At 32.7% G+C, this 72,089-nt stretch overlaps 1 protein-coding gene across 1 annotated transcript; it reads right to left on the reverse strand.

The window, feature by feature from the left end:
- Positions 1 to 1,068: 1,068 nt before the first annotated feature.
- LOC129221292 (SKI2 subunit of superkiller complex protein-like) lies at positions 1,069 to 44,214 on the reverse strand. Its single transcript, XM_054855751.1, has 24 exons — positions 44,079 to 44,214; positions 43,867 to 43,986; positions 43,672 to 43,781; positions 41,879 to 41,996; positions 39,810 to 39,993; positions 37,603 to 37,796; positions 35,889 to 35,945; positions 34,847 to 34,978; positions 32,729 to 32,874; positions 32,200 to 32,346; positions 31,360 to 31,444; positions 29,433 to 29,539; positions 28,526 to 28,672; positions 26,602 to 26,698; positions 23,157 to 23,369; positions 22,933 to 23,043; positions 22,026 to 22,256; positions 20,323 to 20,598; positions 12,690 to 13,009; positions 11,703 to 11,901; positions 11,500 to 11,610; positions 7,152 to 7,373; positions 2,471 to 2,605; positions 1,069 to 1,342 (listed from the first exon to the last, which is right to left on the reverse strand). The coding sequence occupies exons 2-24, from the start codon at positions 43,975 to 43,977 to the stop codon at positions 1,142 to 1,144; spliced, it is 3,654 nt and encodes a 1,217-aa protein (XP_054711726.1). The 5' UTR covers positions 43,978 to 43,986; positions 44,079 to 44,214; the 3' UTR covers positions 1,069 to 1,141.
- Between the last annotated feature and the right edge of the window lie 27,875 nt (positions 44,215 to 72,089).

Genomic DNA, 72,089 nt, shown 5'->3' on the forward strand with positions numbered 1-72,089 from the left:
TATTTTCTGCACGAATTTTGCTGAAGAATGTAAGTTGCCTTTTAAATTGTCTCTGCTAACTATGAGTCCCATAAAGATGACACAGGAATAAATGAGTTCCTAGGAAAATGCTAAGTTTTCTTTTATCACTGACCTGATCATTCGTAATTCCCTGCTCTTGGAGAAATAGCAAACAAATATTCATACGCTTGCTTATTTCAGGTGATTTATATCTACCAATCATAATGAAAATAGATTTCAAATAATAAACACCTGGATTTGGGGAAAGGGACAGCAATAAGCAATCTTGATCGCTCAAAAAAAAAAAAAAAAAAAAAAAAAAAAAGATTGCTACTGACAGAAGGGGTAAAATAGTGCTGAAAGCAAAATAAATGACTTGAATTGAGAAAAAAATTTTCAGCTTGAATTCATATACTTACAACTCCTATTCTATTACTTAAGAAACTTTGAACTTCAAACGATAAGCCACATTTCATTCTTTTCAGAAAAAATTAGCTCTTTTGGATGGTATAAAAATTAAAATTACAGAACAATTTGTTCCATTATATTGGCGCTGTTGATAAGAAAGACTAATAACTAACTGGAATTTAAGAAAATGTTGAAAAATGGAGCTAAAAACGCTCATAAATCCCGTTCTACATAAGGTAGATAGGATTAGAACAAATTCCATCTAACACGGAAAAATCGGTTCTTTCAATTGATATAGAATTTTTATAAATACAATGATTTTTCACTTTTTTATCAGGGAATTTATGTGAAAGTTATGTCATTGAAATAAATAACCACTTTGTAAACTTTTTTCAAACTGGTCTACAAACTTTTCAAGTAGTAAAGAAGAAAACTGTGCGGGGAAGTTCTCGAGTTTTGCACGCTCAAACATACACTTTAGAACATTTCAATTTGTAGTAGGTATAGGTATGTTTGAGTATTAGAAATAACTAAAATGAAAAATATTAGACAAGATCTCTTAATGACAAAAGAAAAAAAAAACAATCTTGCTATAATTGAGAATATATTCATAAATAAGAAACTTTTATACGTTATATACATAAATAAGAAACTTTCATACAATCAAAATAATCAACAAATTTAATTTAAATAGCTCATTTACAAAACTCAAATCATAAAAAACATCACAGATTCATTGTACATATAAACTTGCAGCAAAAACAATGTCCCTTTTTATTTTGTGAGATGCTTCCTCCATCTTTTTTGCAAGCACTGTGTCACCAACCAAGGAGGCACCGTTGCGAACATCTTTAAGTAATTCACTAAGACGTTGTATACTTCTTACAATAATACCTTCATCGACATCTGTGCTCTGCATTATTTCGGAAAATGCCTGAAAAAAAATAAATAAAAAGGATTATGTAGACTCTACAATGCCAGGGCTTTCAAAAAAGGGTGCCCCAAACTTAGTTTTTTTGGAAGGAAAGATTCTCAATTAACTGAATGAAACTCAAGCTTTGCAGAATGTTATACTATGCAAGCTACATTTAATGTGAAGAAACATTAATTATTAAAAAGAAAAAGAAATAAGCTATTTAAAAACACTTTTAAAGTCCAAATTCTTAATGAATCTTATCAAATTTTGCTTTCAAATTTATGATTTTGCAAATAACATTGTATTGAAGTGAAAAGATATATGTTAGCAGAAAAGAGTTAGTACTCTTTTATAAACCATGAAATCTTACAAAAGCCCAGGTGGTGGAGGGGGGGGGGGATAGTTTTTCATTATGGGTATCTCACGGCTCTTTTTCAAAATTTTTTGTCAAACTGGTCAAAACAAGTGCTAAATGAATTTTCAAATGTTGTCTGAATCAATATTGCTGAAATCAAAAATCTGATGTTTAATTTTTAAATAACGCAATTCACTAAATAAGATAAATATTTATATTAAAATGAAAAAAAAAAAAAAAAAACACCAAACGATGAACTAAGCCCCCTCCCCCAATAAATAATAAATATATAAAAACTGAATCTGTCAGAAAATCTATGATAAATTTTCCTTGATAAATCCTTGATAAATTTTTGATCACTATCTCTCAGTTGTATTTTCCCCCAAACAGTTAGATCTGTATTAGCCTTGCAATTTCAGGCAGACATTCACTAGCCCTATGAGCAGAGAGATACATAAGAATTTGGGGGAAAACAAAGAAAATGCAGTACTGCAATACAATCTCCAAATTTGTCGAATCAGCAGAGAAAATTTGAAGGAAATTTTTTGGAAGGTCACAGTGACCTTCCTAAGAATCCCATTGGAATGCCCGGGTTTTCAAACCTTTGAAGCATTTACTTTATTAAGAATTAAAATAGAACTAAAACAAGACACATAATTTTAATGTCTCAAAAATTGTTCAAAACCATCAATCGATTCACAACTATTTGAAAATTAAATATTATTATACACAGACTAAAACTAGATTTCATTGAATAAATCAATTACATATTTTAGGGATTAAATACTTACAGTTCCTTTGGCCCATTCATATACTACATTAGTTAAGTGGAAGTTGTACTGCTCAACAAAATGGGGTTCTGCAATTCCAGCACGCCCTTGTGTATACGCTATTTCCATAGCCACTTGTCTTATCTCTTCAATTTTCTGCAGAAACATAAAACATTTTAATGCTTGAAGTTGAAACAATGCCTTTGTGCTTGAAAAGTAAAAAAGAAATAACAATGTTGAATTGCACAAATGGCAAATTACTGCAGACACTTGTTTTGAGGTTACAAGGAACCCATTTTCCAATGCAAAATAAGTGAGCTTATGAAAAGACATCCGACAAAAGTCTGCCATTTTGTGCAATTCATCGTTGTTTTTTATTTTTTAGTTTAATGCTTATTAAACACAACTGTATAATAAGTAAAATTGCAAAATTATGTGACTGAAGCATTTAACATTATGTGGAAAGAATAAATAAATCACGTTTTGCTAAAAGGGCATAAATCAACACTGTTCGTAAGTAGGACTCGACCGATGCATCGGCCTGGCCGATGCATCGGACCCGATGGTTCAACAATTTATCCATCGCCATCGGCATCGGCGGCCGATGCTAACTTGCAGGAAACATCGGTCCATCGGCCTTAAAAAACATCGAAAAGCCGATGGAATTGGCCGATGTTTTCGGAAAAAAAAAAAGCCCTTTGATGTTTTACTTTTTAATGCAAAGTAAAGGGAGTTATTTTTTTCATATAAAATTATTTACTTAAATTTCAGTATGACTTTCTATTTTAGTCCCCTTTGAAAGAGTTTTTAATACTGCATTCAGGTACCAAACAAGTTAATTATTGCTTTGTTTCTTGCAGCTGGATGTACGTATGTATCTCTCATAAGTCATAACTCAAAAATGCTAAGCTGTAGAAGGATAAATTTTCGCATGTGGGGTGTGCGTACGTTCCAGTTGTGCACTTTCCTTTTTGTTTTCGATCGGGTGTTCTGAAAAGCCTATTTACTTATTTTTTGTGGCTATTAATTACTTATTTCAATGCAAAACTAATAAAGCGTCTCAGACTGACGATCATTTGGTGATATATTGCCGAATTGGAGACCATGGAAACAAATATGAGATGGCAAAACCGGTTTTTGAGTCATTTTTTTAGATTCCCGTTGAGCCGATGGTAATTTTTAATTTTTCGATATTTGTAATATGAATCACAGTAATGCAGTCTTTTCTGTATCGCTTCGGCGGAGTTACAAGTTTGAGGTCCGTCGAAATACAATATGGGGCCCTATTTCTCTATCACACAAGTTGTAAAACATTTATCATAAGCAGTTTTGTAACTCCTACGGTGCCCCTATGGTTATTTGGCCTCTCGCGCAATTGCAACATTTGCTATATTTTAAATCCGCCACTGCAGGTCAAAACAAACTCAAGTGCAAGTTTTGAAAGGATTTTTCCGTTCAATGTTTATGATTATTTTGAAGTCTTATTTTTTGAATTTCCGAGAACACTTGCGTGCTCCACCTTCTACTCCCTCAATTTCTGAAATTAAACTCTAGTTGTACTTCTGAGTTGTTTAAAACTAACACCATTCATAAAATTAGAGATTTTTTTAAAAAAACTTTGTCTATTGTTTACAAGGAATTTAGAGCATTAATGTAAGAAATTGTTTAAACACGTTCTGAATGGTGACATAATTCGGAAATCGAAGGGACTATTTAATTTTTTCTTCGGAAGTGCTGAAATAGATTCAGAAACTCTTCAGAGGCTTTGGTTTTAGCAGTTCTTTACTAAAAAATTTAGGCCGAGGTTGGAGCCGATGTGTGAATTACTCCAAAACCAGAGAGTGACCCCTTCCCTAACCCTCTCTCGAGGTTTCAAGCATTTCTTAAATATTAAGCAATTATTTATTTTAGTCAAGAAATGTCATTTTGCATATTTCTCATACTTGTTTCACCTATATTTCGTAATGCGCCATCTTTTTTGCATCATTAATAGCGATCGATTTTTTTTTGTTGTAAGTAACTATTTTTATGTATTTATATAAAATCAATGAATAAGTTATTTTCGTTTTTTATGGAAAAGTTTCAAGGATTTTCTTTTATGCAATTTTTTAAATTTCAGAAAACTATTGTTAAATTCAAAAATTTAATTTGAACTTATTTGTAAAGCTTCATAAAAGATTAAACAATCAAATTTTCAATATTATGTGTGCAAACATCAGATCAAGTAGTATATGTATTCAGTTATTAACTTGGTGTAAATATTGAGTTTGTTTATTGTAGCTGCGTTTTAAAAACATCGCTCTTTTCATGGCTATTTTTTTCAGCAAAATTTATGTCACCGTTATGGCTTTTATGAAAAATGCAAACTTTTCTATTCATAAATTTTAAATAAGTATAAAAATATTCCTATTATGATTAAATATTGAACTTTATCTGTTACTTTTTTTGCTTAATTTGATGAGTAAAAAATGTCTACGTGCAATCTTTCCACTTTAATTGCGTAATTTGTTAACGGTTTCATAGTTTTATTCTTATTTTTTTTAATGATTAATCAACATAATTTAATATTTTTTAACTATGTTTAATGTACCTAAATCCATACATTAGTACAATATTACTGAAATCTTAGTAAATATTCAATTAAAAAACAAACAAATCAATTGGTTATTAAACAATCTCTTTGTTTTTCTTCCTTTTTTTTTCTTTTTTTTTTAGCTGCTGTTCTTTCTCTTTCATCATACAGCAGTAAAAAAGGAGAAGCATAGCTACACTCTATAAAGTATAAAGATTGTACGTAGTACGATCCAAAAGTTCCGGGACAAGCTGTATAAAACCTTACCCAGAATAGTTCACATTACCGAAGCACATCCACCTTCAAAAGGTTACCTTGAGGGACGATGTACTTCTGCCAGTGTTCATATAACTTTTGGAAGCACTCCTGAAAGCCATTTTTCGATGAGTCTTCTATAATGCAGCTTTATCTTCTCCTGACGGAAGAAAGCGGCGTCCATGCAAATGTTTTTTTGCTGGGAACCGGTAAAAGTCACATGGAGCTGAGTCCGATGAAACGTTATTTGTTTGTCATATCAGAGTATTGACCAATCGAACCGTGCATCCTCGACATGAAAGTCGCCTTCTTCCCCACGATGAAGTTAAAGCAGCAGCGCAAGATGCCTTACAGGAGTGGTTCTAAAAGCTATACGAACGTTGGCAGAAGTGCATAGTCGTTCGAGGCGACTATTTTGTAGATAGATGTGCTTCGGTAATGTGAATTATTCAGGGTAATGTTTTATACAACTTGTCCTCGAACTTTAGATCATACTACGTACGTATGAGTTTTCAACTTACTATTTCATAACGTTTTTGAGTGACACAAGTTTACGCACATGAAGAGATCACAAGAGAATTTGTGATAATTAACTGAGGAGACATTCAAAATGGATATTTCGGTCATCTATATATTCTTAAGTACATATGCATATACAGATGTGCTGAAAAATCTTGTGAAGATTAAATTGGGTGATCGTAAAACAGAAATTTAGGCCAAAATCTGATTTTTTTTTGTGATTGCAATTCCTTATTCGTAGAAAGGAAATAAAGTGAATGAATCAAAGATCCTTTAAATCCCTGATAATTTTATCAATTTATTTCTGTTTGATTTTTTTTTTTTTTTTGCCATCGGCCAACGGCATCGGCCTTCGGCCATCGGCCATTTGGAGGAAAACTATCGGCCATCGGCCATCCTTGAACAATTGGCCAACATTCGGCATCGGCCCATCGGCCAAAAAATGCCATCGGTCGAGCCCTATTCGTAAGTTGACTGATGTCTTTTCAACAAAACTGATTCAAATGAGGTTATCAATGTGAATTAACCAAAAATGTGTTATAAATGTTGATTTTTCTTATGTAAGGAAAATGCACCAATGATAGGATATGTACCTATGATGGGGCACAAACTTTGATCAGAGAAAAACAAGCTTATAGGACTATAATGGAAACGTAAGAAATCATAGTTGACTTTTTGAAACCCTTTCCTCCCATGTTTCTGTATCTGTAGTATATTACAAAATCAAGTTCGACTTGATTCATAAGCATTTGTATTGCATGTTGGTTTTACATCACATTATGAAATTTTTTTGGTGAAGCAATGCTTAATAGTTTAGCGATACCCGCACGGCTTAGCCCGTGGTAGTAAATTTAAAGGTCATTTGGTTCACATGTATATTTACGGTTAAAGATTACTCTGCATGATTAATTTATTTTTTCAGGATATCTTCATATTTTTGGAAGATTTGAAAACTTAGTAATATGACTACTAGTTTATTAGTCGCTATTAAGACAACAACTGTATTTATTAAGAAAAAAAGTCAAAGAAATCAAAAAGATGTATGTGGTGATGTACATTATACACTAGTCACAAAATTTGGCGCATCATTTTTGGTTTCAAAAAGTAAAATAATACATTTTTCCAAAACCAAACACTATAGAAAGAACTTTCCAATGTAACCATGGTAACATACAATAGTTAATTTTCGATTTGAAAATAAATTACATTAAACTTCAATTTTTGATTTTATTCTTGAGTTAAATTATTTAAAATCGTTTGGCTTGCTTAAAGTAGAGCCTTGGATTTCGGTTTTTTTTAAACAATTTCTACAGCTCTTCTCAAAGGGCCATACCAAATCAGTAAAGTAATACTTACAGCTTTCAATTGACTTGGCAGTTCTAAATTAGAATCATCACATTTCTGTTGAAAAACCATGCATGATAGCAATGCAGCAACTTCTTCAGGAGGACAATCACTGAAAACAGATTTCACAAGTAATTCTGTGATTAGGAGCTCGTGGTTGCTCATTTCCCTTGCTACAGATCCTTTTAATTGGACATTGTCTTCTGCATCTATGTACCCAAGTGTTTTTAAAACCTAACAGATAAAAATAAGATTTGAAAAAGATGAAGTAAAAAGTAAGCAACGTCTGCAAAATATCATTCAAAATTACAAAAATTAATCATAATTGTTAGAGAACATTTAAATTATTCAAGTATAAAACTGCCCATAAGAATAATATGCCTTTTATTTAATTTAAACTTAAATGAATTTCACAATTAGAATTATTTTTATTTAAACTGCTTGCATCATTATTAGATTCAGAATACTTTTTGCTTTCTTTAAGCCATTGGCCTTTTTCCAAAAAGGCCTTCATCTTTGGAAAGTTTATATTCACTTCAGTTTAACCCATCTTAATACAGCGGTCTCCAACTTACGGCCTGCAAACTGTTTTTGTTTGGCCTGTAGAAAGCTTACACACTGCAAAAAAAAAAATGATATCTTTTCTTTTAAGCATTTTTTAAGAAAAATAAGACCTGAAAATCTCAAAAACTACCACCGAAAGATTAATTATATGTATGAAAAAAAAAAACACTCATGAGTGCAGGGGGGGGGGGGGGTAGTGTAAACTAGACCATTTAGCCTGAAATATTGTTGGATTTTTGGCCCGCTTTCCCTCTAAAAATTTAAAATGTGGCCCTTGATTAAAAAAGGTTAGGGACCCTGCCTTAATGAACATGGAAATGTCAGTAACATAAATACACTTTACATATACACAGGGGCGGCATTTCAGCATTGGGGGGGTCGAGTTTCTTAAATAGGAACCCCCGTGAGGTACTAAACACACATTAGCCAACAGGAAGTGGTCATAAAATGGGTTTAATAAAAAATAGTGTTTAGAAACAATTTAAATTTTGATTCATTTTATAATAAGTTATCATAAAAACATCTTGATACTAAAGTTTTTATGCCTTTTGGTTAAGTTTTAATGCATGATTTTTGAATTCGGAAGAGCAAGGTATCGTGTTACAGTGTCGGTGCTCAGTGTCGTGCTGTTTTGCTAATATAGCTAAAAAGATTTTTTTTTTTTGCTCATTGTGCTTGGAAAGTAATTCTCTAACCTCCTGAGACATAAAATCTCTCTCGACTAGCTGAGCTGATTGGAATAGTTAAAAAATAATTGAAATATTGAAATAAAGTTATGTATGAAAACACTTTTCATATCTTGCTCTTCAAAATCACCCAGGTAACTTCAAAAATTGTGAAGGGCTTAATATTTCATCATAGAATAATCTAGTCTCGTTCGCGCTCTCAGCTTCAATGAGATGACATCTGCTTCTAGCTCTGTTATTCCCTATTAAAGACTGATGAGTCCAAAACAAGGGCAAAACTGCAATCTCTGGATGGGATAACCGGTCTGTCCTATGTATATTGCTTGTTTCTTGCCTCATGCTAAAAATTTTACTCATAATTGAAACATTTATTTTTGTTTTCATAATCCAATTCAGATAATACAGAGATAGCAATACAGAAAAGTAATCATCATCAATTCTTGTGCTAATTTCATTAGAAATTGAACTTATTATATCATACAAAATATTAAATCAATTTTTAAATTCACAGATCACATCAGCATATGGATTTTTGTCACCTCTTCTTGTTTTTTCTTTTTTCTTTTCTGCGCCTTTTTAAAATCGGCTCAGAGTAAGAATTTTTTTTTTTTAAAGTTACACGCTTCGTTGAAATATGCGTCTATAAAATTTATCTTCAGTTTCAACTGCCAATTGAGCTGTGGCTTGAATAGTCCGAAAATTAAGGGTAGCGGATTGAAGATGGTTTGATAGATTAAAGCATTTTCAAAAACTCTCCATAATACAAACAAATTCAATAAAAATTCAAACGAAGCCATACATAGGACATGAGCTTTTTCACCATTGAAAGAAACATTTTACAATAGCTCTTCCAGTCATTGAATCACTGCTTTGAAGTTATCAAGAAATGTTTTTATGGTTTTAACTCTTGAAGATCATCTTGTGTCACTCCGAGATTGCATAGTTATAGAGCACCATAAAAGGTAATCACATGCTTTTTTAAGAAGTTTCTATGAAAGCATATGATGCATTGAGTAGCTGAAACGTGTTTCTAGCAGATGAAAGCGATGAACACTCATTAAATAAACATACACTTAAAATATGAGCGAAAAAGTTAATGTAAAATATCAAGGAATTTTCTTGTAAAAACTATGCAGCCACACCAATTTGCACGGTCTTCTCATATTGGATAAACCATCGTTACACTGAGCACACAAGTATGAAATATTTAGCCTATATGAGAAAATTTCTTCTTTAGTTAAGATCAATCATGGTTCTCCATCAGTTTTCTCTGTTCTGAAAAGGCTGAAAATACTTCATGAATTTCTAACTTATCATCCAAATAATAAAAAACACTTGCTCTTGCGTCAAGTTTCATCAAATAAGTACTGAGAAGCAGCGAGATTTTTTAAAATGAACAATCATTTCCCATTTACATAAATGGAATTTACCCATTTTCTATCATTCTGCTCAAAAAATTTGGGGGTGCGACTGCCCCCTCTTGACCCCCCTATTTGCCACCCCTGCATGTACATATAGTTAAAGTTAAATTCTGTGCATTTTACATGCACTATAGAAAGGAAAGAAACCATGGGGAAACATAGTGAAGTAACAAAATTTGGGAAAAAAAGGAAAATGGCAAAAAAGTAAAAAATTGCAGATTGGAGGAAATATCTCATGCCTGAAGTCACAAGTCTACAGCCTCCCTGATCAGGCCATCAGGTCTGCTAATAAACGCTCACAAATCATATGCTATTTTAGGTCAACATTATGGAACACACGCAAAAGTCGAGAACCCAGGCAATTCAGCCTTCTCAGATGGGTAGACACTCTGATAATAATCAGGAGTTGATCCAGGTTCTTATTTTTAGATCTGCATTTTGTGAAAAAATGAAATATTTGTGAACCTTTTCCTTTATGTGAAAAAAATTCTGCCATATCATATACAGCATGTTTAGCTATCAGAAATCTAATATGAAATCTCTTTGGGCTAAAAGACTTCCCTGGGAATGAATCAGATGCTGGATGTTTTTTTTACTGATGTTTTGATTGCAGACAAATTTATTAAGCTTAAAAGAAATGAGAGAACTGTTTTTACAACTGAAGTTTTATGAAAGGTCTAATTTTAAGATATGAAATTTTGTGAAGTGGCCGATTTTAGGAACTTTGTAAGGGAGTTGCAAAGCGGAACCAATTTGCCTCTGAATTGACCTCTGATAACAAATAATAGAATGTACATGCATGCATAAATAATATTATAAGTGACACATGAAAATTAAAATTGATGATAAAGCTTGATTACAGAGAGGGCAGCTGATCTTGAATCGGAAACACTATTTGTAATTAGGTTGTTTGTTATTATTTTGTAACAGAGATCAGCAATAATGTGCCTCTTCCTATTCGGCGCTTTCTGGCTGCTTCCACCTAGAGATCCTATATACAGAGAGATTGGACAACGGCGCGCTGCTATCCGCCATGTTTAGTCCAAGTGTTGTCAGCTCGAAATGCTGCGCTGTGTGATTTTTTAGCTTTCCCACGGAATATAGGACATTGAATCTTTTAAGTAGAGACTTATTTTTTTTTCTCCTCATACTTTCATTTAACTAAGTGAGTTCATAGTCTGGAAATCCGTCGGCAATCGTTTCGTATCGTCATAGCGCTTACAAAGAAAATTTTTTTTCTAAAAAATTTGTCCATAAAGATAGAAAACAAAGATATATTTGTGATCTGCACATTTCATTTCATAATATCAAAACTAGCTTCTAATTTTTTCAATACAATGTACAGTGATATTTGGGGCAGAAGATGCACTACGGTCCTACGGGCAGTGAGCTTCTTTGGACATAAGATGGCCGCCGCTCTGAAGTTGTCCAATCTCTCCCTATTTAGGATCTCTATTTCCACCTACATAAATAATACAAATTGTGTTTTTGCTTCAAGGTCATCTGCCATCTCCAAGGTCATCTGCCATGAAAAAATTATTCTTAAATCTTTTATGAGTCTTAATCACATATTCGTTAAATATAGTACTTTCAAGACAAGATATTGTTACAATATCTTGTACAATTGTTACAAGATATTGTTACAATATAAACTTTCTCAATCATCTTAGATAACAGCAGAAAACTTACATTTTTACGCATCTCATACTCAGGATGAAGAGTGAGACCTTCATGTGATAGCTTATGTTTATAAGAATGAATTCTTTCTGACAGGTATTCTTGAGTGGAAATCTCGTAAAACTGAAAAGAGAAATAAAAAAATCATTATGTTGATCACACAGTCATCTAAACTCTTTCTTTTCTCTTTCAATAAATCAAGAATAAAATCTTACATGTTTTGAAAACAGAGGACACTTTATGCATGTAAACCCTTCAAATGATCTTTCTAAATTTTCCAGCTGCAAAGCTTCCTCAACTAATGCCATATCTTTGAAATTTATGTTGGCAGATGAGAAGCCACTTAGATTTGCTTCACATAAAGAACACAGCTCTTGAAATGCAGAACTGAGAGTATAACCAGGATTGGATCCCCTGTAAGCAATGGAAACATGCAATAAGCATGGAAGATAAATCTTGGACTCAAAATATCTTGAATATCTAACATTTTTGTTAAAATGAGAAATAAATTGCAAAATAATTAAACTTAGACATGAAAATGTCAAATAATACATTGAATAAAAAAGCAAGTCATTAAATAATATGAGAAGTTTCATTAAAAAAATCTTCAACTTATAAAACATTTAAAGCTCCATTGAAATAAAAATAATAAGGCAAAATAAATGCTTCAAGTCATTAGAAAACAATGAAATTTTCCTCAAAAAATTAAAGGATGAAGAGCAAACATGGCAGCAGAGCAAATGATTTTTTTTTCCAGTTTAGAAAGTAAACATGTCTCCAACCACCATTAAAATTATTATAGTTCTCATAATGGAAGAGTACCTAAATTTTCATCTTTTGATAGAATGGGTGCCCATATGCAACATTTTAGGTGGGGGGGGGGGGGAGGAGCTCAGATATTTTCCCCATGGTTTAACAGGATATTTTCCACATAGAAACTAATTTCAGTACAGGTTAGACTTATTAAAATTTGACATTTTTAATAACTTATTAATGGCAGGAGAATAAATGTTTTTACATTTTTGCAAAAAAAAAAAAAAAAAAAAAGTACTAAAAGCAAGGCAGTTCTAATTTTTAGGGGAGGGGAGGGGGGATTGAGTCCCCACTTGTCCCCCATGTCTGATAGGGAACTCAACAAATTAAAACTAATAAATGAAAAATACAAAAGAATATACTTAATTTGGCTTACGTTAATTCAAAACTTTTTCCATTCTTTAAGGATTTCATTTTCCTGAATTCTTAATGTCTTGTTTGTTATTACTTGCACATCTTCAAAAGTGATAGTTGTAACATTAGGCTGCTTTTCATTTGGATAAAATATCTGTTTTGTCCATGGCAATACTTTGTTTTCTTCAGGAGATCCCTGAGACTTCTTCTCTGAGATTGCAAGAACTTTACACTTATTTTCTTTATCAATGTTTAACAAAACACAAGGAATGTTTTCTTGCAAATCTGTTGCAATGACAAGAACTCGTCCAGGCATGAATATTTTACTGGCTAGAGCTTGAGAACATTTCTTTTGCTAGGAATTAAAAGCAGAAATAGGTTATACATTATATATAAATGAATTATTTTTTTAGATTCTTTAAGATAAATATCATTAGTCAGGGCAACTGTAAACCTTTTCTGAAACATTTTGGATACATTCAATAATTGCAGAGGCAAAACCATAATTTTCTGGGGAATTGCTCAAAGCTAAGGATGGGGGAGGGGAGAAGGGAGGCAGGGAAGAAGGGGGCAGAACCATTAACACTTGATGAGCTATGATATTACAGTGAAATTTCTATGAGTGAATCAATGAGAAAAATGACTAATGTTAAAGTAAAATACCATTGTATTGTAAACAGCATTAACAAATACAGATGTATTTAGTTCATACACAGATCAGTTTTCTCTTCTTAACAAACCTGGAAAGAAATCAGAATAAGGGATTAAGAACAATTGTCTTGTGGGACCAAATGTTTTCCTCCTCTTGCACTCTCTGTTTTGAACCTCAAAAATGTCACAAAAAGGAGGGTGTTGTTTTTCGGACCCTTTGGAAGCTAAGGTACAGTGGCAGTTCACAAGTTTGGCTAAAACTAGCATGGAAGTGAAAAAAATGCATACATCATTCAATTGCTGTACCTCTAAAACAAAAATATTGTTTGCAGATGAGATTATCAATATTTTCAGGGGACACAAGATCATTATTATTATCTTTTTTATATTTTGTTATTCATTATATTAAGATTTAGCTAAATACATTTGCTATAATCCTTCAATAAAATTCAGCTTTAAATTAATGCATAAAATCTAAAAGGGAAATAAACACTCTACAAAAAACAAACTAAAATTATTCAATTTCATGCAGCCCTCTAACCAACCTGGAGTCTAAAGACTCTTATTCAACTTCAACTTCAAATTATTCAATATTCCATGCAATTATTGCAAAGCTTTGAATGAAAGTTACATACAGACAAAAAAAAGATATTTAGTAAAATTATAAGACTTGAATTGTGTGTAAGATTACTAAGTTAATGACTGGACATTCCAAATGCGAAGGACACAGAAACAAAGATACAGTAAATTTGGGATTATCTGCAGAATGGGGTGGTACCATAACCACGAATAATAGAAAACTGCAGATAATCCGAATAATAGGTGAAAAACGAGACTTAGGGTTTACAATAGCTAAAAAAGTTTTACACACTCACACATACTTTAAAACTATAGCTGAAAACATTGCATCTACTAACATTGAATATTAAAAACGTATGTAAAAAATCTAAAAGTGAACACTAACACAATCATAAAAGTTTTTTTAAAAAAACTGTGATTAGACCTGTGGACAAGGATGGATCCAGAAAGTTTCCAAGGAGAGGGCGGTTGATTTTTTAACAAACGTGTTACTGCGTATCTGATTTATACATGCTTGTGTGTGGGGAGGGGGAATGATACAGGATTTTTATCTAAAGCAACTAAAACATAGAGATTAGCCAAGGAGTTTCCCGAAAGTACTCCTTTCCTTTTCTGCTGGAAGAGGTATTCTAAAATTGCTTTTTATAACTTCAATTTTGTAATTCAAACCCCCCCCCCATCCTGACATCATTGAAGAACATCAAAACTTGCACTGTTTTAAAACTTCAATTTCGAAAAACTACCACTAGTAGTCATTGAACCTATTCTTTCCTCTAACATCGTTTCCCATCCAGTGGTTCACGAACCCCTGGGGGTTCGCGAGAGGTACAAAGGGGGTTTGCATATTTTTTATTGTAATGGCGGAAATTAACACATTTGCTTGAGATGAAGTCTAAAGTTCCAGCGTTTTTTACTCATTATTTATTCATTTGTCTCTTGCACATTCAATACTTTTCAGATACAAAAATTACAACACTGGCTGATATTCTATTTTGTAAATTTGAGGAATTAAGTCTGTCCTTACAAGGCAAGGGTTTTCACCGTTTTCGATGAGCATCATAGATTTAAGCTCATACCAAAAAAGTTCAACTTTTGAACGCAATGTATTTAGATGAAAGCATGGGAATGTTCAGTTTTCTCCGTTTGATTGGAAGATTTGATTGAACTTGATGGAAACATTATATGGACCATATGAGATTGTTTGAAACATCTTTACTTAATTTTCTATGTTTAGTTTCTTTACCATTTGCGTGCGACGAAGAGCTATTGCACTTCTCTAGGCTTCACCGAAAATGCGAGTGACACAATAAGTGCAACGGCGCTGCTGTTTGTTGCTATAGTGAGGAACATTGTAAATTTTTTTATAGAATTTAAAAGAAAATTTGCCTCTATGTATGAAAGGAACTCATGGAATTTGCGCAGAATAACTATCTTGTAATAAGTGAGCAAAAAAAATATATTTGTTGATAAAATTTACCATTTATATAATAATTAGAGTTAATTTCACAGATGTTTCTATTTTTTTTTAAATAAAAGGAAATAATAAGAAAATACGCATTTAATTCCGCATCAAGGAAAAAAGATTCTTTAGCACTCAAATAAATAATGTACACAGAGTATCCTTATCAAACAACTGAATTTTACTGGAAGAAAAAAGAAGAAATAAATAAATCATTAAGTTTATCTGAGACATTTTCTCTAAAATATATTTTTCTAGATAAAAAGACATTTCAAATTTTGTTATCCTTTTTGGACTAGTTTCCCTGGGAAAAATGAATTTCAGTATTTTGAGATAAATGCAGAAGGTAATTAAATGCTGAACCTGATGCAAGACTGAAACTGTCAGAAAAGACATTTGAGCCAAACTTTGAAATTCTTTGTTCCACAACTATTCCAATAAGAATTTTTTCAGAGTGGGCTTGTAGAAATGGTTGTACTTCTATATTTTGCAATTATTATTTCTGTTTCTGAAGAAAAAAAAGAACAAAGAAAAGAACCCAAACTTTACTGTGTGGTGGTGGAGGTGGTGGGGGTTGCTTGTCAGTACTTGGTGCACAAGGGGTTCGCTAAACTCGTACAGATTTTGGAAGGTGCTCGCAGGTTGGGAACCGCTGCTCTAACATAACTCGAGATGTCTTAACTCGTGCCTTTAAGACTTACATTTTGCAAAATGTCTGGGAATAGGCTTCCGAACTTCTCCTAACATCGCCAAAGATTGTCTAAAATTGCCCTTTTGAAACGTCAATTTCAAAAAGTCTCAGGAAAGCAGATTTGAGCCCTATTCTTTTCCTTAAAATCATCAAAAAGGATCTACACTTGCATTTTAGGACTTCAATTCAGAAAAATTTCCGGTGCAGGTTCCCTCAAGGGAGGGGCGATCACCCCTCCCTTGTATCTGCCCTTGCCTATGGATAATCTGAACTGCGGATAATCCGACCACCAATAACCGCTAGTTTACTGTATGTAGTACTTAGTTGGACAATCTAGAGTAAAATTAGGTACAAAAAAAGACAAGTAGTGATTGTTTTGTCCACAAACTAACATCTTTTGTAATACAACAAAATTTTAGAATCAATTTAATGAATTATAGCTATTCTAATCATTTGATTTTTCATTTATAAATAAATAAAGAAAAAAGAAAAACATATATTATACTTTACTGACTATACTAGCTAGAATTTCATTAAACTATGTTTTAAGCATTTAAAATATAACTAAATTAATTTATCTATCAAAAAGTGTTTAGGAGCTTTTTTGCTTTCTAAAAATTGGAAAGAAAAAAATTTGTTTTTCAGGATTTAAAAAAAATTACATAATTCTTCATCAAGACATTATCTACATAAACTCAGAGCTTAGACACACTTACCCCTCCTCTGAGAATTTTTTTTCCAGTCTCTTTTAATTAAGTTTTATTTTAAATTTTAGATTAAAAAATATATCAACCAAAATAGAGTAACTTGAGGTGGTATTTTTTGGAGTTTCAATAAAAATCTTGTGAACTTAAAAAATAATAATCATCATCTATCATTATGAATAGGATAAGCTGCTGCTGCATGAACAGCTTCTATTACAAGCTTGAGAATTGTGGTTCATCATATTAAAATCCTAAATCTAACCATTATCCTAATTTTAACCAGCAGCAGAAGTTGGTGTCGAATGATCTTACTTTTCGGCTGTATATACGGAGACCCGATGGAACATTCACTTTTCTTCGCTCCCTTTCGTCTTTGAAAAAGCGTTTTGTTTTTTTGCCAGACAACAGCATTTCTTCAAATGGAAAAGGAAGAAAATTTTGCACTTTCAGCTTGGGATTCGTCCCAAGCTCTATCTGTAGGAAAATTATTGTTAATAACATTGGCAAATAATTTTTCTTTCCAAGATCGTGTTTTTGTGTTTGAAAATTTTTTCTATGGTAGTAGATTGTTGTAGTATCCTCTCTTCTTTGCATAATAAGTGGGAATAAAAGAAACAAAATGTACTTTATCAAACATTATAGCTTTGTTCAGGTTCTACTACCTGCCAGCCTCACACTACGCGTGAGATGCAGAGATGTATCTGCCATTACGATTATTGATGTCTTTAACTTCATATAAAGGGCGCCCATATAGGGGGGCAAGGGGGACTGGAGCCCCCTCTTAGAAATTAGAACTTCCTTGTTTTTAGTACCTTTTTCTTTGCAAAAATGTAAAAATATTTCTTCTCCAGTCATTAATGAATAAGTGATTGAAAATGTCCAATCGTAATGACTCTAATCTGTCCTGAAATTGGTGTTCATGGGGAAAATATCATGCTAAACCATGGTTAAAATATCTAAGCCCGCCCCCCCCTACAATTTTGCATATGTATTCATATACGTTGAAGCCCATATGAAGCCCATGCTTCATATACGTTGAAGTGCATTTTTATTTGCATTACATGAATTGGTATCGTCACTTTAAAAAATTTAAAAATGTCTGATATTCATTTTTTTAAGCACTTGTCGATTTACAAAGCCAATATTTAGTAGTCAAAAACAAAGCAAATACTTGCGTCCTGCACTTTGCTGCGGTAAAATCATGTGTTGCAGGCAAGGATTGTTAGATACATTACTTGTAAAAAACTCATGGTATAGCCATTTCGTGTAAGTGGAATATCCGTGTAGCCAGAGTCGAGTCCACTGTAAATGTTCTTATTTCCTTCCAGAGGTGCTGTTTAAGGACCATAACCTTTTGCAGACCAAGTGTGTCATCCAGTCGGTCACGTGGCACCATTAAGGTGCAACTGTCAATGGCACTAGAAAGTTTTGAAGTCCAGTTTCACAAATGGAGGCACCTAGGCTCTCTTCAATTCAGAATTGGTTTAAAACCAGTGGTTAAAGACATACACAGCAAACGTCTAAGTACTACACTTACCCGCCAACAATATAAATGAGTGATTTACATAGTAAAATTGGTACATCATCATAATCTACATAAACAATGCTCAAATTGTGCTTGCATGTGTGTAAATAAGCATGCCTGAATGTTCCTCGTACAAATCTATATTTTACAAAGGATTTGCCAAACTAAATTTGCCATTTAGACAAAAGTTGTAAAATGTTTAAACTTTATTTCTGAAAGCATTAAATAACTATCTAAGCAATCAAATTATCTAAGCAAACGCTATTTTTTTTTTTTTTCAAATTTAAAGTTCACAAGAAACTGCACTGGAGAAAGTTTATTTGAAGTTTGCATGCTAACTAGACAATTGAAATATTTAAAAAAGGTTCACCTGCATCTGAAAACCTTTAGACAAACAGTATGCAAGACAAATTAATTTTATATGGAAACAATTAATTGTGAAAAACAAATAGAACTGAAATATTTTTGCAGTTAGATAAGGTCTGCTTTTGTTATCTCTAGTGCACATATATATACATATATGTATAAAAGAAAATTAAAAAATTGATTGAAAGTTTTGTTCCAAAAAGTAAAAAGATATTCATTCATTATTTTCAATCAAGATTGAAAGCAAAAAAGAATGTTTACAAAATAGTATTTTATGTGCATTTTCCCCCTTTAAGATGATCTTTATGTCATGCAGAAACAGCAAGTTTTTTGTCTGAAAAAATTGTACAATTTATAAAGTATTAAACATTTAGTAAGTCGAATCTGTCATTATTTTAATTTCTACAATAGCTTTTTTATCATTATTTAGTAACATGCTAGCTGACCCACCCACGCGTTGTTGTGACGAAGTAGTTGGATTAAAATAATATTTTACTCATTATTTTGATAGAAACAAATTAATATATATTTAATAGAGCTTAAAATAGTATAGCCGATTTTAAAACATATGAGATTGATAAATGGGCATGTTTCACTGTAAAAACAGTTCAGAAATATTTCTGGAAAATAATGGGCAGCTGATGCGCCCAATTTCTGCCAGTAATGTCTTGCCAAAACCAGGAATGTTTTCCGCTAAAATTCAGTAACCTTCCTGAACCTATCCCGAAATCTTTTTGAAGAATTCAGTAATCTCCCTGGCTAAAAGCCAATCGTGTCTTTGGACCCTTCAGAGAAAACTGTAAGTTTAATACAAAAGCTTGACACCTTTCTACTTTCCCAAGAAAGCTCCAAAAGTATTGCTGCAAGCATGATGAAAGGTAAGACAGAATTATAAGCAAGTACTATGAGTCTAACTTGCCTGCGACTCCTGCAAAGCTACAGAATCCAGAGGCTCATTCACTCTCATTCGGAGCTTAGTCACTATAGACGGAACGTAAACCAACTGCAGCCGATACACTTAATATGCTCAGTTAATCTTTAAACTGGGAGTTAAAAATATTTTTTGCAGCAATGAGAAGTCTGCATTCATGACATTTGTAGCAATTCAGGAAACGTTTTGACACACATACTTAATTTTCAAAAAAAATTGTTGAGGAACTATGAAATCCTGACATGTTCCAAGGAAATAATTTTGTACTTTTTTACAGTTCACGTAAAATTTCAAATCACAAACGCCTTTGCAACACTATCAAAAAAAATTTTTACACGACAGCTGAAGTGAAATAGTTGTCACATGCTCACAGCGAGAGAGAGAGAGTGAAAGAGAAATCTCTGGCTTGACATCTGGAGAAATTCTTTGTTACTTGCTCCACTCTTTGGATTAGCCTGTTACATTTAAAACCCAGGCAGCTTACTTATTTATGATACCAGGCTAAAATATTAATAATAAAGGAAAAATAATTAAAAAAAACCTACACTAACTAAATAAATAACATAGCTAATAAGTCAGAAAATGAACATTTTAACAATAGATGGTTAAAACCGAGAGGATATTGGATAATATTACAGTGTGCAAATATCCCTATTAAAAAGTAATTTTGAAATATGTAATGCAGCAAAAGTGATTATGAGTTCTCTGTATACACTAGTAATGCAACCTAAGTTCTATACATCTGATTAAAAAAAAACTTACCAGAATATTTTTGCGAATGACTTTGACTTTATTTAATGTTTGAACATAACTTCGCATGTCAACTTTACACAGTGAACATTCAGATTGGGGTAGAGCTTTGTATTTCTCAGAAGCCTCAGTCAGCATTTTTTCCCATCCTTCACGCTGTTTATGATTATTAGACTCTCCAAAAGATCGCTGCATGACATCTTCAACACTAAAAGTTTTTATTTTTAAGAGATTCAAAATCATACTATAAGTTAGTTTAAACTGTGATTGCAGCTTTGCAGGTTTACCCTAAAAAAGAAAGAAAAAAAGAAAAGTAAGAAATTTTAAACAGAACTCAAGGATTACATAGCAAGGACGGATCCAGAAAGTTTTCAAGGAGGGGGCGGTTGGTTTTTCAACTAACCTCTTACTGCATATCTGATTTGCAAGGGGGGGGGGGTGCCACAGAATTTTTAAGTAAATCAACTAAAATATAAAGATTTAGCCAACGAGGTTCCTGAAAGTATTTCTTACCTTTTCTGTTTCAAGAGGTATTCTAAGATTACATTTTACAACTTCAGTTTCGAAACAATTCTAGGGGAACATTTTGAACCCTCCCTCCTCCACTAACATCATCGAAGGTCGTCTAAAATTGCGCTTTTTTGAAACTTCACTTTCGAAAAATTACCAGAGGGTAGTCACTTCTCCCATTCTTTCCCCTAACATTACTCTTGATGTCTCTAAAATCCTGTCTTTGTGACTTACACTTTGTAAAATGGTAGGGGGGGGGGGGGGAGCGGACTTGTAAACTTTTGAAACTTCAATACGAAAACTTTCTGAATGGGAGATTCGAACTCTTTTCCTTCTCTTAACATCATCAAAAAGGGTCAGCACTTACAATTCAGGATTTCATTTCTGAAAAATTACCAGGTCAGGTTCCCTCAAGGGAGGGGCGATCGCCCCCACCGCTCCTCCCTTGTATCCGCCCTTGTTACATAGGCATAAAGTGCTTCAGTTGGAATAAAATATTTCTGGGAATAAATCACTAATTAAAATTTTTACATGTTAAAGCATTTCATTTGACTATTTTCTAATTAAATAAAATGTGATTGTACTGGAATATTACTAATGTAAAGTGCAATAGAAAACATGTATAAAAAGAATTATTCTTTTTCAGTTAAGAAAAAATAAAACAAAATTTTCTGCCCAGGATAAAAAAAAATAGTGACTATATCATATCTTGACCTCAACAATAGAATGAAAAAGTACTTTAAAGTTTCAGTAGAAATTGCTCCAATTTCACCATGGCTCATGAAATCAAAGATGGATGTTCACTGTCAAATAACATAATTTATAACATGATGTTTTATGTATGCTTAAACTTTATTAAATTATATCATTTAATTCAAGTTTTTGCCTTTTTCCTGACAACTTTAGTTTCGGTAAATCAAGACTAAAAATAACTTCCATACACCGAGAAGTGAAATATTGCATCAATACTACATATCAATCAGTTCTTCACACACACAATGAAAAAGAAAGAAAGAAAAATCAGAATAATACTACAATTTTAAATAACAGGCAAAAATGCTGTTTGAAAATGCAAATTAAACAACAGGATGAGCAGTATTTCCTCATGCACTTAAAAATGATAGTTCAAGAAAATAACTAGCTGAATTATAGATCATAGACGAACCATTTAATAAAATATTTTACAAACAGCAATGAACATTTACCAGCATCATTGTTCTTAGAGAAAGTGAATCAGGTACATCAGCTTTACAAAGTACAATAACAGTTCCAGTTTTATCAAGGCCTCGTCGACCAGCACGTCCAGCCATCTGAATGAACTCGGATGGTTGAAGATCTCGCATGCTCTGACCATCGTGCTTGCGCACAGAATCAAAAATGACTGTCCGAGCAGGCATGTTTACACCCATAGCAAATGTTTCTGTTGCAAATAAAACCTGAAAAGCAACATTTGTTCAATTATAGCAAATTCAAACTCGAAAAAAAAAAAAAAAACAGTATAACCTCAATTTAACGATTGTCAAGGGAGTGGAAAAAGTTATCGTTATCAAGGAGCATAGGCATTTAATATAGCCAGCTCCGGACCAATGAAATGTATCATTAAATTTAGGAAATCATTTAATCGGGTATAGTTAAATTGAAGTTATACTGTATTTTAAATCTATTCATGCCTTATATATCAATGATTAAAATATGTTTCTTCATGATACATAACAATTTTGTACTTTGTCAAACTGAACAAGAGGTTTATTGGTCCAGTTGAGAACTAAGCCAGTGCATCTTAAGGTGATGAGCTACATTTTAAAAATTAGAAATTACTACATATAAGGAGGAACATGTTTGCTTAAATGTAATATATAAACATAGATGTCACTTGTATGGAAAAATACCCGTTACGAAATTTAAGACTTTAAATATGTTCAATTTTATCAGTCAATAGAAAGAAAAGCACTAATTATTGATGCGATCAAAATAAGATTAAAAATAAGAGGTAAAAACACTCTTGTTCCAATGAACTTGTAAATTTTGAATAAATTTCACATCATTCAAAAGAGTTGGAGCTTCTGTTTTTCTGAGATCTTTAGAAGGGAAAGGATTTTTTGCCAAACTTACTTTTACCAAGCTTTTTTGAAACAACATTTCAACCACTTCTTTGAGAATAGGTAGAATACCGCTGTGGTGTATTCCAAAACCACGTTTAAGATGATCTTCCATGACTCTTATCTAAAAAAAGTTTTTGCACAAATTTTAAAGAAAATATTCATTATACTATGAAAATTTGGTTTCAAAAAGGTTTAGGAAACAGAAAGAATTAACTACACAAAATTTAAACAAACCTGAGGTAAATCACGGTCCTCTCGCTTAAGCTTGTCAATGCTATCTCTGAAAAATTTAACAATTTCATTCTTTTCTTTTTGAGTTGTCAAGTCTTTGCTGTTCAAACTTTTAGCATGTGTATTACATCTTTTTCTTGAAAAAGTGAAACATACAGCAGGTAGAAGATTTTCTTTTTGCAGGTATCCAAGAATTCCAATATATACATTCTTTTCCTAATTGGGGGAAAAAAAAAGCTTTTAGCAATACTATGCGTTAATATGCAAGTACAAAAAAAAAAAAAAAAGGTAGGGGAACAGTTAATTCAGATAATTAGTTAATTTGAACAAGTTAAATTGCTGTGCTGTGCTATTTGAGCCACTTTACATGATTTTTATTCAGCTGGTACAAAGCATTAAGAATTCTCCCAAGTGACTGTGATCTTTATCCTCATAGAAATATTCAAAACATTAGCAAAACAAGTTCATTTATTTAAAAATTACAATTTTATTTTAGTCTATTCATAATTTGACTTTCAATTCCCATAGTTGCCGACATTTTAAAATTAACATTAGTGACACTTTTACAAAAATGAATTTAAGCATTTAAATTTGATTTTATATGGTTATAGGGAAAATATACATAAAAATATGCACCAATGATTAACAAAAATTATAAAAGGGCAAATAGAGTCAAAACATTTGATTTTGGTTACAATCAATACAAAAATATATCCTCTTTCCTTGTATATACACAATGTTTTAAATACAAATGAGTTCACATAAAAATAATACATAACAAATTTTATTATTGCAGTTTTTGCTCTTAAACTCGCTCTTATTATACAAAAATATTTCTTAAATGTAATTTTTAGCTTTTTGATAAATATTTGGCTTTTGCTTTTTAATAGCTTACATTTTTGCAATTCTATTTTACCCTTTCCCCTCCTTTTTTGTTGAAGTTATAAAAAATAGGTTCTTGAATTCAACCTCCAGTTTTTTCAATAACATTTGAGTTTTTATTTCTGTTCGAAAAATAATCCTTTTGTACTAAAAACCTCACTTTAACATCAAAAAAATGATTTCATTTTGCCTGTTTCTTTCTCATTCATGGGTCATTCCATATCAACTCACACACCTAAAAAGTGAGTGCTCACAGATTATAACAATATTTTGTAGGTTCATATGCATTTAATAAGTGGTTTTAAAAAAAATGACCCTCTAGCTGTTGTAGTATTTTAGATACAAGGGGCCGAAATTTTAATGTTTTGCTCCACCGGCTCATATTTGCCTGACCATAGCTCTGGAACAAATTAAGTTAGAAACTTGAACTTTATATAGTTTGAAAGTTTACATTAGAGCTTTTAAAATGATAAATTACATGATGCAAAAATATAATTTTTTCATTTTGAAGGTCATTTGAATTGAACTTTGACCTTGAGTATTTCCAAAAGTTATAATTTTAAAAATCTGAAAAAATATTTTATATAAACTGTTATTTTCTTTACTTGTGCCAAGTTTCATGTTGGGACAACACTGGGATCATGCATAATTTAAACTTTAATGCTACTCTGAGGGGCCAAAAATCAATTGCCATCAATTGAAAGTCAAATATGTGTGCCCAAATGTATCAAAATCATGCTGATAATACAACATGATAAAAATGAAAAATTCATTCAATGTGATGTGCAATGAGTATGTTACATAAAATAATTACACAAGTTTTCCATGATTATATACTTCTTTTTGACAATGCTTTGCTAGGTTGCTTTCTGCTTCTGCAATTTTTTATATCTCCTTCCAGTTTCTACATGTGAGTAAAAACTGGTCTCAAATCTTCAGGCACAATGTTATGGCAGATGAAAAGGATTAAAACCAGGTGCGCCTCGATAGAAGGTCACGGGAGGCCAATATGAGCTTCCAAAAATGTCCTTATTCAACAAATTTTGTCTGATGATTCTGCAAAATTATCATCATTCGGCAAAATTTAGAGTTCTTTTTGGCAAAATTATGATCATTCGGCAAAATTTAAAGTTCTATTCAGCAAATTAAGAATTTCTAACCTCCAAAAAATTAAAAGTTTGGGTAGCTTTTGCTTACAACAGACTAAAACTGCAATGCAATCACATGTTTAAGTAAAGAAAGTTCCAAAAGCTCTTTATTACTTGTAGCATTATATTAGGACTTTATAAACACGAGGTGGTTAGTTGAATCAACTTTTCAAAACAGTTGTTGGTTAACTTGTTGACTAGAGTATTCCATTGTCTTCACACAAGGTAGCTTCATAGATTCAATTTTTCTTCTAAAAATATCCCACAATGCTGTTAAAACTGAACCGAGTTGACTCAACAAATTTACTTGTGTGTAGAGGGAACGTTTAGCAATGTCCCGAAGAGTTGAATCAACTAACAAGTCGATTCAACTCATTGGGATGAGAACCTTGTTGTTGTTGTCTTGTGCCGGCAAGGCTGGCAATTTGGGGTGCGCTGCTTCACTTTTCCAAATGTGCCGTAATTTGGTTCCAAGTCCGACTTCCACAATACACACATGCCATAGGGACTTGTTAATAGGGTAGGCAACCATTCACAGCATAACAGCACATTCACACAAAGGAAGAACAAGGACAGGAGAGAGAAAGTACATCCATGCCCGAGCCGGGACTCAAACGTGGGACCACCCCACGATGGAAAATGGCATCTGTAAGTAATTCTGCAGACGATATTTTAAAAAGAGCAAATAAAATTTTAAAATTATTTATCGTCTGCCAAACATTGCTATATCATTATTTTTCAATTTATCATCAAACATCTGTTGCATGAAACATTAAATTATAGCCGACCCCCTAATTGTCCCAACATGAAAATCGGCACAAATAAAAAAGCACAATAGTGTGTATAATATATACAGTTGGCTCTCTGCTTAACGACGCTCTATTTAGCGACTTTCTTTATTTAACGACGACTTTTCATGGTCCCAGATGGTCCACTATAGTGTTAAAAGCATTCTATTTAAGGACAATTTTTTGTGATCCCTTAAAAGTCATTAAAAGCTTTAAAATAGTATCAAGCTTTTGCATGTAGTGCAATTAGAACAAAAGCTACATGTGTTCAAAAGCTACTTCATTTACCAAAATTCGATTTTTTGTAATGACTCCCAATGAAAAAATATTTGTATTAAAAATTTAAACATTTAGGTTTTTACTTTGATTACCAAACACTATCTCTGTATAAAACTTAAAAAACAAATTGGAAGGGGTCAGCTTGAAAATCTTACTTTTTTGATCGATTTGATATGGAATGACCCTCATCTTTTTTTAAACTGCATACTCCTTTAACAATAGATATAGCCTCTTCAGATACATTTTTAAATGGCTTGTAATTGTTACACATGTTGAAATTCCAAGTGAATAAAATGTTAAGCATCAAAAATCTCACAATGAGAAAAAACATTAAAAAACTAATTTACTCACCTGAGCTGGAGTTATGTACTGTTTAGGGCCCTTTGGACCTGTGGTGGCTTTTGCTTTACTCTCTCTATCTTTCTTAGCTTTAGAAGCTTTCATATATCTGCAGCAAAAAAAATACAATGTTTTGTTTCATGTTTCTTCACATTAAATTTGGTTAAATATTAAGTTACATAGCGAAAGCTATTAACTATATGCTGAATCAACTTTTATACATAAAAAAGCAACTCATTATGTGGAAATGTAGAGTAAATTTTAAAATCAATTAAGTACAATACATATATCAGAGGCATATCTAGCATGGGTGACACTCAAGGCGGTAATTAATGGTGTCACTCACCCCTACAAACACACACAGACAAAAAAAAAGTTTTGAATGTTCTACGTAAACATGAAATTCATATTATAATTTTAAGAAACAACTACATTTGTGCTGCATGGAACTTTTAAGTTGGCTAATGTACCAAAGATAAATAAAAACTATGAAAAATTTTTTATGCCCTAGGACCGTTGTAAGGTCAAAAAAAAATAAATAATAAATAAATAAATAAATAAATAAATAAAAAATAAAATAAATAAATAAATAAATAAATAAATAAAAATAATAATAATAATAATAGTAACGGGTTGAAGGAAATTGAGATAGTCCCTTAATTATTTCAAACATATCTCAAACACAGGGATAGATAATAGGGTTCAGTTTTTCTGGTTAAAGATATTATGCACATAATCCTGGGCATAATATTCACTCCATGGTGCGGGAGGGGGTGCGAGGGTTTCTTCTGGAAATTTTTTCAATTTGTAGATTTGAAAAGCATTTTAGATGAGCTTTGATAATATTAGGAGGGGAAGAGGTTCGGGGAAGTGCTTTGGAAATGTTTCAAAACTGTAGCTCTTAAAATGCTGTTTTAGACAAATTGTAGTGATGTTACAAGGAGGGGGGGGATTCACGGGGTGACCCCCGGAAAATGTGTAATTTATAGTTTTAAAAAGGCATTTGGAACTATCTTTGGTTTGGAGAATGTTCATGGTTGAAGAGGTTTGGGAGTCCTCCCCCCAACCCCCGGGAATTTTTGAAATTGCATTCTTAAATTCTCGTTTGCAGGTAATTTTTAGAAACGTTTAGAGGACACAAAATTTTACGAAATAACTCTACAAATGCAATTAAAACAACTCTGTAGAATACCGAAACAAAGAATGACTTAACGAAAAATGACTAATCTGTGAATCTCTATTTAGTTTTTGAATCGTTGCTCTCAATTTCTTAGAAACCCCTAAATGCATTTTGAGCGACACTTCCAAAAGGATGTCAGTAGGTGCAATCCCCCCTCCTCCTCTGATGCTACTCTGCTTGATTGATTAAATAAAATTTGAAATGTTGGAGAAAAATTCTGAGGATTTATACTTTCAATAAATTTTGAAATCTAATTTGTTATCAGCCCCCCCCCCCCCCCCTCCAGAGCGTGTCGCCTAGTGCAAGCGCCCCTGCATTGTGATGCCACAGCGTTTGATGGATTAGGTAACAAAATATCATAATACAAATTAGATTAGATTAGATAATTAATAATAAGAATTTGTAAATTTCAAAAACTTGGAATTCTACTTTGAGTGTCACCCTCAGATGTGCGACACACGGGGCAAACCACCCCCTACGCAGCGGTGCCACTGTATATATATATACAGTAGTGTCACAATGGGAGGGGAAATGGTTTGCCTCACGTGTCACCTGTCTGGGGTGACACCCAAAATGAATTTGCAAGTTTATATAAAATTTTCCAAATAGTTTAATTGATATTTGATTTATCAAGCACTGTAGCATAACAGTGCAAAAATAAAAATCTTTAATTAAAAATAATTATGGGTTTTAAAATGTTTTTTATTTTTGATCTTGCAAGTTCATGCAGCAAAATATAATCACAAATTTTCTTACTCATTGTCTAAGAAATTCCCACGTTCATCAATAATTGGAAACATGTCATCTCCAGATTTTCCAACGCTGCCTGTGTATAAGTAATAGACTAATGGCACTGGTCGTTTCAGTGTGCTTATTACATATATCTTTCTCTTTTTTATACGACTGAAAAATAAAATAAGTAGCATGAGCATCGAAGCATTTCAGATACAAATAAGTCAGCTTTAAAAAATACTAATTTTTAAAAACATTTAAGTTTTTAAAAAAAAAGTATATCACAATGTTGCATATTTTAAAAATTTGAAATAAAAACAATCTTTTGAAAAACACCAAGAAAAAATGTGTTACAGAAACTTTATTTTCTGAAGAAAAAAGTAGGAAAGCAAAATGAAAATTTATTCAAGACTGTGCAATAAATATATATTAATTGAATGGTGTGCATGAATAATGAGATAATTGCGATGAGTTAAATTTTGCAGAAAATAACTTTAAGAATAAATCATTAAAATTAGGGATAAAATAATATATGGTAAGTAAAATTTATGCTTCTAATATATAATTTGACTTGGTTAGAAATCATTTTTTAACTCACATAGGCAAAACTTTCAACTAACACTATTTTAGAGTAACAGACAACAAATATCATTGTACCATATATGCATACATATATATTTACTATTCACAAGTCAGATTTTCACAAAACTGAAAACAGTTTATAAAGGAACTAAAAACAATATTTCCTAGGTGGAAATCCGATTTTCCTTCAATATTTTGCTAAAACTCAATGGAACTATTTTTCAAATCTGACAATACTTAGGTTTTTATTGTATATTTATTCTACAAAATTCAATTCAGTGGTTAAATTAGTTAGTTATAATATAATTATTTATCAATTATAAAAAAAAAGTTGATTAAAAATATTTACCCAAGCCAGTCAGCAAATTCGGCTGTATTTGGCACTGTCGCACTCAGCATTATTAAATTTACATGATCAGGAAGCATAATTAACACTTCCTCCCACACAACACCTCTCTAAAAATAAAACATAATAAACTTCAAAATAAATTTATAGCTTTCAAAGTATTTACCTTGATATTTAGAACAAAATTGTATAATGCCATAATTATCAAACTGCCTAAATTACCAAGCAATCATTAACATCCTAATTGTTCATAACCAGAATTTAGACAGGTAGAGAAATATAATAGCTACTTCTATACATTAAAAAAAGTCCTTCCTTCCTTCCTTCCTTCCTAGAAGATGCCCACCCTTGGTAGTTGAGCCATTAGATGACACACTGACCAGTATACATGGGCCTACCTGAAAAGGTTGTACGGGAATTCTTTACTTTCCAGGGCAGAGGCTTCAGGTGTTCTGCGTTCATGGTTCTGTAACCACATAGGTGGCACTTTGGTGATATTAGGACACTAATATGGTGGAGGTGTGTGGCAAAATAATCATGGCCTGTCCTCATTCTTAAAGCTGCCACACTAACTGAACAGGGTAGATAGTGGTTGAGGGGACCTTCGGATTTAAGGCTATTCCGATGAGTCTCTCCAGCCTCTGACAGTTCCATCTTTGAGCTGCTGAATCAAGTCTTAGCAAAGTGAAGAGTCATTGGTTCTTTGGGCTGGGGAAGTTCTGTCCCTTGCTTTTGGAACTTTAGAGTCCACCTAAGGTCCAGTAAATAGTTCAGCCAGCCTGGAAGTCAACTAGGAAAACAGCTTTCTCAGGATTATTATGGTTTTCAAACTCAGCTGCTGCTAAGTGTATGGTGGTCACCTTACTATTTTAATTACTAAAGAGGGCTCCCACAGCAGAGTAACCCTGGAATTCTTAACACATTAAAAAAAACGAGCTGATGTGTGCATCACATGATTTCCTTTTACTCCAATTTAACGTCATTTCCCCATTATTGGCAATTTTAATGTGATTCAATAGTTTACTCTCTAAATATCACCAACAGTGGCTAAATTGTAATCTGATTTAAAAAAAAAAATCGCCAAATTTGTCGCCAAGTTGACAAAAAAACTTGGCGACCAAAAGACTGGCGATATATCGCCAAGTGTCCGCCAAATTATAACACCACCTGAGTTTACATTGAAATTAACAATGATTTTCCCCCAAAAAAGGGGCAAAAGACCCCTTTAGAAAGACCCGAATGCACCCAAAAGGGGAGGTGCACAACTAGACCCCATCCGGAATCTACGTACCAAATTTAAACTTTCTAGGACATACCGTTCTTGAGTTATGCGATGCACATACATACGTACATACAGATGTCATGAGAAAACTAGTAATTTAACTCAGGAATTGTCAAAATGGATATTTTGCGTGTCTATAGGTTCTTAGACACTTATCCATGTGTGGTCAAGTCGAAAAAAAAAATTCAACATTAATTCTGGGATGAGTAAAATGTAAATTAAGGTCGATTTTTGAGTGAAAATTTTTTCACGAATACAATACTTCCTTTTTTGTAAAAGGAAGTGAAAAGTAATGTCAAAGAAATTGTGAAATATTGTCTTTGGCGGGCTTGCATCAAAGAGACCCGATAGCACCTTGAAATTTGGTTCAAAATTTCTTCATGACCCGAGGGTTTGCACTTGGGTTTTAGTCTTTTATTTTAACAAATTCAAAGAATGTTAGAACAAAACAAAGATAAGAACGAAGTTACAAAGAATTTTCATTAGTAAGAGCAGTTGAGAGGGAACAAGCGTATTTTTTATAATTATAGACAAAACATCAAAGAACAAGTATTATACAAGTTTTTTTGATACTATAAATGATAAATAAGTTTTGAATAGTGTTCATCATATCATAGAGAGAGTATTAATTTCAATATCAATACATACTTCAGAATCATTAATGTAATGTACTTCATCAAAAATAACCCATTCCAATTCACGCACAACATCTGAACCGTGATATAACATCGACCTGAAAGTAATTAAATATAAAAACATTATATGCATAAACTTTTAATACATAACATTGAATGACAGTAATCTTTCATTGATACATCATTTGTTTTGTGCACTGTTTTTCATTATACATCCCCACAGGAATTTTAAAGAACAAAGGTGTTGCATGAAAAGTTATTAGTATTTTTTTTTTCTTTGACATTAATGTTGAATAGATGAAAATACGGCAGAGTGTTAAATCTATACACCTCTTTCACTTATGCACTTTTTTTTGTTGAAAAACCTCTTTACTGACACATACAGATTATATTAATGTCACACTTAAAATGCAGATTACATTCAAATGAGTGAAAAATCTGAAAAGCTCAGGCATCAAAAAGCAAAAAATAGTTAAATACTTCAGCAAAAAATTTTAAAGTTAAGAAAATATGACAAAAAAATTTAGTAAAAATTAAACAATATTAGCATATACAGTAAAGAATGGAGAATTTCAAATTGAAAATAACACTTTATCACAAACTTGAATTAAAAAACCTAAAAAGTGCTACATGCACAAAGAACAGGGACAGATAAGATGTGTATTTAAGATGAGTCAATGAAAATTTAAAAACTCTGGTGCTCTAATATAGCCTCAGAAAAGTTTACTCCTGCAGCATGGAGTACTGAAAAATAACCAACATTTATAAATTAAAAAAAATAATAATAAATAATTAACAATCTAAATTTTAGCATATTTAAAGAAATGTAAGAAAAGTTCATGATGTACTATACCTTAAAATTTCAGTAGTCATTATCAAACAAAAGGCAGTTGGATTTATTTGAACATCACCAGTAATGAGTCCAACATCTTCAAATTTGTCTTTAAACTCTCTGTACTTCTGATTTGAAAGAGCTTTTATGGGTGAAGTATAGATAACTCTGGAAAATGAATTTAGAAAACATTAACAGGGTTTTGTTTAAAAATTAAAAAATCATGAAACAATTAATGAACATTTTAAGTGAAGTAAAGTAAAAATTGGGGATAATTCAATGCAAAGTTTGAAAGAATATTTTGCAGTAGTTTGAAAAAAAAAAAAAAAAACATTCATAGATTTTATTGGTAAATAAATGTTTTCATCATAAAATTAAGTTTGAAGAAACACATCTAAAGCTAAAAATGAACAATAATGTAATATTCTTAGATTTAAGTAAATTTATTTTTTGAGTTACAATGCATCAACAAACACACACACACACTCACATAAACACTATACGTTTACAGGCAACTACATTTTCAATAAAAACTGCTTTGAAAACGAACCTTGTCACATTCTTTTTCGCTAAAGCAATAGCATATTCAGCAACCACAGTTTTCCCAGCAGAAGTATGAGCTGCTACAAACACACTTTCTCGTTTCTCTAGATGAAGAACTGCTCTTTTTTGGAAAACATCAAGTTCAAAAGGCCACTGCAAGTAAAAAATTTAATGTGTATTAGAGAATTAAAAACTTTAAAAAAGAAAAATAATCTCAAAAGTGAACTTTTATAACAACAACACAAATGATATTTAGGTTTAGGACAACTGTTAAGATTTTTCTTCAAAGCAAACTTGCAGATAACAATTGTTTTTCCCCTAAATTATCTTTAAACTTATTATTTCTTTATGGCATGACAAAAAATGAAAATGAATAAATAAATAAATAATAACAATAGCAGTAAAAAAAAGCTAGCACTTTTTTGGAGTTATGCAAAAACTAATGGATCTTTCAGGGGCCATGAAACTGATGCAAATATAAATTAAGAGTCAGTTTTAGTTTTTTTAAGGTTCACATGGCCTCTGAATTTTTTAATCATGAAAAATTCTCTAGTGTCATTATTATCTATAACAGAGTTTCCCAAATTGTGGCCCACAAGTCCATACCAGGGGGTTCGCGGTGCTATTCAGCTAAAACGTTAAACATAATTGAGATTGAAGGACAAGTAACAATATTTTAACTTAAAAAGAAAGCACATCGATGAGGAATAAAGAAGTTCCTCGGAATTCTCAGAAGTAAACATACTACACATTAGTTAATTTTGTGTACAAGACAAAGTTCATATTGAAACAAAACTATATTAAGTAAAATGCAAACACCGAGGCACATTTTTACAGCTGGGATATTATACTTTAAATAAAACTTTTGCTTCAAAAATTTCAAGATTAAATTTAGTCAACATTCAAAATTTCAAGCAAAGTCTGAAATAGATGAAATGCTATAGTTTGCAGTTGATTTTAACAATTATGCAGTACCACTGTTTTACAAATTTATTGCATAATGTGCATGTGTTTGTTCAGCAAATTCATTTGAAATGAAAGTAAACGTTTGAAGCTTGAGATTTTCATACAGTTACTAAATTTTGGACAATCATCCTTTCTGCCCAAATCGTCAAGGCCTAAAATATTTAGTGGACAGAATATATTGATATTATTAATTCATACAGTGTTGAACCTGCACCTGCTGGATTCTGTTGATGTAGTTTGTATGTGGTGAGCTGATGAATAAACGCGGTGAGCAAGGTTGTAGCACAGGTGCAAGTGGAATTAGTTAATGTCTTTTTCTGTATCAATGGTAAGCATATTATTTTGGAATTATAATTTCATTAGAAACATTAATAATGCATTGATCGCAATGAATGAAACTGCTTGCAGTTTCCAGCACTGGCGATCGATAGCAAGCAGAGGGCCGTAGCTCCCTATAATTGGGGCAATCTTTAGCAAGCATTGTGAAGGCTATGCAGATCCTAATCACGGCATTACGATGCTGCCAGGGTAGGTTTGCCCAAACCATAGTTAATATCTAAAATCTTAAAAATACAATTCATATGAAAAATTAACACACTTAAACTAGGCTAACAAACTTCAGAAGTTCATTTTTATTAGTTTACTTATTGTAGAAATTTAGCGGTAACATTTTTATTAATTAAATTTCAATTAGAATTTTACTTCCATAACTCAAAATAATAATGTAAAAAAGGAAAACCAGACAAGAGCTCTGAAAATTATACAGAACAATTAATAAATAAATTTAAAGAAAAAAACACATAAAAATATATTAGAAAAAAAAAAGATTTCACTGGGTCAAATCATTTTTACTTTTGCGCACGCTGGGAGGGGGGGGGGGTCCTCAAAGTTCATAATTTTTTTGGAGGGGGCCTGCGGAGGTCTGAAGCTTGGGAACCTCTGATTTACAACATAGGGCATCATTATTGCAACAATCTGCCTCAATTTTAATTAAAAATAATATACATATTTATTTAACATAAAAGCCAGTTATGTGGTGTCCACAAGTTTTTTTTTTTCGTAAAGAAACAAACATTCTTAAATATTTATAGTGATATATAGTTATTATGTCAATTTTTTTTAAATAAAATTAATACACAAAAACATGCTTGAAACTTACTGAAAAAGCCATTTTTGGAATCTTTTCATAAAAATCATCTACTGGAATATTAACATTTTCAACAACAGCCCATTCATACTGCACAGACTTTTTAATAACAGCCTCACTAATGTTCAAAACTGGTAAAGAAGCCTGCAAAAATAAATATTTTATTTCAAGAACTTTATGGTTTTTAATGTTTTACACTCAAACAAAATGAAATTCTTTTTATTGCCTGTAGTTTGACAAGGAAGATTGTGAAAGTTTCTTTTCTTTTTTTTTTTCAGGAAGTAGAAAAGAAAAGTCAGTTAAACTATAATTGCAATGAATACATTTTTCAGTGTTTTTTTTTGCATTGCTTAATGATAGCCTTTCCATAAATAAATAAATAAATAAAAATGGATGTCTTTCAGTCAAAATTGATAGTCGCACTGGAATTAAAGATAGGTAAATGCTTTTAAGTGTATAACTTAGATATAAGTATGAAAAATTAAGTAAAAGAGAGAGAGAGAGAGATAAGTGAATATTAATGATGCAATTCAATTGCATAAAATAACAATCTAGTAAATACAGCTGGCTCTCTGTTTAACGATGCTCTATTTAATGACTTTCTCTGCTTAAAGATAACTTTTAATGGTTCCAGATACTCCACCGTATTTCCAGAAGCATTCTATTTAAGAATGCATTCTGCTTAAAGATGATTTTTTGTGGTCCCTTGAAAGTCGTTAAATAGAGAGCCAACTGTACTGATGTTAACTACAAAGACCCTTTTATACACTAATTGTTCTAATTAATGTCTAACTACTACGTTACAGTTCATCACATGCAACAGAATATTCATGACCAAAGGTCTACTTAGCAAAAGATACAAATATTTTTGAACATTTTTGAATTAATGCAATTCATGAAAAAAATCACGTTTAACTTGAAGGTTTACTAGAAAGAATTGTTATTTGTTGGATACATACTGATGTAGTAGTTAAGTGAGAGAGAGACACAAACATAAAATTTTTTAGAAGAGTATTTTAAAAGATTAGGATCTTTTACAAGTATGCATACTCACAATTTTCATAATTGTATCATCATTTTCGGTTGATTCTACTCTTGTTTCAGATTGCAACTGAAAAGATTAAAACAAATGCACACAACAATAATTATTATTAAGAAAGAGATAAATTTTGCATTTTGTACAAGCAAAGAAAATGGCTAGTTAGCTTAATGAACATGATAAATTAAAAATTTCAATTTATTGAAGAAAAAAGAAAAACATGAAAAAGGCTGATAAAATTAATGTAATGTAAAATATTTATCGCCACCTATAGTACAGTTCACAACAAACAGCTAATTATAAACTTACAGTAAAATATTTGAGTTAGGGATTACGAAATTTTTTTTTACAGTACAAATGTTCAGTCATATGAAATAGCCATGTGCTTCTTTACATAGCTGCATTGAAACTCAGGGATTCCTATTATATCTGAATATATTCAATTTTTCTTATTTAATGGCAAACTTTTGCAAAAGCACATTATACTTCATTAAATTTTAGAATAAATTTTCAAGTGACTAGCAAAACATTCCTTAACAGCCTATCTAAAGTAAAAATTGAATACCTCTTTTTCAAGCAACAGCATTGAGTACAATAAAACTAAATACAACTGACAGTCTAAACATGTAGTGAGATAAAATCATTCATTATCAAAAAGCAAAATTTTGGGCATTAATACAGAGCAATATTTTAGAATATAGATTAAGATAGATTTTAACACATATATAGCACTTCACACAATTTAATTTGAAATTTCCTGTCAAGAACTCTGAGAACAAAGGAGTATTTACATAAGTATTTACAGAACAGGGGACAAAACTTTCATCCAGAATCTTGCACCAAAAAAGCACAAATCACACACTTTTTGACTCTTCTGTCCCTATTGGTGCCATCTTAAAAAAGAGATAGCAGCAAATATCAATTTTAGTTCAGACAGCCTTCTCCTCTATTTTTGATTTTATCAACTTTTTATCCAAGAAAAACAAATTGAAATGAGAGTCCCGTTCTTTTTGAAGATTATTTTTATTATTATTATTTCTGGGTTGAAGAGGGACTTTGAAGTACACATTTTTACTTCCCAATAGTCTTCATTTTCCATATAAGCATAACACTAGCCTCCAGCTTCTTTGAAATTAGTCGGGCTCCTCTCCCCAACCCAAATTCTAGAAACGATACACCGTTGGAGGATGCGACTCCGAGCAGTAATTCGAAATATGGATGAAACTGAAACTTAGCATAGTTAAAGCTCTTTACAGCGAACACAAATATGATAAAATATCCATTTCAAGAAAAATGAACACTCCTATTTTAATTGTCTTTCATTGCTTAGTTCCAATACATTGAAGTTTTAGTTACAACATACAAAATTTGTGGTTAATTGAAGATTGTTGAAACGGGATTTAACCATATTAACACTAGGGATCGCAAAAACCAATATATTGTAAGAGTAACAGGAATGCTAACTTTTAGTGGCAAGTTGAATGGAGGCTTTTTAATAATCAAAGTTAATACACTGCTATTTTCTGATGGGGGGGGGGATTAAGTATCATATGTGCAAAAAATTCTTTATGGACATGAAATTAAACTGATTTTTAGATAAAAAGATAAATAAAAAACATGTTAAAAAAGAAATTAAAAAAAAACTTTTTTGACAGTTTTATTCTTGCCATTATTTGTACTGTCCTTTGAAAATGAAAACATGGTATTGGGATAACTACAAACATACTACCTTGCTAAAGTCAACTTCATCCTCGATTTTATCTTCAGGTTCATTAAAAATTTCAAAATCAATTGAATCGTCTAGGGCAAGAACATCTGATAAATGGATTTTTTGGGGTTGCAATTTAATGTAGTCAGCAATATCATGGCTTTTTCTCTCAAATTTCATACCACACTTGAAACCAGGAGGCGTATCACGATATTCTGCATAATAATGTAAGTCAGTTAGTTGTTTCAATAGAAGTTTTTATGAGATTATTATTGCACCTTTTATGTACACATTGATACACATATGGATAAATGATCTGAGGCAGAAACTAGCAACGAAAAGCACTATTACTTTTGCCATCAAGTTTTGTTAATATATATATATATATATATATATATATATATATATATATATATATATATATATATATATATATATATATATATATATATATTAACAAAACATGATAGTATATATATAATAACAATAATAAAAGTGAAAAATATTGAAAAGACCACACCAAGAGCCCATAGATGCGCAACGCAGCAAAACTAAAAAGCCAAGTAAATATAAAATTAAGCAATCAGAATTTCAAATATTAAACAAATTATAAATAATAAATGATGATAAAAAGGAAAAATGCAAACAGCTATCAAGTAGGAATAGATAAAGAGTGAATCCAGAGCTCATCAGCCGTGGAGGATTCATTAATTATGGTCAAAAGACCAAAATTTTAACTATGAACTAGAAGAGAATGTTTAAGCTCCAGTACATGCAATATAGAGTAACAATGGGCAAAAGCACCACTTGCTAAGCTAAAAACAATAAACTAGAGTTCAAACCTAAAACTAAAAGCAGGGGGTTTCGCCTCGACTAATTAGGAAAACAAGTTCCGACAATTAGCCTTAATTAAACACTTAATACAAGCTGAATCACTGGACAGAAACCGCTTTGGCATAATGTTTTTCCTGTTTTATCAGAGGAAATCCCTTTTACAGACAATCTTTCTTCTTGACAATTGAGACCCAGAACTGATGATGCTCTTCTTGAAAAGCTTATGGAAGTCAATGCCGATTGTATTGTCTCAGCAAATAACGATTTTCTTCAATATTGGTTTTAATACCTCCTTCGAATGTTAGTGATGAAGTCCAATAAGAGATAATGGGGGTTTTGTCCACAACTGATCAAGCGGTTTAAAGCATAAAAACTCTAAAATATTTTTTATTTGCAAATGTCAACCAAGTCAAAAAAAAAAAAAAAAACTATAGAACGTGTTATAAATAAAATTGTATCTAAAAACAAATAAAAACAACACATTTCTTCTGCTAGTTCATTGGGTAAGTGTTACTTTTTACACAATATGCTTAGATTTTTAACCTCTGACCTAATTTTATGTTTTTCCATTTGGCACTTTTTTTATCATGATTTCGACATAATACGAAAAATCAAGGATTCTACTGCATGATACACACACATCTATTTATCATTATTGTTCTATCTAGTTACAGATATATCAAAAACTTTGAAGAAAACATAAAAATTAATGTATTTTTTTAGTCAATAGTTCAACACATATCAAATTGCAGTCATTTAGAAAAATTGAAGCGAAAGTGCGAAAAGTATGTTTCAGGATTGTTAATTAAATGAGAACGATTCCTCGGAATGTGGAAAGATTCCCAACAATCATCAGCTGAGGAATTGAGGCAATTTAGGGTAATTTTATAGGTGTTAAAATCAAGTGGACTCAAGTAAAATTTCCTGAAGACTGAAATTTTTAAAAGATTGACTCTCTCCTCCCAGGTCCATAAAAACTTTTCATATAGTCATACAAAATTTATTTTTTCAGTTTTATAATATTGCCAGACCAAAATATTTGGGAACATGAACCCAAAATTTTCGGAAATGCCGAAAATTTTGGATCACAAACAACCCTGAATGAAGGAGGCTTGTTTTACAGTCAGGTTTATGTGAATCTTTATTTTTTGTAAAAGACTTTCTTTTGTGATCAATTGTTTTCCATTTTCAAGGGCAAAGAGAATGCATTGAGTGATGCAAAAAAGAGGGCAGAGTGCAATGATGGTTGCTTTAAAAGGGACAGGAAGCAGCACTCTCCTAAAAATGCCTGGGGGAAATACTTAACAATGCTTAATATAAACAAAAATTAAAAAGAAGACATTTACATTAGAAAAGAATATCAAATTCTGTAGAAAAGATATGGAACACTATACCTCCTTTAAATAGATCAAGATTAAGATCTTTAGAACTCAAATGATCAAACCATGGTTCATCCATTCCACCAGGATGAAAAGGATAACTGCTGGTACTGCCTCTAACACCAGCCTCAGGAGGGCCAGGAGTACGAGATAAAGATGTAGACGTATTGTATGTACCTTGAAAAATATCTTTCACTTCCTGTTAAAACAATAAACAGAGAAATTTTAACATCAAGTATATTTTCAGTGCTTTAAATATTTAACTAGCATGCAAAAGATAACATTTCAGATGCATTCTAGGAAGCTCTTTTGAAGAGAATAAAGCAAAATTTTTCTTTTTATAGTCCTATAAAAATACCAAATTTTATGACGAACCTAACAGGCTGTTCAACACAGAATTCAAATTAGGCTCAACAAGAAAAAAATTGAAATTCAATGAAAGAAATTAAAGAAACTGAAATCTCAAAATGTAAGCAATAACTGAAAAAAAATTATTTACATCGAATGTATGCTTAAAAAATTACAGGTCGTGTTTCTTAAATGCTTTATAGTTAAAATTTACATTTCGTTGTTAAAAATCTTCAAGCAGTAATTATTCTACTCACGGCATCCACCTTTGAAAACCTTTTACGAGATTCGAAAATTAAGAATGTTATCTCTAAAATTATGTATAACACATAATTATTGATTGAGTCTGAAATTTTAGCCTGCAGGTTGACATTTTCATGGAATGACCCTAAATTTCAACAAATATACTGCACTATATTGCAGGGAGAGGTCGGGTACTGTTCGTCTGGAGCAAATTTTACACAAAATATGGCGGTGTACAGCTTTTTAACGAATAGCTTTTACTATGCTTACATTTCTTGTACCAATTTTTAATTTTACTGGCAGCTTTAGAGTTAACTTTAATATGAAGATTTTAGGATAAAGTACAATTATTGAGCGTTGTAACCAATAAATCATGTACTGATTTTATTTTGTACACTTTAGTGATAACCAAGCTTTCTTACATAAACTCTTTAGATTATAAAAAATCATTTATATTTTATCGGATCTTTTGGATTTATGCTTTTATACCAACACTTACTTGAATTTAAATTTACCAAGCACCCTCAGAAGTTTCCCAACTTGCTCAAGCGATACATACATTCCTTTTACTATTTCATAACTGTGATCGAGGTAAAAAATATATTGTTATTTTTATTTAAAAGTGATTACTTAGAAAATGTTAGGCAACAAAACTGTTTGCTGAAAGTTGCTATCAGTTAAATAAAGTTAAAAAAAAAGCTAACTAGGAGATGGCATAGGTAGCTGTTACAGAAAGTTCGATGAACAATCCAGCCAACTAATTGCCACAATGAGTTATTTCCTTTTTAGTAGGTCTTTGTATATTTAATCTATTTAATTGGTAGTCAGTTTTTTAAAAAATGTAAGGAGAGTCGATGCGAAAATTAAAGGAAAAAACCCCCCAGAATCTGAGTTGGCATACTTTCGACCTACTCTGATTCCTTTAGCCCAAAATCAGTCCCACCGACTCCACAGCCCTGGTTTAAGCATAACTCAGTGATCCCCTACCCATCTCCCTAGCATCATTAAAGATCATCTAAAATTGTATTTTTGGAGCTTTAATTATGGAATATTTCTGAGAGAGAGTTCCGAATTTTATCCTTCCCCCTGTTGTCATCAGAGAACACTCACAATTTTGCTTTTAAAAATTTAATCCGAAAATTTCTGGAGGAGAGCTCTTCCACTAACATTATAAAATATCGCCTAAAATTATTATTTTTTTTTTTTCAAATTTCAGTAAAGCAAAATTGCCCCAAGAAAGTCCAGGGTGAGAAAATGCCTTGAACCACTTTTCCCCTAACATCACCCAAGATTGCCTAACATTGCATTTTTTGAACTTCAATGCGGAAAAATTGCCAAGGGAGAGAGCTCCTCAAATCTCCTTGAAGAAGGGGGCCCTTATTTGTGCTTTGTTTGGTATAAAAATACTATCATTGGTTATGTTATATTTCTACATGCTTTGAAACAATCATAGAGCACAGGTAAATTAATCTATATTGAAATTCCAAACTCACTTCTGTAAAGCCTAAAATTTTTCCAGTCATCATGTCTCTTTTTACAGTCAACGTTGTTCCAAGTGGACACAAATTCATAGTATAAAGAGATGAAACATTGGGTTCAATAGGTATAAACCTGCAATAATTTCATCTTTGTTATAATCAATACATTTTTTATATATATAAATTACAAATCATGTTTAAAACAATGTTTTTAAAAGAAATCTATGAAACAGACAAAAGAAGTTTAATTTTAAAAAAATCATTAAAAAGCCACTTACTAAAATGATTAGGGGGGGGGGGGAATTAGAGAACAAAATGTAAAATATTGAAGATTATATTTCATGAGGTTCATGATTTTTTCATGTACTCATCAAAACATTCAGTAGATAATGTATATAGAAACCAGTGTATCACTAAAAGAATCATGAAAATAGTTTTCACTTTTGATGACTAGATTTTTTTTTTTTTTTTTTTTTTCAGTTTTAGAATGAAATGTTTTTAAATTAAATGTTATTTACTCAGCAAAGATATAATTTTTAAAAAATGACAAAATTTCATGACAATTAACTACTGAATTTTTCAAAATTCATTAGAAGAATAATGCTTCTCAACTTAATTGAGCAGCAACTTGTAGTATTTTGGATTCAGATGCCTTTCATTCAGTGACATAGTTCTAAGGGGGGAAAAGGCGATAGGATGCTTACAGGTACAAGCACAAGTTAATGAAATCAAAAGTGGAGGAAGCTTTTGTGAAAATACAAAAAAATAATTTATCTGTTAGGGGCAAAGGGCACCAACACGTTATAATGTCAACCAGTACTGCGCACCCGGAAAAAAAAATCTAAAAATTTTGACTTATTTTTATTTAATCTGACCATTAGATAATTATGATTGCATTTTTACTTCAGTTTCAACAGGTGTAATAAGTACTACCAGATAACTGGTTATTAAAGCTAAAGTACTGAAAATTGTTTTCAGGACAAATGCCCTGTGTAGCAAAAAACTTTTGGGATACTCGAATCGTGCCTACGAAGCACAATTAGAGATATAATAGAAAGGAGGGTCTATTGCTTTGGGGACATAAGGGTATGATTGAAGGTGAAAAATATTGTTTGCAAAGTGATGTAGAAATGAAAGATGTTTTACATGTTATATACTGTTTTCAACATCATTTTCTGCTGGCCTGTGAACATTGCTATACAGATAATGTTAAAATATTTTAGATTTTATGTTAGGCTGATTAGAGGGTATTCTCAGATGATTAAGTGATTCAAAGCATAAAATCTCTAAAATAATTTACATTTGCAAATGCAAAGAAAGAAGCAAAGTTGCAATCAAATGACAACACAAGTTTGCAAAAAATTGTTTGCATAGAACAATACCAGTAAATAAATTGTATCTAAAAATAAAAAACAAATAACGATCACACATTTTCCCCCTAGTTCATTGGGTAAATTTTTAAACAATATGATCCAATTTTTATTCCCATCCTCGATTTTACATAACCCCATTTCTCGCCATTGCAATTTTTTTCATCAGACATTGACAGGGATAATAATAATAATAATAATTATATATATATATATATATATATATATATATGGTTTACGTCCCACTCTACATCAACTTTATTTCAACGGGGAAAATGCATGTGAGATTTAAAATCACATCTAACCCTATAACTCAATGCAAATGATTAAATCAACAATTTTTTAAACATTTATCGATATTATTTTCAAATTCTGGATAAAATTCTTTAAGTTCTTTTATGAAAATTATCAAGAAAGCAATAATAAATTGAAAATTACTTTTGAACAGCATCTAAATGTAGAATAGGCAATCTTTCAGGATTTTCCAAGAATGAATTTAGCATTGCATTAGTGTCCGGTAAAACTGGTGGAAGACCGCACGGAAGACGCTATGAACATGCAAAAAATAAAAGTTGTTAGAAGTTCAAAAAGAGAACTGTTTTCTTCAACTGTAAAGATTGCAAAAATATTTACCGAGCAGCTTAAAATGTTTTTCTCGCTAGCCGGTAAAATTTCCATTTCACCATTGTCGCCTAAAGGATGGACTTCCAGATTTTTTGGAATCTCAAAATTTTCAAAATCCATTTTTCGGATCTAAAATTAAACATTTTGCAATTAGATGAATGAAATGTTATTTACTCAGCGAAGCTATAAATTTCAAAACATGGAAGTAAAAGCAGTAATACCTCAAGTACTGATCAATGGTAAAGATTATATAAAAATAAACAAAATAAAATTAAAAATTATAGCATTCATTGCTTAAAATTAATAATTTAATTAACATAACACATTCAGAGATTTAAACCGTGTCACAAAAAAAATTTGTTTAAAAAGTAAACACAGACGAATTTTTATTACGTTGCCAGATAAGTCAGGCAAAACAAATGCAAATAAATAATCTTAACACTATATTACATTTGACGTCTAAGTGCAAAAATTGTTGAGGATTCAAGAAACAATGGCTTCTTCTTTCCAGTGCACATTTCTCCAATGCATATAAAAAGCTTAACAAAATGTGCAGGAAAAAAAAATCATTTGAATTTTCAAGTCCTGAATTCAAATTATATTTTTCGAAATCATTGATTGTGGTAGAACTCTTCTCGTTGAGTTTCTTGTTTTCAAAAGTGGACGGTAATACGAAGCATATCCATAAAAAACGAAATGGTCATTTTAGGATGTCATTATAAAGATCTACTCATTCTTCTTCTTCAAGGATTAGGCATATAGCCTGTTCCGGCTTCTTTGTCGCCCCAGCGCTTCCTGGGCCTACCACGGTCTTGTTTGCCCCTTGGTCTGTAATAAAAGGCAGCACTTGCTCCGTAAGCAAAATATCTTGCCTTAGTATTGCATAAAGGTTGACATGTAAAAAAAATCATCTTGCATTAATGCTGCCTCAATGTTGTTATGTTACTCCATTTATGCTGTCAGCAGGCTGCCACAATATTGACTGACAAGGTGTATGCAGCATAATATCAGGAAAATATCAAGGTAGGCTGCTTTTGTAATATTGCATACGTATTGATATGACAGGATAATATCAAGATGTTGTCATGACAGCATGAAATCAAGGTCCAGGCAAGATGATCTTGCTTTTGTAATATTGCATACGTATTGATATGACAGGAAAATGTCAGGATACATTGACATGACAGTATGAAATCAGCACGTTTGCAAGGTGTTTTATCTATTTATTTATTTGTATTATTTTCACTTTAAACTCGAGAATTAAATTTCATTCTTTAATTATTTCTGTTATTCTTCAAGATAGTTTTCTAGCCTAAGAATATTTCCTTAAAGCTGACATCTGATCGGAAATTCATAGAAAAGTATTAATAGTACTCGCAATTTAATTTAAAAAATGAGTTTCTTCGTTTTGCGTAATACTTGACTTATTTTTTAAATTCGTGCTTCGAATTGTATTGTAAAGACATAAAATGCCTGGTTAGGAATAATTCCGGAAGTTTTTATAACACATTTAAGAGTAAAGAAAGCAAAATAATAAATAAGTAAATAAATACAATAAAGTACATTTCCAAATGGATGTCAGCATTGAAAATATCCCATGGACAAAACACATGAATTTATCTTAAAGAATAACATAAATAACCACTGAATAAAATTAATCTTACTCATGAGATTGAAGTGATAATACGAAATTCTGGGCTTCATGTCCTTTGTTTCAAAGTCTAGGGACGAAAAAAGTTATTTTCGGCCATTTCTAACATTGATCGCACATCTTCTGCGATATGACTTGTTTAGTACTATATTAATAAACAAATGCAGTTATCAGTCATTCCTAAGTTATTCTTAAAACAATACTATTCCACACTACTAACTAAGCAACCAACTTAACGAAGCCTAAAGAACTCAACGCCAACGCTACGTGCAGCTCCTCTGAACCGACTGAATCGTAGGTCGAAGGAGGAAGATGTGCCAGCAATGCGAGGGACGCTGTGTAGAAAAAACTGTGCGCAAGTGCGCATGCGCAAGTATCAACGAAGGTCCACCTGTTCTATTGTGTACTAATTACCTTGACGGCGACCAGCATGAAATCAATACATCTTGACGGCGTCAACATGTATGCAATGTTGTTATTGTAAGGTAATATCAATATTGATATTTTAAGATGAATGCAATGTTGCATACGTGTTGTTATTGTAATATTGCTTTTTAATCTTTATGCAAGCTTTATGCAGTATGAAACACGTCAATATTAACGCCGTCAGTATAATATCAAGATCTGTCAAGATTGAAGCAAGAAATTTTGCTAGTAGGGAGGAAGTCGAACATGGTTTTTCCAATCGTTACGATATTCACGGGCGTCGTTGGCACGGGGGAACAGGGGGGACACTTCCCCCTCATTATTTTGAACTCGTCAAAAGTCCCCCTCAATATTTGAGAATAATAAATGCGCATACAAAAAATTCCTGTTTTACTCATTTGTGACAAAAAAAAAAGAAAAAAAAAAGGATTTTGGGCCAAAATAGAGCTACTGATCTACCACGTAAACGAACAGAAAAATGACACCCCATGTCCAGCAAAAACTTCCTTATCTATAACATTTGAGGAACCATCTGAAAGTCAGTTGATTCCCACACTGCTCGCTGACCGTGTAACTTGCCTGTTTTGCCCTCTACTTCTTCTTTTTCTTATTTCCTGTATCTTATTACTCCTCACCTCCAACTAACAAAACTCATTAAAACGACGATCCATCCCATTCAAATCCCTCCATCATCTTTCTGACCACTCGGACGGGGGTGATAAATCTTAGTTGGGGTTCGCTGTTCGCTTCGTGTTTCCTTCCCTTGCTTACACGGTCTTAGAAGAAAATGTTTTCTCAGAATTGAGATCAAGGTCGAATGTGTCCCCTGCAAAAAGTTTATGTTATCTTCTGTCCAAACGCAGCTGTGTGAACAGCAAACTTCGGACCAAAAAATTCTGTAATTCGAATAAACCATCATTTTAAATTTCTCCAAAACTTAAAGGGCCATTTAAATTTTTTTATGATGTGTACTGCTCTCTTTTTTTCGTTGAAAAAGGCATAACGATGTACAGCTATTGGAGGTTCTCTCAAAAATATTTGAAGACACCCTCTTTAGAAAAATACCTCTCAAATTTCTTTTCCCTTTAGGGGGGACCTCGGCTCTTTTAGCTCCATCGACACTTCAGTTCAAATTGGTATGGGATATTTTTTTCTTATGTTTTTTCTCTTAGCCTAAACATAAGCCTTTGTCGAAAAAGCGAATATTATAAGAAAATTTTCGGTATTTCGTTTTTATTTTTCATAGTTTTCATCAACTTGCTATGAGCTAAGTTAATAGAAGAACATTTCAGACGAAAATAATGATATTGAGCTATTGATAGTATAAACTTTCGACTACAACATGAAATTGAAAGTATTTTACTATTTATTGACAGTTCACAACATAAAACATGCTATCCATATTTTTCTAATACATTACATTACTTCTAAGATATATGACAACTGAAGAGATGATTCTGGATTCTCTCTCTCGACCATAGAAGAAATATCTTAATTTCGTTCTTTGATTATCTTTTGGCTTGCAACAATAGTGACCAAAAATACACTAAAAATTAATAATTTAAGTTCTTAAAATTCAAAACTTTTCTTGTTTCTTGTACTAAATATTTTCAAAATTTCATTGTTATAAACATCAGTAATATTTGCATTAAAATGAATGCGTACATTACTGAAGGGAGACGTTACTGGTATAAATACTGAAAACTCGAAGTTTGGTTGAAATTCGTAGTTAATGGTAAATTTGAAATGGTTTACAAATCGGAAAGTTTTTTTTTTCTCTGTAGTAAAAACCGCCCTACAAAGAAGGGATAGAATGAAGCATCCGGCCTGGTTGAATCATGAGGTGTGACTCGGTCGCTTCGGTCAATAATAATTTATGTTGAGAATATTCATTTTTACAATTATAACTTTATAAATTATTGTCTTTTTAGTTATACACAACTAAACCGTACAACAAAATCTAGTGGAAAATTATATATTTTTAAAAAGTTTGTGTGCTGAACCCTTGGAACCAGAAACTGCAATAGAATTGATAATTTATTCTATTTAACTTGAAAGTTCCCAAGAAATAAATAAGTTACATTAAATTATATTTAGTTAATAATTATATGAACAACTTTAGTTGCTTCAAATGAAGTGCAGTCAAAATATTGCATTCTTAAAAAAAAAAAAAAAAAAAAAAAAAAAAAAAAAAAAAAAAAAAAAAAAAACGTACAAGTTTTCAAAATCTACCGGGACAGATGTCGCCGCAATAAGAACCCTTAAGGAATTTCTTTTAAAATTATATTTTATTGTTTTGTTATTAGTATAAAATTTCAGATTTATTTATTTATATATATTGATGTAGCGGTAAAACTTACTCAATTCCCAGTCTATGATCAAGATTATTAATAATAATCTAGGATTATAAAATATCCAGAGAATTATAAAAACGTAAATAAAAGCTAAATTTCAAACTTTTAGTTTTTATAAACCTAAATATGAGAAGAATGCTCTTTCCTTGCGCATAATTTTCATCTAAAATCTAAATATTTCCTCTATAGATAATTAAATTCATTTACAAAACGAACATTGATATAAGGCTTTAAAAGAATAGTGAAAGATATAAAGTTTTGATTTAATTTGTTACTTTAAAGGAAAAGGTGTTTTATGGTGTATTATAGGTCAATGTGTGAATTCACGTACATTGTTAATTATACTATTATTTCTTTGAAAGTTGAAATAGTACGGCTTATTTTGCCATTATCCTTCTAGAAATGAATAAATTTGTTCTTCCTAGTCTTTCTAAGATAGAAACTGATTTAAAAGAATACATTTTTCTATTCATGTTATTTTTACTGTTTAAAAATAAATGCGAAACGAAAAAAGTAAGTTAAAGAAGGAAATAAAAAATATTATAATAGTCAAAATATATCAAAAATAATAACTCCGCTGCTATAAATTAACACTGAAGTTACTGATATTTTTACATCACTATTATCTTGATATATTTACGATCAGTTATATCATATGGATTATTCAATTTTGTGTTCCATGTTCAGTCGACTCTCGGAATTTCTTTGCATTTTGGGCAATGCCTAGGGTATTTTGTACTACAAAATACCAAGGGAAGGAGGTCCGTTATCTAGTAAGTTTTTTTTTTTTTTCGAAATTTAAAACTGCTGCTTATGAAATAAGTCGAGCTATTCTCCCTTGAAAATAAAAAGTGAAAATATTATTTTATTGCTTTATTTACTAGTATTTTTTCTTAATGCGCTCAACTATTTTATCCATAGGGGAAAAGATTTCACCTGTTTGTTTGCTTCGCTTTTAACGGGATAGATTTATATTTAGAGACTAACTTTTTATTTTCAGTTATCTTATTGAAACATTAAAACGCTTATTTGAGACGGTTTTTGACCGTATTTTTAGCCTTTTGAACGTCAACGTTCTCGAACGCGAACATCAATAAAAAAAAAAACTTTAGAATAAGTTTCGTTTGTGAGTATTTTCAAAAAATTACTTTTATCAACAAAAGTAGATTTAATCTTTTAAAAGAAAAACTCTTTCATTAATGCTGTTCCTACAAAACATACAAAAAACCAGTTTTTATCGATTTTCAGAGTTAAAACTTTTTAAGCTTAATGCTGCTAAAATTTCACAGACAATATGTATAGAAATCATGTTGATGAACAAACACGACCGATAAAAATGAGCTATCCATAAATTCTCTTCTTTAAGATAGAAAAAGGGTTTCTTGTAACTCCGAAGCACGTGCTTGCTGCTTCCTGAAAATTTGTACCTATGAACTTTGCTTTATCTTCTTTTGCTTTTCAGCACACGGATATTTATTTAATTCTTACTTATATTCATTATTTCATTCTTTTTATTTTTGAGCTGGTAGACTTCCCGTTTCTTTTAACATCACTAAATTAAAGTTCCCGTTTTTTAAAAAAATGGGGCGGGGTATAACCCCTTGGTGATTGTTCTGCATTACATCAATCGTCCCCCCCCCCCCCCAATAACGAAGAGCCAGCGACGCCCATGACGATATTCCGTAATTTTTTCATTGAGGTTGAATATCTGTAATTCCCTTCGAATAGATTCATTCCTTATTTTGTCTAAGATAGTGCAGTTCTTCAGTGATCGCAAATACTTCATCTCTGCTACTTGAATTCTACTAGTTTCTTGGATGTTCAAAGTCCATGTTTCAGAGCCATATAGTAAGGTTGGCACCGCCATAACCTTATAGAACTTCAGTTGTGTTTCCTTTCTCGTTTTTCCCTTAAGGGTTCTTGTAAGAATTCCACATAAGTGTAAACTCTGGTCCTCCAGGTTGGGGGTTATGCAGTATAGGCCGGTAACCTACTCATGTAAAAAAGTTAAACACTCGTAAGCTTCAAAGGAAAGATCTAATTATTACGGCAAATATGCACTCGAGTTCAGTGAAAACCTTTATGGTACTTTTATTTCTTATCAATCTTAAACGATGGGGATTTTTAATCTGTAAATTTTGCATTTATATGAAGTTTTGCTTTCAGAATTCATCTATGTTGATGTTTGTTCTGGAAAAACGTAATTTTACACCCCCTCCCATTTTTTTTTTCTCAAAAGTAAAATCTGCTTAAGTTAAGTTTTAAATGAACGCAAACGATTTGTAACCGTGGTAACGAAAATGTCTCCTCTTAATTAATGTGAAAACAACGAGCTTGACTTATTCTCGTAGCCATGGTAATCTGAAAAATCAGAGAAGCTCAAACTTTGGTCAAATAAAGAAATAAATAGTTCGTGATTGCTCAAAAAAATTCAAAAAGTAATCTAAAAATAGTTTCATTCAGTACTGGACCTGGGGGGGGGAGCAAGCCGAGGGTCCTTGCCCCAGGCGTCAACTTCTGGGGGGGGGGGGGCTGAAAATTTACCCTATTTCTGTGCGTTTTCAGTTGAAACTGGAAATAAAAACTTGAAGGATGATGGGTAAGGGATCTCGAAACAGCAGTGGTCAGAGCGTCATTTTTAGCTTTTTGCCCCGTATTGAAGAAATTGTATCCCGGCACTGGTTTTATGCAAATGAAGAAATGCAATAGTGAAATCAGGGCCGTATAAATAGAAAATAATTTCAGGGAGGGTTTTAAAACTTTCATGCGAAGCTTTGCGCTATTTGTGCTAATGTTCAAGTCGTCGGGTTATCTATTATGAAAGCGTTTTATGCAATTAATATACATATGAAAGACATTTGAGTTTTGGAACCATATTTTTTTGGAAATTTTTGAATATAAACGAACATTTAAACGTCAAACCGAACTTTTCAAGGGGGGGGGGGGAGGTTGAAACCTTAGGACCCCCCCCTGGCATACGGCCCTGAGTGAAATAAGTGATCAATAAAAGTGAAAGAAAAATAAAATGGTGTTGTGAAAATTAGTGACTATAAGGCACGCTTATATAAGCAGTAATATGCCGCACCATCCGGGGAGAGGGTAGGGGGGTTCTCGGCAGGCTTGGAATACCTATTAGGCCATCCTGGGAATACTCCTAGGGGCACAAGCTGAAAAGAGCGCATGTCACGTGGGGACGAAAGAAAACAAACAGTTCGCTGGGGGAAAAAAAACAAACAAGAATGCGACGTTCTAGTATATGAAGAAGAAAAATTCCATTTGAACAGATTGCAACATTCCCAATGAGCAGAAAAAAGCAATTGGAGTGGAGAGGGCGTAATGCTTGTGTCGAGGTCCCTTTTCCATTCAAGGTAGATAGTTTTTAAGATATTTTATTTGAACAATCGCGTCTTGAAAATATAGCTTTATCGAAGTGATAAGTCACACACAAAGAAATTAGTAAAAGCTGTAGTAAAGAAAATATTCAGGTATGAAACTTATGAAACAATTCTTCTCTTGCTATCTTTAAATCATATCAGTAAGTATATGCTTCGTATTCAATAATTTATTAATTCTTCTCGTTTATGACTGCCAGTCATCAGAGGCACCCAAAATTTAATTTGGGGCGGCGGGGGGAGGGGGGCGGAGGGAGGTATCACTTCACTGAATGAAATTTCAAATTTTATTGAATGACAAAATACGAGCATGCACATACGCACCAACATCTAACGAAAAAATAAATTAGACGTAAAAAAAAAAATTGTTATTTTGTTTTCAAATTTTCCGAATCGTCAGACATTATATAATAAGCGAATAAGGAAATTTGGGAGAGGTTACAGTAATCTCTCGTTGGGGTGCCTGTGCCAACCATTTTCACCTATTTTGTACACAAAATATTCACCGTAGACTGCTTTAGTTTTCTACATGCACATGCATTGCATGCAAGTTGCTAATAAAATAATGTCTTATCACACAATTTAATCTCTTAATTCCAATAACGTTATTTATTTATTTATTTTTTTTTTTGAATAATTTAATTCAAAATGGTATTATCACAAAGATTACAACAAAGTGGATAAAACATATGGGATGCCCCGAAGTATGTTTTTAAATAAAGGAAAAATTAAAATTAAGGGAGAAATTAATAACAGTGTAAAGAAGAGACGCCAAAAGAAAAGAAAAAGAAAACTGCGTCAAGAAATTCAAGAGTCATGATATTTAAATTTAAATAAAAGCTGCAGAGGGAGGCGGGGGGGAAAATAGAATCATAGGAATTCAAAACAGTCAAATGAGAACGATAAGCAATGTCGATTGCTCAAAAAAAAAAAAAAAAAAAAATAATAATAATAATTTGAATTTTTGGCATCTTGAATTCAAATTATGTATTTCGCAATCACGAGCGTGTCTGTGTATATGAAAGCGCGTGTGTGTTTGTGTAGGCGCATGTGTGTGGGTGCGTGTGTATGTGTGTATGTATGCATGTGTGTGCGTGTTGTGTATGCAGTGCTGTGTGTGTACGCACGCGTGTGTGTAGGCGTTCGTGTGTGTGTATGTAGGCATATGTGTTTGTGTCTGTGTGCAGACATGAGTGTGTGTATGTGTGTGTAGGCGTGTGTGTGTAAAATATGGACGCAACCTGGAGACGGTTTTCGCAAGAGGAGCAGCATCGTGAGGCCGATCGACGCGACGGTGGTGCTGGCAGAGGGTGCTGGCGGGAAAATAAAATCACAGGAATTCAAAACAGTCAAATGAGAACAATAAGCAATCAGGATTGCTCAAAAAAAAAAAAAAAAAAAAAAAAAAAAAAAACCGCAACAAAATATGTTCTACCGTTCCTGAGATAATGTACTTTAAAGATTTTGACGGAATCCCAGGAAGAAATCATGACAGGAAACCTTCATCTTGGACCAGGATTTTTTTCGGGCAAAAAAAAAAAAAAAAAAAAAAAAAAAAAAAAAAAAAAAAAAAAAAAAAAAAAAAAATTTGTTTTTTGCAATCACGAGTGTGTGTGTAGGCGTGTGTTTATGTGCATTGGGTATGTGTATGTGTGTGTAGGAATGCGTGTTTGTGTCTGTGTGTGTAGGAATGCGTGTTTGTGTCTGTGTGCTGGCATAAGTATGGGTAGTTATGTGTATGAATGTGTGTGTAGGCATATGTGTTTGTGTCTGTGTGCAAGCATGAATGTGTGTAAGTGTTTGTGTATGTAGGTGTATGTATGCGTTTGTGTGTGTGCATGTGTAGTTGTGTATGTAGGTGTATGTATGTGTTTGTGTGTGTGCATGTGTAGTTGTGTATGTATGCGCGTGTGTGTAGGACATGGATGCAACCTGGAGACGGCTTTCGCTATAAGAGCAGCATCGTGAGGAGCCGGTCGACGGCGATGGTGTGGAGGGTGGCGGTGGGAAAATAAAATGATAGGACGCCAAAAACAGTCAAATGAAAGCAATAAGCAATCGTGATTGCTCAAAAAAAAAACCGTATTTCTTAATTTTTTATGAATTTTAACATACGTTGAATTCAAAAAAATCCGAGACCATCAAGTTAGACCCCTTGTTGAATCGACATGGATTCTACCTAATTAATAACGAAATTATTATTACTTTTGCTTGGAATACATACATATCAATAAAAAAAGTCTATGTTGATGGGATGGGTCCAGACTCCTTGGACCATCTCCTTGTGTGTGCCACTGCTCTCCAGTAACAAAATTAAAATATTTCTCTGAGCGTTGTAAAAAATGATTTCAGATGCGCAGAGGCCAAGAATTTGCTAGCAAACGTGCACGTGTTCCAAGGCAAAGGGCGCACCGGCCCGTGGGCCATCAAAAAGTGTTTTAAAAAATCTTCAGGGTAAGATTTTTTTAAATCACTTTTTAATCGATTGTTTGTCATCGTCCTTGAAATGTATTTTAATCAAACGATTAAGCAGAAGTGAAGATCGTTCGAATAACTGTTTCCTCAGTAGAAACACCACCGGAATATTAGTTCGTAACCATAGAATAGTCGGGGGGGGGGCTACGGGGGGAAGAAACTGCAAATTGTGATAAAATTATGAAACTCGGCATGCTTGTAGACATTGTATAAACAAAAATTTTAGGAAGGGGAGGCATTCCAAAGTCCCCCCTAAACCCCCCTGGCGGCCATTTTTGGTCAGAAACCCAAAACGGCGATTCTTTTAAAATTTTCGTTATTATAATTTTTTAAATCATTGGTTGTGTCATTCCATGAATGTCTATTACATTATTTACTGTTTAAAACTCCAAAAAATGTCTAATTTCAGAAATAACTTCACAAAAAGTGGTTTTTAAAAAAGAAATTGATATTTTTAAATTGTGAGTTCCCTGAAGTGAATTCCCCCCCCCCCATAACAGAATTACAGGTTTCTGAAGTTAGATACATTACATTAGTGATATCAAAGTAGGGTTCCAGTTATCCGAAATCTAGTTGACCGAACTGTCCAATTATCCGGTCATGATGCCCCTCGTTTTAAATGACTGCGCACGCATAATTGAAACTAATTGCGAATGGTATAACAGAATAAGTACTTGGAGAAAAAAGGGATAAATTAATTTCAAGACAACATAATTCTAATAGAAAGAAATTTAAAGTTGAATTTTAAATTTCTGTCCATTATTATTGTTACTGTTGTTGCTGTTGTTAATTCTCCGTCACCCAATTGATCATCAGTAAGCTTTTTCTCATTTTATAAAAAAAAAACATAAATATATATATATATATATATAAATTCAAGTTTTGGAGCACCGTAGTAAAGCTGGTGCTTTTAAAATTAAAGTTTATTAGATCATAGATTTCAACCAACTTTAGTATCTTTACTGAAACTTTGAAGGAGTTGATTTTGTGTGTGTGTGTGTGTGCGTTTTTTTTTTTTTTCATTTTATTGCTATACGCTATACATATACTTTGGTAACTATGCTGGATGGTTACCAATTTTTATTCAAAATCTTTTTCTTTAACCCACAAGCCTTCCAGACGTACACAAAGCCTTTGAAAAAGGAACGTTTCTTGTAAAAAAGACAATGAACGTGTTTTCTGTGATTGAATTGGATCATGCTTAGCAAAACAATGCGATAGTGAAAGGAGATGGTGGGGCTATTGGTCTTTCACAGATCCAACTGCGTTAAGAAGATGTATGTTGGCTGGTCTTCAAAATATCGATTTAATTACACAGTTTGAAAAAGTTACCTCTGCTGATTTAAAGAAACGCTGTATATGCGCAATAAAGAAATGTTAAGTTTCCAAAGCATGTTCTCAAAAAAGGTCTTGAAGAGAAATAGTTAAATATGAAAATCCATTTTTAGAGTCATCGAAAGAATTGTTCTCATTGGAGACGAATGTAGCAGTAGACGAAGAATATGTGGATCAATTGATGAAGATTGGGCAAGTTGAGGGAAAAAAAACAGTGCAACAAATTTATAGAGAAAAGAGTTGTAACTCAAAAGTCACGTTATGTTCACGGGTAGAAAAACAATAACTTTTTAGCATTTCATTTTTCCAGAAAAATCAGTAAGTCTGCTCTTTTACTGAAAAGATTAAAATCCGATACAGATTCGTTTTCAAAGCTTTTCATTATTTGCAATACCGTAAATTTCAACCTAGTTGAATTTCTCCTCTATGAAAATCAACCTCACCCTCCATCGATTTCAATAAATGGAGCTCTTTGAACGGGAAATAAGTCTGGCCAATAACATTCCTGCTCAATGAGTTAAATTATAGTATTCCTACTGATGAAAACTACTCGAGAGAAGAAGAAAACGAGTTAAGATGGGATGATGAAGATGTAAATGATGAATGCTAATTTTAAAATAAGTGAAATGGAGATACATTGTGACGCCATTGTCTATGATGGTTCTTTCATCGTTCACATAAAACGACCTAGGACAGAAAATTTTTCGGTAAAGCATCTGCATTCTTTTCAGGATACAACAAGTAAGACATATAAGAGGAATAAGAGAAAGATATCATTTTAGAGAAAATGGTTTGCTTTCTAAGAATTGTTCAGTTTCTACGAAACGCAGATAAGACAGAATTGTTTTCCATGATTGCACTAGCTATATGATCTTACGTTTGCTCTTAATGATGTGACGGTGATTTTCATCGAGTAAGACATCTCTAAGTGCCATAAAATCACGAGGAAGCTAATTTCTGGATCTATCGTTCATGTTTTGCATGCTGAAATAAGAGGACACATGAGCATATTCGTTGGAACTGTTGACAACGATGCTTCCATCAGCTGTACAAAAAGGGGATAAAGAAGATTTTGGAGCTGGAAAGCACTTTCGACTTATATTAGTCCAAGACTTAGCGTACAAATTCGGTCAGCCAAAATCAGTTGTTCTAAGAGAAATCCACTCATTCTCAGCGGAACTCTCATGGTTACCTCTTTTCTTGCAGGTTGGAAAAAGTGACGATGTGAAACTGATGAAAAGACTATCCTGATGTTTTATTGATGTATTTTCATATATATATATATATATATATATATATATATATATATATAATATATATATATATATATATATATATATATATATACACATATATATATATATATATATATATATATATATATATATATATATATATATATATATATATATATATATATATATATTATATATATACTATATATATATATATATATATATATATATATATATATATATATATCCTAACCTAAAAAAATGCACACCTAATTAAAAATGTAAAATATTTTAGTGATTCATTAATCTTTGCTACTACTCGTCTGCATGCAACTTGCCGTCCGTAAATGAAGCTGGAAACTGTTTTTCCACTAGCGAACAATGATCAAAGAATAACTTACCACCCATAGCTGAAGCCCTAAGGCAAGTTATTTAATGCTTATCAAGGTGGACATCAGTGGCGCAGTATGTCCAAAAATTTAGCCTTAACTTCAATTTATGATTGGGGTTTTACAGTAACTGATGAAAAGCACGTTATTTGTTTGGGTTTGCCCGAAGTTTCAAGTTCTTGCTGAAAGTGAATTTACGTTATGCAAGTGTAAAAAAAAACTGCTCTTAAATAACTTGTGGGTGCTTCAAATATGGACTTATCTAAACATCTATGTGTAAATACTGCAATGGAAAATGTTATGTACTTGTATAAATTACTTGTAAATTCAAATGGTTTAAATTGCCATCTATATAATCGTTGTATGCATCGCTTAATCAGATTTGTATTGCATTTTAGTTGTAGTTTTTGTAACAGTGAACTACATTTCAATAAATAACAATTATTGAATATTATTATTAATAGTAAAAATATTGCTAGCTTTATTAATATAGCACTAAAACTTCTTATTGTAGTAATAAAATATTTCTTCCTCTTACATCGTTTAAAACATGGAACAAACGCCTCAAATCGTCTAATGAGAAAAAACTTGAGACCTGTTTTAAAGCGTTTACTTATAATAAAGATTGGAGTTCTGTAAAAATAACGTCCATGCCCCCTCCCCCTTATTTCAAGTGCACATATGACTGATAAAACTGCAGAATGTGAGTGAAACTTCCAAAAAATTGCGTACTTCATTTCCAAGTGTTAGAAGTTTTTTTTTTTTTCGCCGATAATGAAAATTGATTTCGTTTTAACTAATCAAAGTGCTGTATTTATTCTTAAACAACAATTCAAATGTTTGTTTCAAGTTTTGAAAAATTTCTAGTTTTATTCTTAGTTTTGTAATCAATTTTTAATAGTAAACTTTAAAATATAGGTTCGGATTTTCTGATGTTTCGGATTTCTGAGGTTCGGATTATTGGGTTCTACTGTAAGTGAATTGATTTACCTTAGCACAGTACTTTAAAATACATAAAAAAACATTTGCCAAACGACCCCCTCAAGAAATGTTAAAGACTTTGATTAGTTAAAGTTTTGTTTAAAAAAATCAAATTTTTAAAATTAATTTTAAAATTAGAAGGTTTAGAGATATTTTGGTGATATTTTACGCTTTAGTAAGCATAATAGAACTCCCAAAAGAAGATACAGTGGGTATTTTTCAAAAAATAAAAAATAAAAGTAGTTTTGGATTTTTGACCAAAAATGGCTGCCAGAGGGGTTTTGGGGGGGATTTTGGATTGCCTCCCCTTCTAAAAATGTTTGTTAGTACATTGTCTACATGCATGCCAAGTTTCATGATTTTATCACAAAATGCAGTTTCCTGCTATATTTTCTACCATAGCCCCTCTACTAGAAGTGCTGTCGACACATTTAATCTCAATATTGCCGACAAAATCAATTACTAGTAACAATTTTGAATATTTTTTTGCTCTTTTTTCCGACATACACACTACCCTAAAATCAGTCACCATGACTATCGTAGAACCACAATACATAAGTACTTGATAAAAAAGAATAATAACTATCGAAACCTTACGTGCGCTCAGTGAATATAGTTACGATACAAATTGATCTAAGTGTTTGCGAACTTTGTTTCAATCGTTGTCATGGGGACGGAATGGCCGAAAGAGTGACGTGGTTGGACGATGGCTAAGTTCGGCGCGCAGTTCGTTTACACTTGCTCCGTTGGGAGTCGGGGTCGGGGCCCTGAAGATGCGACAGTGAACTTTCCAATAGTGACAGTAAGTTCTTGTAGCACTAAAAGTTGAATTTTTATAATTGTATAATTTTTTGACGGAATCGTAGAAATTTTTTTTGTAAAAAAAGTATTTTATGTAGCTTTATAAGTCAAGCATGTTTTTGAATTAATATTTTGTTATATTTTTTTATTGTTTCAGTGTGCATATTGAATTTATTTTATACAATTTTTATTAAATTTCAATTCTAATAAATGCATTATTGTCAATAACATGAAATGTACGAAAATCTGTTAATTCTTTGTGGTATAGAACTGTCCGCGGTGACAGTAAGCAGTAAGTTCTAATTGTTGTTTATGTTTAAACTGTTTTAATTGCGTTTAATTTACTGTCTGTATCATATACTTTTAATTCAAAAACAACATCTAAAGTAACTTTACAAAAGAAATCATGTGAGTTTTGAATTATATATTTTAATAATTCTTAATTGTTTTTTTATACGTAGGGGAGGGTGGCTCAAAGCGGGTAGGCCTTCGTATGCCCCCCCCCCCATGGTGTGTTAGCAGCGACGAATACGTATGTCGTGTTTACCCGAACACTCTCGAGTTATTATCAGTCCCAGTGAAGCGGCATGGCGCAACCAGGCTTAAAATAAAAATTAAAAAAAAAAAAAAAGATACATAAAAAAAAAAGTTTTGTAACTTGTGATTAGTCGAAGACCAGCTTATTATTATTTTTTTTTTACTGTCAATAATATTAACTTATTCTGACACTATCCACCTGTAAACTACGACGGTCGTTCCGTTTTTTTTAAATTATTAATTTAAGGTTATAATTATTGAAATAAAAAACGTGTCATTGGGCAAAGCAGGTATAGGTTTTAATCATATATTTATTTAAGATTTCTTGACTCGTGTGCTGACTTAGATTTTCTCTTTCAATAGGCTAAGTATAACTTGAAATAGTTATTTTTTTAGGATGGCAATTAATTAGTCTATTAATTAACTCAGTTATTTCTTTATGTTTTATAAACAAGTGTACTGACTTTAAATTGGATAAGTACAACTGTTTTATATTTTTTTATATAATGACAGGCAGCCAGTCAACTATTTTAATCATTTTAACTTCATATTTCATTGGAAAATGTACCAAACCACAATTAGTTAAGCTTACCCGCTTTGGGCTCAATGGTAGGGCAAAGCGGGTTTTTTACATGTTTGTTAAGTTTGATAATAAATAAATATTGGGTTTGAAATAATACAAAAATTACTTTTTTTTTTCTAAGTTCAAGAACTCTGCTAGGAAATAAAACCGAAATTGTTGCGATTAAAATCCAAAAACTACAATTTTCGAGCGTTCTTTGAAAACCTACTCGCTTTGGGCCACCCTCCCCTATATAGATTATGTAATTTAAATACAATTTTCACTACTTGTAAAATTCAGATGAATATACTGTTGTCACATAACATATTGTGCATGAAAAATTGTCAAGAATTATTTGTGGTTAAGACATGATTATATGAATAATTAATGGCATAACAAAACGCAAGTAGTGTTTTCATAGGTGTCATATAAGTATTCTTCATGTACATCTTTTATTCGGCTTCATGAACGACGATTTGTGTTTCATTTGTATTGATTATGTATTTATAATTTATTTAATCTTAATTTCCGTGATATGGTTTACACCCTCAGTGTACGCTGGCTGTAGTATATGAAATGACAAACTGTAGGCGCTTGAAAATCTGCAGCACTTCCTTATTTTCTTTCTTTTTTTTTTTTTTTGGTAGCCTCTATAAATGTGTTTGACCGAACGTCTAACAGCCTTAAAATTTGTAAACAAAATTCTACGCAAAAGAAAAGCATTTAAAATAAGATTTTTTTTTCGATCGATAACCTCTTTTCCTCTAACAGTTTTTTTTTTTTTATTGAGGAAAAGCTAGAGGATTTGAAAATCTTTTTTTTCCCTTCACCATTTTAAAAAAAGATCACAGCCTGGCAAAATTATTGAGAGGTAAAAAGTAAATTACTTCTATTTCCTCTACATCATCTTTTTCACTCATATGATTGAACAAGTCCATTTTTCAAGAATTTCACCTTAGCCTTTTCCCTATAATCATCTATTACTCTTTCCACAAAATGTTGTAGATCACAAGAAACTCCATAGAAATATCCTTTACTAGCAGTCACTTCCCATATTTCTGAATTTCTTTTTCCCCCTGTGAAACTTGTGATATTGTAAATTTGTCTTTTGGCTGAATTGACTGTAAAATACTTTCCTCTTCTGTTTTCAAGTGATGTATTTTTCGAATATTAGGCAATTACTTTCAAATTTAGACCCAAGCATTATTAAATTGTATAAGAATGATTTATGAATAAAATCAATAAAATATGTTATAATTCTTAAAAATTAAATGAGTTCGGTCGTTTGATAACACTAAAAAGGCTAAAAATAAAATAATTCTGTCTTCAGGAGTATTAAATTAAATACATTGCAGCCATTTTAAAGTTAAATAGAATATAAGTCAGTTACCGTATCAAGTGTGTCAATCAGTTACCAAGGAATTTTCGATAACGGTTTTGAACTTCCAATTCCTCTTATTCAGCATTTAAATAATCCTGATCTAGGCAGAGAATATGAATTTTGGAAAATTTCCACCAATAATTTTCATGCTGAGGGAAAAAAGTTGATTTTTTATGGTAACTGTGTGACATTTTGATTAACTGATTTTAAGATTGTTTCTAAACGAAACACTGTAAAGATATTTTTTGATCTTCCAGTATAAAACGATATTATGAGTCTAACAAAATATACTAACTTTTTATTTTATTTTAGGAAATGTTTCAGGAAAAAGGTTAATTACAACATACCCCAAATCATCCCCCCCCCCCAAAAAAAAAGAAAAAAAAATCCGGAAAGGACACAGACATCTGTTACACTCTATTTTCAGTAAAAAGAATAAAAATTAAAATGTAACTTGTTACAGTCTAAAGATATAAGTTTCAAACTTTCAAATGATATGCAATACTTAGAGTTTCGTCGTTAAGTTTGAAACTTTGATGCTCCGCCGATTGGCATTTTCGTGGAATTGTCCATGCCTGTGTATATATATATATATATATATATATATATATATATATATATATATATATATATATATATATATATTAGGGTGGTCCTTATTTATATGGTAAAAAATTTTTTTCGGAATTCAGCAAGTGACGCCCCCTAGTTTTGTGACACTATAATAAAAAGTAACGTGTGCAAAATTTGAACTCGTTCGGTCAATAATAACACGTGCCCCTAGGCCGTTGAACTTTAACACTTTTCATAATTTTCCCACAAATCTTCGAGTTTTTACTTCAGACCCAGTATATCGTTTCTCCTAGGTTTGCAAAATATTTTTACAGTGAGGTAGCACTAAAATTAATCTTTTTAATTACTTTATATCATCTAAAGATTGTACGTTGAATAAGAATGAAATAATGCTTTAGAAACTTTCCTTAATCGTACTCTTTTCTCAATAAATCAAGATAGTGTGTATTTTTTTTCCTATAGTCTTGGACGGTCTGTAAAATAAATTGCTTTGTGACTCATATTTGCTAAATTAGTTGTGAAATTCTTCGATTAATTGTACTCCTCTTTCAGTTGTATCCTTCACAATTTTCAGTATTTTAACGATTTTAACTCTTCCCTTCAAATAGCTTCCTTCATTTTGCCGTGAATCAGGATCAAATAGGAAAAAATATTTTAGTATTTGTAACTTATCAAACAGTTTTATTGACTCGTAATTGATTCTATAAAGAGGAGGATCTTTACTAAGAAAGTATTCCAAATCATCAATTGTTACCTGAAATTTGGGAAACATTCATCAGACAAGTCTTCCTTATCACAAGCATTTTTTGGAGTAGTCTTTTCCTATCTTCAAAGTTAATTCCTTCATCCAATACGGACAACGCTACTAGTTTATCTCCTAAATACCATAAGTGATTTATGAATTTTCCAATCACTGCTTCTGCTGCATGTTTGTCGTCATTTTGTACGCTACTAGTTTTTCAGACATATTGTAACGGATTCGGTGCGACTTCCACTTTCTTGAAATGAAGACACAGTTCTTGATAAAAACACAGGAGCTTTATTTACACTATGTACAGGAGAAATCGTTAACAACTGCTAAATTATTCATCAGCAATTAAGCAATTATCACACAACACCGTAAACTCAACGTTTACACACGTATTTACTTCCAAATACGAAAACAACACAGCGAAATGCCTCGCAATAAACAGAGCAAATACGCTCTCAGTTCGAAATCTCAATCGAAACTCCCATCTTTATCCAGCGTACCGGTTTATATACACACCGAAAAGAAATCTCTCAAATATTCCACACGCTTCTGGAAAATAGTAGACCGTTATCAAATTTTATCAATGTACAAAAAAGAAATAGGGAGTCCTATATTTTAGCGGAATGAAAAGGGGTTGTATATTCATTACGGGAAACTATTTACAGGTTACGTTACTACAATAATTACTATTTACAGAATTTGTAACATTGCCCCCTTCCCAAGGACTGCACGTCCCGGGCAGTACAATCCCCAGAAAGGGTGCAAACTTCTATCACAAAATCACAAATACACACATTAAATAATAACCAATAATGCAGAGGAAACACAATAATAACAAGAAATATTACTAAACATTAAAAGCAAAAAAAAAAAAAAAATTATCTACAACTTTTATGTTATCAACCATGGTTGTTTACGTAATACTCATGAACTATGGCCATAGTATGGGGCTAACCGATCATAATGTACAACCCTAGGTTTTGCATTAGGTGATTTTTGGATCCTCACTTCGACGTCATTTAGTCGGTTAAGGACTTTGTAGGGTCCATCCCATGCGACTGCAATTTGGGTGACAGACCTTTCCGTCGGATGGGATTCCATAACCAAACCTTGTCGCCTTCGTTGAATTCATGTCCTGTAGACCTTGTGTCGTATCGGGTCTTCATCTTCTCCGCCGCGATGTTGATTCGCTCTCGTGCGAAGTTATGAACGTCTTCCAACCGGGCCTGGAGATCCTGGATGTACTCCTCAGGCGATGCAGGCGCATCCGGAGGACGACCGAAGACGAGATCACAAGGTAGCCTTAGCTCTCGTCCGAAGAGCATCTGAGATGGGGCATATCCGGTAGTCTCGTGGAAAGCACTGCGGTAGGCCAGCAGGAACAAAGGTAGCTTCTTGTCCCAATCCTGTTGATTTCTGGAACCATAAGCGAGAGATTATTCAGGATTGTGCGGTTAAATCTCTCCACCATGCCGTCCGATTGTGGGTGTAGTGGTGTTGTTATAGTTTTCTCAATTCCGAAAATGTGACATAGGCCCTTTAACACAGCAGAGATGAAATTCCTCCCTTGATCGGAATGAATTTGCAAAGGTGTTCCATATCTCGAGATCCAATGTTGGACTAGAGTCTCTGCTACGGTGGTAGCCTCTTGATCTGGAATGGGATATGCTTCGGGCCATTTGGTGAAATAGTCGATGGAAACAAGAATGTATTTGTTCCCATCAGTAGTTCTTGGTAGAGGACCCAGGATGTCGATCCCAATTCGTTCGAAAGGAGCTCCAACGTTGTACAGATGTAGCTTCCCTCTACTTCTTTTCTTCGGTCCTTTACGAGCAGCACAGGCGTCACAAGAATGGCACCACTTCTCCACGTCATCCTTCGCCTTGCCCCAGAAGAAGCGCTCCCGAACTTTATTGAGGGTTTTCAAGACACCAAAATGTCCTCCAGTCGCACTACTATGTATTTCTTTCAGAACATCTGAAATCCTTGTTCGGGGAAGTAGTAACTGCCACCTAGACGTTTTGCCGTCATCAGATTCCCATTTTCGGTACAGTACGCCATTCCGTAAATGGAGTGAGTTCCATAAAGCCCACTATCTTTTTGTTGCAGGGCTGAAGATGGAAACGTCCTGCCAGCTAGGGCGCCGACTGTCACTTTCCATGAACTCCAAAATTGGTTTTATGTCGGGGTCTTCAAGTTGATCTTTTCGAACTTGGTCGTCACTCCATGGATCAGGTTCTGATGATGTTGGAGTCACTGTCACCTGATAGGCAGTAGGGCTAGTCGTTCTATACTGTTTCTCGATTCGGGAACAATAATTGCAGTTCTCAGGACAGGGTCTCCTTGATAAAGCGTCTGCATTACCGTGAGACAACCCTTTTCGGTGCTTGATCTCCATGTCATATTCCTGGAGCCGCTGTATCCACCTGGCTATCTGGCCTTCTGGATTCTTGAAGTTCAAAAGCCAAGTTAACGAGGCATAATCTGTCCGAAGCAGAAATTTTCGGCCGTAGAGGTAATGATGCAAGTGTTCTACAGCTTTCACTATGGCCAGTAACTCCTTTCTGGTGACGCAGTAATTTCGCTCCGACTTTGATAAGCATTCAAACTTTTGCTTGCTCTCCGTCAGCTTATGCAAAGGTCGTGCAATGTTGGAAAAACCCTTTACAAACTTCCTGTAGTACGTGCAGAGCCCCAGGAAACTTCGCAGCTGATGGATGTTTTCGGGACGACTCCAACTTTTGACCGCAGATACCTTTTCTGGATCGGTTTGTACACCTTCAGAAGAGATGATGTGACCAAGGTAGTTCACTTCCCGGCGGAACAAATTACATTTGGACGGGCTTAACTTCAGATTGGCTTCCTTAAGCTTTTGCAGCACCTTCCTAAGATTTGCCAGATGTTCTTCGAAACTGCGTCCCACGATGATGGTATCGTCTAAGTAGACCAGACAGGATTCGTAGGAAAGTCCTCTTAACACTGTCTCCATAAGACGCTCGAACGTAGCTGTTGCATTGCAGAGGCCGAAGGGCATCACTTTAAACTGCCATAAGCCTTGTCCAGTTGTAAACGCTGTCTTTTCTCGGTCATCAGGGTGTATCTCAACCTGCCAGTAGCCGCTCTTCAAGTCCAAAGTCGAAAACCACTTGTGTCCGGAAAGAATGTCCAAGGTGTCGTCTATCCGTGGAAGAGGGTAACTGTCTTTCTTGGTGATTTCATTCAGCCGCCGGTAATCGACACAAAATCTGGTGGAGCCATCTTTCTTTCGGACCAAGACGATGGGAGAGGCCCAAGGACTGGACGAGGGTTCGATGACATCATTCTCCTGCATCTCCTTCAGGAGGGTCTCAACCTCTTCCTTCTTGGCGAACGGTAGTCGTCTTGGATGCTGTTTAATAGGGGGGTGTTCTCCAGTGTAGATCCTATGCTGCGTCAAATTCGTACGGCCAACATCCTCCGATGTAGATGAAAACAGATGCTTGAAATCGTCCACCAATTGTTCCGCAGCAGTTCTTTGATCTTTCGATAATGGCGCACTCCCAATTAACTTCGATTTCAAGGACTCAGAAGACACAGTCTCGGGGGAATTGATTCTTCTAATGATGCAGTTTACTGGAGTACAAGTTGCTAACACTTCACCTTTCCGGATATTCCTTGGCCTTTCACTCACGTTGGCGACTCTCACAGGAATTATATCCTTAGAAAGGTCCACAAGCGTAGATGCTACCAGCACTCCTTTTAGGCTATTGCTTAGGTTAGGGTATTCAATGAGTCCAAATCGAAAACTATTGGTTTCTTCAATGGAGCCAGATATTAATGATTCTGACCTTGAGGGAATCGATAAATCTGTTTGTGCTATTATTTGATGAGCGGATTTTACATCATTTTCAACGTTGAAGATGGCTATGTCTTCTCTCATCGAGTGCAGTTCATTAGTCTTGAAGTCAAGGGTGAAGTCGTATTTCTTTAAAAAGTCCAATCCGAGAATGAAGGGGTCCGTGATATCAGCAACGAATGCCGTATGATTTTAGGTGGCATTCCCAAACACTATTTCCAAGTCCACTTTACCCTCAATCTCAATTTTGTCACCTGTCACAGTCTGGAGACTTACGCGTGGCGATGTCCACAACAGTTTCAGTCCAAATTCACGAGCCACATCTGTCCTAACGATTGTCACATTGGCTCCAGTGTCGACAATCAGTCTGCAGGGGTTCCCATTTACATGTGCGTAAATGAAAAGTCCATATTACATTATTCAAAGGAGCCTCGATTGGGTTGCTGCGAAAAACCATATCTTCATACAGCATTTAATTGTAAAACAGCTTTGTAAAACAGCATTGAAGGGCTTTCTTTCCATGTAAGGTCAACTGAAATTGTTTCCCAAATATAAAATTTTGAAACAAAAATTCCTTTTGCCACCCATGTGGCTCAAAGATAAGCTCCAGGTTGCCGAAAACATATTCTGTAGGAAGAAATTCACCAGGAAATATTATTACAAGTTATGAGAATTCTCTGTAATCTTTCTCAATTCCGCTTTTTCGAACAATAATATGTCATCCACTTCGTCTTTTAGAATTTAAGTGGTATGTGTACTTGATTGAAACACTGTAAAAAAATTCCAAAACGTTACTGGTTATTTCCGTGGAACGTCTAGGGATTCCACACGTTTTCACCTATTTCCCCGTAAAAGCAAGTATCTTCACAAAAAAGTTTCCTGAATCGCTACAAGTTGCACGCGTACAGACTTTTAAATGTTGTGGAAAGTATTTTTGGCAACCAGTTTAAAGATTGAATGAACGTGTTTATTAAGTGTATCGGCCTAAGGTTGCCTACAGCCTGTCCAGCTTGAATAAGCTCCCAATGAGAGCGAAAACGTCAGTGGATAGCTTCAGCTTTACAAGACAGGTATTGTAGACAAAATATATGCTTAGTTCCTCTTTGCATAGCTTAGGCTGTGGTCGCTCTGATTTTTATGGAGCCTTCTTGAAAAATCAGGAAGGTTCTAATCACTAACACTATGCCTATTTATTTTTCTAGAAGGTTCTAGAGACATGACTGGCTTTAACAGAGAAGATTTCGCATTTCTTCAGAAAGGTTACTGACTTTTAGCGGAAAACGTTCCTGGTTTTTCCATGATATGTTACTGGAAGAAATTGGGCACATCAGCCGCCTATTATTTTCCAGGAACGTTTCTGAATCGTTTTACAGTGAATATTATGAGTTCTGAATGATGGAGATCATTTCACAAAATTTTGAAACGCTTAAATAATTGAATATCTGATCTAGAACTAAGAAAGGGAGGAACTTCTTTAAGGACACACTCTGAAGTACGATTTCAAGTGCATGATGATAGCAATCCAAATGTAATGTATCACCGTTCAGTTTTTGCTCTAAAAAATTGCACGCACAGTTTATACGGTTGGTATTGCAAGTCGTTGTATCAAACACTACAGTTAGAACAGTTAGCAATAAAGAGCTATCATCGAAGATATCATATACAACTAAAGAAATATCTCAGGAATTCCGAATAGCTGTTCAATATTAGGACCTGAAGCTATCACGGTAATCCTGTCGGCGTTCTTTTTCCAGTTACATCTGGATGTAGCTTTGTATCCCAGGAAATAACTAAAAAATCTAAATTTAAATTCATGAAATCTGATTTTACCTCTCGAAGATTTTCTCTTGTTATCTCAAGGGATGTACGATTGATCATAAGGTTATTTGGATTTAAATTTACTGCATCTACATAGGCTCTTAATAAATGAGCTGCATCTTTGTCCCTAATATGGCATTTGTCTAACATTGATGAAATGCGAGCAGATATCAACAGTTGTCAACCTTTTTTTGCGTTGTGGTAGACCAGATATAGAAGAAAGGTTCTACAGGTTAGGATAGATACCCATTTCGGTTTCTAAATCTTGTGAATTGCAAGAAGAATTTGATGATATAATAAAGAACTATGTACTGAAATTGAAGAAAATTAATTTAAAGTATAGATTTCTACATTGTTCCAATCTGGATATTCTTTTTAAATTTATATTTTAGATATAGAAAATACAGTATATTTTTATGTTAGGAGTGATCGAGGATTTTTCGAAATTTATATTTTTAAAATTAAAAATTGCATAAGCATTTAGGTATGTTTATAACTAAAGAACAAGCGAATTAAAATAAAATTGCAATTACTTATATTTATAGCATTGAAACCTTGCGACTCTATTTGACACACCTATTACATACACAGGGAATTTTGTAAATCAACACCCCGAAAACCTGGAGGACGCAATTTGTTGTTGTCAAAGATCGTTCATTAATGGCCTAGGACATTCATTAACGGCCTATAGAATCCCTTGTGTCCATCTTGATGGGAAAAAATGTTCCCCTGCTCTTGGTTGGAACAAGCGCAGAAGAGCGGTATGCTTGATCCAAGGCCATTGGTGTACATTTTATTCTCTGTAACATGTTAAAATTTACACAATGAAAGTGAGAGAATGGTCGGTCTGAAAGTAGCAGCATTTATTGAGGTTCAAAATTACTTTAAATATAAAGCGTTAGAATATTTTTACATAAAAATGAGAAAATCCGCAATTTTTTCTTCGAAACTCAAAGAAGGGGGCCCTAGGGTCACGTGTTAATATTCATGGATTGACTTAAGATTTTGCACGGATCATTTATTTGTACAATGGAACAAATTGAGGGGGCGTCGCATAAAATATCTGCAACTTCAAAAATAAGGACCACCCTAATATATATATATATATATATATATATATATATATATATATATATATATATATATATACACACACACACACACAATGCTAGGATTGTCTTGAAACAACCCACAACAAAAGATATTTCTCTTTGTACACATCATAATTTATACATGGTAATTGCTGATATCTTTCAAGCAAGAAATATGATTTACTTTGGTTGCTAAGGATACTCTTTGATTTTCTCAAGAAGTAGATTAAATTTCCGCCGAAAATGTGTTCTTTCCGCTTTTAATACATTTTCATTATTTTCTCACGCATGGTTTAGAAAGTAAAATCGTAGTTCACGGGGAATGAACCTTAGTTAGGAAAATTGCAAAGTGATAAATCTTTTACACAGTAAAAAAAAAAAAAAAAAAAAAATGAAGCACACACAGTGCCACTGTAGGAGGCGAAAAGTTTTTGTTATACTGGTGGATATGAAAATAATAATCATAATAATTTCCTTAAATGACGGATTTTACCATACCATAAACGCGGGCTACTTTGGCCCAGATTTTTGAGTTTCCTCATTCTTTTCTTAATGATTTTGTAACTATTCATGTTTCCAAACTGTGGAAACTTGTTTTACACATCTAGATGTCTCTCAATTTAATTTTTGAATAGTGATCAGTTTATTTCCAAGTATTTTTACCCCTTATTAGTGTTTTTTATTTGTGTCAATGTTATCCTTGCGTTTGGGTTACTTTGGCCCAAAGTGGTTTTCTCTATTTAAAATCGCTGTAAAACTTTAGAGTCAAAAAAAAAAAAAAAAAAAAAAAAAAACGTGTTCATACGAACAACTATTTATTTGAATAAAATTTACATGTAAAAAATGTTTGAGTCGCATATACTTGTTTTAAGGAAAATTATTAATATGATTATTTTTTATAAACAATAACTAGTGCATACCTAGTTATTGTTTCAGAAATTACCGACGAAGAACAGTCATTTTTTCATCAGTTTTGGAGGTAGAATAATTTTTTTAAGGCAGCACCATTCGTAAAACAAAGGATCCTAAATTTTCGGTCACTTCTGAACCTTTTTGGTGCATTCCATGCTCTCAAAAATCGCCCCTTCTTCTCTCGCACCAACAGCTATCTTTGGAACCTGAGCTCATTCCATTCTACAATAATAAAATTCCATAAACTTTCCAACAAATTTAACAGTATTTATAATATGTAGATGCAACTGGATAAACCTTTTTCTAAGCCTCTTGCATCTTTTAATTCCTCTTCATTTTCCATAATTTTAAGCTATGTAACTGAGCCCTGATGAATTGAGTCTGCAATCACTCTATTTATCCTTTGCCGCGAATTCCAGATTTTTTCTTGTGCTTTTCCTGTTAATAATCTTAATTTTAGCTATTCTTTACTTGTCCAAATCTCCCTCTGGCGGATTTTTTCAAGTTTTTATGTTGGGCCAAAGTAGGTTGTAATTTTTAGGTAAAGAAATATGTTGTCATTGTCAAAAAAAAAAAAAAAAAAAAAAAAAAAAAAAAAAAAAACTGAAACAGAAACAGAAATGAGAAGTACAACTATACTACGCCATAGAGTATTAAATAGTGCTCGTAAATAGGTACATAAAAAAGCTCTTGGCTGATGTAGAACTGCTTCTACATGGAGAAGTTTGAGAGGTTATGAAGGCATATGTCAGCACAAGGAGTGCAGAACCATTAGTGTTGATTCTTGAGCAGAGCTATAGAACTGCTAGGTATACATAATTGAGTGCTTGGGAATGCTCTCTAGTGGAATCAGTCAAAATATGCGGAAAAAATTGCACCCTGAAGGTTGACAGAGGACGTTATATCTTTTTATCCATTTGGGCCAAAGTAGCCCGCGTTTACGGTACTTGAAAGTAGGATAATTAGTTTAAAAATCTTGAGTGCGGTAAATAGATTTTTTTTTTCATATTGATGAAAATAAAGAGCTGAAAGTAAATTTCTGGAAGGAAGGTGGAATGAGAAGAAGGCTAGTGCTGGCGACTGAAGTGATCGAGTGACAGAGGCCCCTAATGTATAAAAATGTAGGCTATTTCTATATAAAACCTCATCAGTCAAGTAGATAAGGAAAAGGGGGCAAATGTGAACATATGGTATGTTTTACAAAGATATCTTCAAGTAAAAAAATCTTGAAAAATTCTCAAGTAGGGTACACTGGGGCACGTTTACGCAGTGCCCTTTTTTCAAAACGATTTATAACTGGAGAGCCAACAGTCATAACAGATTGATGCTGCTCCCTAGCAAATATTTTCACAAGTGTTTGAGCATAAGTCGAGCTTCGGTCTAGTATGCAGAAAGAATAATCTATTTTCTAACAAGTCGAGTAAATTCTGAGTTGAACGTTTTGAAGCTTTTTGTGAATAAATAATACTTAGTTAAGAAAGAACAAATATATAAAAAATAGCAGAATTTTATCCTTCATTGAGAATTGTATTTGTATGAACTGAAGTGTAATTAATTTTTTTTGCGCATTAAAATTAAATCCAAATTTAGGGACGGGGCAAGTTTACGCGTTGGCGTCTGAATACCTTTACGCACGTTCTTTCTGTGTCTTACTGCTAAACGTGCCATGGCGCTTCTTTCGCTCCGAACTGTCTCAAAACTTTTTAGTATTTTCAGGCTATTTAGTTTTGTAA

Source organism: Uloborus diversus, chromosome 4 (genome assembly GCF_026930045.1).
Source record: "Uloborus diversus isolate 005 chromosome 4, Udiv.v.3.1, whole genome shotgun sequence".
Classification (NCBI taxonomy): domain Eukaryota; kingdom Metazoa; phylum Arthropoda; class Arachnida; order Araneae; family Uloboridae; genus Uloborus; species Uloborus diversus.

Excerpts from the sequence above, each read along its gene's own strand:
- LOC129221292 (XM_054855751.1), bottom strand. The coding sequence starts at position 43,977 with ATGGATTTTGAAAATTTTGAGATTCCAAAAAATCTGGAAGTCCATCCT. Across the intron at positions 35,946-37,602 it reads ATGAAGTTGACTTTAGCAAG|TTGCAATCTGAAACAAGAGT; the intron begins GTAGTATGTTTG and ends TAATCTTTTCAG. Across the intron at positions 20,599-22,025 it reads CTCTAAGAACAATGATGCTG|GGTAAACCTGCAAAGCTGCA; the intron begins GTAAATGTTCAT and ends TTTCTTTTTTAG.